Source organism: Malus sylvestris, chromosome 3, assembly GCF_916048215.2.
Source record: "Malus sylvestris chromosome 3, drMalSylv7.2, whole genome shotgun sequence".
NCBI classification, from domain to species: Eukaryota; Viridiplantae; Streptophyta; class Magnoliopsida; order Rosales; family Rosaceae; genus Malus; species Malus sylvestris.
Genome location: NC_062262.1, coordinates 29970382 through 30031329, shown reverse-complemented (window position 1 = coordinate 30031329; position 60948 = coordinate 29970382). Strand labels below are relative to the sequence as shown.

The following is a 60948-nucleotide window of genomic DNA, read 5'->3' as shown; positions in this document are numbered from 1 at the left end:
TCCTACCTTATTGAGAATAGTGTGTTCCCAGAATTAGTGCCCACGAGTCGACTTCCTCAACCTCTACATGATGCCGAATCTACTTGAGTATTTACACACTCAAGGGGGAGTGTTATAAACTTTCTAGTTTAAGTATGATTGTGTAAATCCTAGATTAGATTTGATTCTAGTTATTCTTTCCTATATGGACTTGTATTCCTTGGGGATGAAGGATTTCTTCTCTCCCTTATTACTATAAATAAAGGCACTACGTAGGGGAGATAACACATCCTCTACATTCTTCTACACAAACCCTACAAACACATCTCTCTCTGCCACCGGCTCCTCTTCCCTTGTCAGATAAAATAAGCTACAACATGTTTTAATTTGATATCTTTTTTTCTATATATATTTACAAAGATTTTCTTATTCAACAAAAAATTGAGCTTTTCTTTAATTACAAGGTTAAATTAGTAAATTTATAAGCTAATTTTTTATTTACTTAAGTGGTTATATGAAAGGACACTAAAACCTGAGAAGGTGTTAATATAATGTCTCAAACATGAAGTAAGTTTTGTGAAAACTCGATACCTTTCGGTGGGTGTCAGGGTAAATAACCCAATATATATTTATGTTCATATTCGAGTTTTGTACACATCGAATATATATGTTTTCATTTTCGAACAGCCTATCATGTTGTATTGCTAGATTTTCAATTTAGGTTGACAGGGTCATATAGATATGGTAACCTTTTGGCCCCATTACAATAAATTCCCCAAAATACAACCGTTAGGTCGGTAGGATCATGCCACTTCTAACCTTCAGCAACGGAAGAAAATCAACGACAGCCAATAAATTAAACGTACGTAGCCATATCATATTGCCACGCATAAAGAGCTTTGCTCCTGCAACGGTAAGATAATCCCTCGTTTGCCCTTATAAGCAAGCCCCTCTTTGTAACTCATCCCCTCACCAGCTTCAGTTTCCATTCCCTCTCTATCTCGCTCCTCGATCTCTCTCTGAAAATTCTCTGCCTTTTTCTTCCTAAATTGCAGATCTTCGTTGGTGTTGTGCATCTCAATTTCATCGCTTTCATATATTTGAAATATACATATATATAGTCACAGTATATATATTTGATCTGTTCTTTTTGTTTGGATCTTATAGATTAATTCTCCTCTCATGGAGTTTTGGAGATTTGTTTGGATTCAGATCTTGTTCTTTTCGCTGTGTTTGTGTTTGTGTTCAACTACACAAGGATACAAATTCTATGTTGGTGGGAGAGAGGGGTGGGTGTTGAACCCTTCTGAGAACTACAACCACTGGGCTGAGAGGAACAGGTTCAATGTCAATGACAATCTATGTAACATCTCTTTCTTCTCTCTTTTTCTCTCTCTCTCAATATTTTCTCTTAGGGTTTTTTCTGTCTGATCCATCGATGTTTTTGTTAAAGAAAAATAATTTTCAGATCGTCTATGACAATTTTGATTATTTTCGTCATTTACATAGAAGGAAAACTAATGAAAAGAGCTTGAAAACTTTGAGTTTTAATGATAAGGACAAAATAAAGGGTAAAGTGAATAGTATCAGGATTGACTTTTTAATGTAAAAATGTGGTTTTTCGTTAAAGTGAATAGTACCAGATGCTTTTCGTTAAAATTCCTTGAATATAAGCATGGTTGTGTGAAAATTATTTCTCTTTTCAAATCCTGAACGCTAAGATAATGTCGTTTTAGACATAAGCATAATACCAGCACATAAAACATGAAAAGTCTAATTATTATTGGTTCACAACATCAAACAAATAAAACATGAAAAAAAAAATTAAATAATAGAGAAAATATATCCAAGAGATCCTAAATTTCAGTTTTTTTTTTTTTCTCTTTTTATCCGCCCTATATTTTAGGTCAAATTTTGTTCCTAATTTTTGCTTCCTCATGCCACGTGCACACATATACAGATTTCAAGTACCAGAAAGGGTCAGACTCAGTGCTCGTCGTGAACAAAGACGACTACTTCAACTGCAACACCCAAAACCCTATTCAGAAACTCGACGGTGGCGACTCAGACTTCACCTTCGACAGGTCTGGACCTTTCTATTTCATCAGTGGTCAAAATGGTAATTGTGCAAAGGGTCAGAAGTTTCTAATTATTGTCCTCGCCCCGAGGCACCCCAAGCGACCAGTCCTCCCTCCTCCTCCTACTAGCCCTACCACCCCTACAGCTCCTGGCCCTAGCCCCACCGCCCCTACAGCTCCTGCCTATCCTCCCGCCACGTCTCCTCAGCAGCCCTACCAGCCTCCTGCGGCATCCCCACCACAAGGGCCAGGGCTACCACCAGCTGCGGGCCCAGTCTCTCCATCACCTTCACCTGTGATTACAAACCCTCCTCCATCTGCATCACCAGGCCCATGGTCATCACAACCGTCACCGTCGCCATCAACCTCTCCGGTACCAGCTGCGGGCCCATTCTCTCCATCACCATCACCTGTGATTACAAACCCTCCTCCAGCTGCCTCACCAGGCCCATGGTCATCACAACCGTCACCATCGCCGTCAACATATCCGGTGCCAGCTCCCTCAACGACAACATCTCAGGTGCCAGCTCCGTCGTCAGGCTATACTCCAAGTACTTCTCCGCCCTCACCGCCCCCGGAGGGGCTCGCACCTACCCCTTCTGGCGTGCCTGAGGGGCCCACACCTACTCCGTCCGACCAGCCTGCGGGCCCCACACCTCCGGGAACTGTTACTTCTCCGCCGCCAGGGTCCGAGGAGTCGACTGCGCCGAAGCCGTCAAATAATGGAGCGTTACGTGGTGTAACGGCTCCTTCGAGTGTGTTGGTGTCTTTGGCTGTTGTTCTGGTCAGTGTGGCTCTCTCATGAAACGGATTTGTGCAGGGTTGAAATAACGGGGGAATAAATAAATAAGTTAGTGCAAGGTGTTTTTTTTTTTTTTTTTTTTTTCCAGTTTGATGATTTATTAGGGGCTGTTTTGTTAATTAGTTAATTTTCTTTCATTTTTTATTTTATATCTTAGAACTCAAGAGGGTATTGTTTCGGTCGGGAATTAATTCGTATTTGTTTTCTAGTTAAATCTGAGATATTATTTTGGTTTTGTTTTCTTTACTTCAAGTAAAACTTGATCAATTCATTCTCCACATAACCTTATTGTTAATTTCCATATTCAATATTTTCTTTTGACTCCTGTGATGCAAATGACTTGGTGATTTAAATTTGAAAAGGAGCATGCACAACATAAATTGAAGAATTAATGTTCATCTTTTCAAGGGATAATATTTGACTCTTTACATAAATATTATTCTAAAAGAATTATTCAATTTGAAGGATGATTCCTTGAACTTATTTGATTCATATTTATGTTTAAAGCTCTGCAAATAAAAAAATATATATAGATATGACATTTGATTAGACGATGATAAAGTGAATTGGCTGGAATTATGACATTTATATAGAAAAATGACTTCTTACCTGTACAAAGTCAAATAATGTCTAAGGTTCAAATGAAAATGACCTCAAGCTATCTTCATCCGAGGGCTGGCCAGATGGCTCATTTTAGCCATCTGGTCCTCCAAGATATTAATATTTTAATGAACAATACATGATCATATTTGTCTCCGTTTCCAACCGAGGGCCAAAGGGCCATATGGCTCGTTTTAGCCCTGTCACAAAAAATAGTCTCCAACTGGGGGTCATAGAGCCAAACATAATTTATTATTTAAAAACTACAACTTAAATTCAAATCCAACGGCTAAGTGACGTCAGCTAGCCGTTGGATTTGAAAAAAATATAATTTAAAAAAAATATGAAACAAATTTTGTGAAATATAAGTTATAGGAAAAAAATATAATTTAAAAAATATGAAACAAATTTTGTGAAATAGAAGTTATAGGAAAAAAAAATAGAATTTAAAATAAAATGAAACAAATTTTGTGACACACCCCGACCCGGAACGTCTACTAAGACTCCCAATCGAGCTGTGGTGGCCATCATAGCTTTTACGTCTACTAAGACTCCAAATCGAGCTGTGGTGGCCATCATAACTTTTCACTCTTGGATGACGTTGATCTTTTGGAGATTCATGACGACGTATCCTTGAATGTTTCAACTGTGTAGAGGTAGCATGATGGATTATCACCTATATTTCCAATGTGTAGAATTGTTTGGAATGAGCCAATCTCTGGTCGGAAGTGTGCCGACGAGGATGTCAGGCCCCTAAAGAGGGTGGATTGTAACATCCCACATCGCCCAGGGAAGTGGATCATGTAAGCCTTATATGTATATACCCATCTCTACCTAGCACGAGGCTTTTTGGGAGCTCACTGACTTCGGGTTCTATCGGAACTCTGAAGTTAAGCGAGTTCGTGCGAGAGCAATCCCATGATGGGTGACCCATTAGAAAGTTCTCGTGTGAGTTCGCAGAAACAAAACCTTGAGGGCGTGGTTGAGGCCCAAAGCGAACAATATCATGCTACGGTGGAGTCGAGCCCGGGATGTGGTGGGGGCCCGGGCCTGGATGTGACATTTTGTGAAATAGAAGTTATAGGAAAAAAATGGAATTTAAAAAAAATATGAAACAAATTTTGTAAAATAAAAGTTGTTTATACCATACTTAGGGCCTCCGTATTTAGATCTCGTACAAATACTCGGGGGACTTGAATGTAATTATGTAATAAAGGAAGGGGCAAATATGTAATAAGTGAGGAGTCCTTATTCTATAAAAGAACCCCTCACCCTCACAATTAGGAGAGTCTGATTCTCACCCTCAGAGGCCAATTCCTAGGCCCTTTCACCCCCTCTCAGAGCCTCACTCTCATTACAGAGGCTCTCACATTCTCTCCCTCACCTCTTAGATAAATACATAATCAGTGTGGACGTAGCCCAAATCTTGGGGTGAACCACGATACACCTTGTGTTATTTACATTTCATGCAGATTTACGGTCGGATTTACGTTGTTCCAAGACCTCCAGTTTTGTGCATCAACATTTGGCGCCATCTGTGGGAATCGATACGAAAAGTTGTGTTGGTTCTCTTTCATTTTTTCACCTCCACCGTGAATCTGCAAAATCTGCAAGAAACCTAAAAACCTCACTGGGCTTTTCCATAAAAAGATTCGTCTTAGTAGTGAGCACAACTCGAGACAAATGTCACCTCTTCCATTTCCACAATATGAAAATCTTCCTTTTGTCTGTCACCTCTTCGCCAAATGTCTTTCTCTTTTCAAGACACCCTCTCGATTTCCTCAGCATGCCTTTTTTTTCCCTTTCTGGCCCCAATTTATTAATTTACACGACCTAGCAAGCTTAATTGCTTCAGCCAAGAAAACTTTTCTAACTCCCAAGTCCCAAGAAAAAATGGGTCTTGAAATATTAGAAGACCAATTCAGGCCAATAACTCCAGTGCGAGTTGCCACACACCCTGTCACCCAGCACCCAAGATCTCAAATTCTCAATGCTTATAGGTCGGTGACAGGGCCAAAATATCAACGATCTAAGGAGGAGGACTAACCAACCAATCAGATCTTTAAAAATCCTCTGATTTTTCCATCTGGGTTTTGCTGGGATTATGATGGGGTGGAGGTACAGAGCTGGGTTGTTCCTAATTGCTGCTGTATTTGTCATTTGGGTCACCTCTGCAGAAGCCTTACCCGCAACAACCAACCCCGCCGCGCGAGAGGCTCATCTGGTACTGGGACTACAGGCTTCCGCCTTTGTAGGCCATGTTGCTTGCGTTGACTGGTCCCTGCTCGATCGACTCCCCGGCGAGCGCAGTGGCTCCATTCCACGTCGACGACCCATTTTTAGCTCGTGGGGCTTCGTTCATCACCACCGTCGATTTCCCAGATCAGCGGAAGAGCTCATCCTCACCGTCGCCACCCTCTTCTTCCTCTTCGCCCTCTCCCACGCCCACACGTCGTTCGACCTACCCGCCAACAAAATCAGCGGTCGCGATCCAGCCAGCGCAAGGTTACCCGAATCCAGTCTCAAGCCCAGACAGCCCACCTCCATCGTCCCCGATTATCTGTCTCTCTGGATAACGGTACGTATATTTGAGGCGGTGGAATATCGGGTTGGATAGCGACACCATCACATTTGCTTTGAAAAGTATCGAATTTGGGGATTTGGGATTTGGACGAGGGATTCATGGGGATGCTTTGAAGTCTGGGTGTAGTTTAAATGGATTTGTGGGTTCATCGCTTATGGGGTTGTACTCTTGATGTGGGTTTGTTAAAGATACAGCTGAAATGTTGGATGAAACTGAAAAGAAAACAGTGAGGTCTTAAAGAACAGTGTATGCCATTGTTGTCATTGTTGTCTTTAAGAATGGGGTATGCCATTGTTGTCTATGTTCTTCTGATAAGCGGCGTGGATGAATGTTTTCTTCTATTCTTCTATTCTCAGCAAATGGGTATGAAACTGAAAAGAAACCCATTTTCTCGAAAATACTATGGATTCAGAAGAGCCAATTTCTAGGCAAGTTCCAGAAGATGGAGATAAGGACCAGATACTTCCACCAAATGGAAAATGCGATCTTTTCTCCCCGGCAGTTCCTGTTCCACGTCCATGGCTCCACCGCTAGTGACATCTGACTGGAAAAGCAATGAAGGTAAAGCAGGTTCCTTTAAACACACAGCTGGAAAGTGGCCCAGCGACCACGATGATAAAGGAATTCAAACATCTAATGATGCCAAGCTGTTGCTATCCCACTACAAGGTCCCAGCATCTTCTTGTGTCAGTGCCTTGGGACATTGGATTGACAAGACACTGAGCACCATTATTCTTAAAAAGAGTGGTTCTCCAAGAAAGCGAAAGCAAAAGTAAGGAATAAACACCCCACCAGAATGATGTAATTTATTTTCCTTATCTTTCGGAAACATCTGTATAAATCCTATTAGAGGGTAATATGTATAAACCTCATCAGAGGGTAAAAAAAAAAGCCCAAAATAATGGGCTGCAATGTCATGTGAAGGGCGAAGGCTCAGATGCCCAAAAGAGCCAGGCCCTCTATTATCACCAACTAGGTGACCCTCTATTATCACCAACCAGGTGATCAAAAGTATGCCCAGTACTCTAAAATTATTCGGCAACTTGCCGCTATTACCACCAACCAGGTGATGAAATGTACAACTCGTACTCTAATATCATTTGGCAACTAGCCATTCATGCTACCAACCCGGTGATGAAATGTACAACCCATACTCTAATATCATTTGGCAATTAACCATTCATGCCACCAACCAGGTGATGAAATGTACAACCCGTACTCTCCTTCATGCCACCAACCAGGTGATCAAAAGTACGCTCAGTACTCCAAATTATACATGAGCACTACTCATGTCATTCATACATAAACATTCATGAGCATCACTCATGACAATCATACATAAACATTCATGACCATCATTCATGTCAACATTCATGAGCATCACTCATGTTAACATTCATGAGCATCACTCATGACAACATCCATAAGCATCACTCATGTCAATCAACATAAACATTCATGAGCATCAATCATGTCAATCAGCTTCAAAAGCTTCATTTACAGAGCTCTAGCTTCAAAAGCTTCATTTACAGCGCTCTAGCTTCAAAGCTTCACTTGCAAAGCTTCACCTACAAAGCTTCAGTACAGGGTATACAAATACCGCCTCCAAACAACCGCCACTTCGGCCCATACATGGATTCAATTTGAAGTCTCTAGCCAACAGACTCTATTGACCGAAGACTTGGGGGACTACATTATGTACCATATATTGGGCCTCAACTGGGCCTCATGAAAAATACTTGGGGGACTTAGCCCATTATTTATGTATTAAGGAGCGAGCCCTTATTCTATAAAAGGGACTCCCTCACTTTCATTAGAGAGCACCCATTATTCATGTACTGAGGAGCGATCCCTTATTTTATAAAAATGACTCCCTTACCTTCGTTAAATAGCATCGTCGCCAGCTGAGCAACCGCCTCGCCGCAAGCATCACTCCTAACCCATTATTTATGTATTGAGAAGTGAGCCCTTATTTTATAAAAGGGACTCCATCACCATCATTAGATAGCATTACCGCCAGCTGAGCAACCGTCTCGCCGCGAGCATCAACTCTAGCACATTATCCATGTATTGAGGAGCGAGCCCTTATTTTATAAAAATGACTCCCTTACCATCATTAGAGAGCATCGCCGCCAGCTGAGAAATCGCCTCGCCGCGAGCATCAACTTTAACACATTATTCATGTATTGAGGAGCGAGTCCTTATTTTATAAAAGGGACTCCCTCACCATCATTAGAAGAACATCGCCGCCAGCTGAGCAACCGTCTCGCCGCGAGCATCAACTCTTAGCCCATCACTTATGTATTGAGAAGTGAGCCCTTATTTTATAAAAGGGACTCCCTCACCTTCAAACGCCACAAGCCGAGCCAACCAAGGCAACATAAGCCACGAGCCGAGCAGCCTTGCAACATGTGCTACTTTTGGTTGAGCATCATTTCAGATTGAGCACCGCCTCATATCAAGCATCAGTTCAAGACAACATTTTGTTACTTCGGCCCACACATGGACTAAGTTTCAAGTCTCCAGCCAAAAGACTCTCTTGACTGAAGACTTGAGGGACTACTGTTTATACCATACTTAGGGCCTTCGTATATAGATCTCGTACAAATACTTGGGGGACTTGAATGTAATTATGTAATAAAGGAAAGGGCAAATATGTAATAAGTGAGGAATCCTTATTCTATAAAATGACCCCTCACCCTTACAATTAAGGGAGCCTGATTCTCACCCTCAGAGGCCAATTCCTAGGTCCTCTCACCCCCTCTCGGAGCCTCACCCTCATTACAGAAGCTCTCACATTCTCTCCCTCACCTCTCAGATAAATACATAATCAGTGTGGACGTAGCCCAAACCTTGGGGTGAACCACGATACACCTTGTGTTATTTACATTTCATGCAGATTCACGGTTGGATTTACGTTGTTCCAAGACCTCCGGTTTTATGCATCAACAAAAGTTATAGGAAAAAACTAGAATTTAAAAAAAAATATGAAAAATAGAAGTTATAGGAAAAATTTTGTAAATAAAAAATAATAATAAAATTGTAAAAATAAAAAATAAAAAATTCAAATGCAAATGCTAGCTGACAATGCAACGACTAGCTGACGTCAGCTAGCCGTTGCATTTGAATTTTTAGCTTAAGCATCCTTGTTGGTTATAACCGACAAGATTACTGTTTTTTCTAGCCAGCCCTTTGGCCCTTTCAGATTCTGTGGGGCCATCTAAGTATATATGGCGGATAGACTAAAAATATTTTTGGTAAAAATATTTTTGGTACCAATCCTCAGTAAAAATATAAATGCATCTTAGAAAACATTTAAAGTGCTTCCTCCAAGAAGCAACAGTTATGTGATGCTTCTTGAATGAAGCAATTCAAGTGCTTTTGAAACCCAAAACATTTTCTCTAAAAGCACTTACAATCGTTTTAAATGTTGTTGACCCTAAAAACTACCAAGCCTACGTGGCGTGTAGGCCGAGTAACTAGTGAGCTAACTACGTCCTTCGGTTGATGCGGGGCTTGCTAACTCATCGACCGAGCTCGGCCGATGAGTAAAATATGTTGATGTTGTGTTGGGTGTGCTGCTGACTTCTCGATCTTGCGATTACGGCTAAGGAATGAACACTCTCGGCCTTCGGGTTCTAAAGTCTGAAGACAATGCTGCTAGTTCTATGAAGTTCATAAATCGTTGGCGTCAGATTTGGCATAGTGATTATATTTGTAAAGGTATAAGCACGCCGAATCGATACCAGAGTATAGGGGCACAGATACTCAAAACAGATATATGTCTTGATGGTAAATGTGGTTCGGCCTTCACAATGCCGAACTCTAAATCCAACTTGTAAGTATCCAATCATAAAATAACTCAGCGTTCAACGCATCGAGTCTGGTGATTCGTAACACCTTACTTCACCAAGAAGGTTTGTGAGATGACCTCTGCCAATAAGGATTCGAAAATACTTCTCGACCGAGACTTGGATAGATAACCAGTTGGACTTGACGCAGTGCTGTTTATCCAAACTGAAGGTACTTCACGGTCGATTGATTCTACGGCGACATTGCTGTTTATCCAAACTGAAGATGTTCGCCGGTTGCCTTTACAGTGCTGTTTATCCAAACTGAAGATGTGTCAGTGAAAAAGAAAATAAAAATCTCAAGGTTGTTGAGAGGTTTCGCGTAAAGCGAGAGTTTGCGCATGGCAGTTTGTGTGTTGAATTGGAGGGCTTGAATGATAAATTCCTCCCTCTATTTATAGTAGCAAACCTGCTTCTGATCGAATCAAAACTATACTCGGATTAGGACTCCTTACCCCGATCCAATCGTATCTCGGCCAGTTCTACTCCTATTAGGACTTTGAACTCAACCTCTTATCAGGCCATATTCATTCCCAAGTTTCAGCATCCTCATCCTGCCGATACTCCTTATTGTATCAGGATTAAACTACCCCATCTTGATAGGACACGGCCAGCCCCTGAGCAATGCTTCTGGGCCGAGAACAATTCTAAACTCAGCCCAAACCAGTATTTTGGGCCCAAACATAAGATTCAGGAACAAATGCACTTCCAAACAAGCCCCTAGTTTGCAAGGATTTTTTCTGGGGTCAAATTCTTTTGGATATGTATTTGTAATATCTTTTTTCAGTAAATGAAATATCGTACTCTTCTTGAAAAGGAAAAGCTTTGTATACAGTGTGGTTTGGTTCATCACGAATTGACCAAAAACAGAAAACAAAAGACCAAAACAATATGGTTTGGTTGGTTTTTCGATTTCATTTCTTAATTTTATACTAGACCATAGTGTTAAGTGACTAATTTTCTTGATGTTAGGAACCAAATTTACGTGAACTAGGGTTTAGGGTTTATGTCACTAGGTATTATGCTTAATTTTCTATAATGCTTCAGAGTATAAGATATTTTGGACTTCTTAATCGTGAAATCTTTTTTCAATTTCATAAAAACCAATATCTAACAGATTAAAAGTCCAGCATAGTCTATACTCCGAGCACCATAAAATTTTTGTTATGTGGTTAATTGCAAGTACCTCAGACGAACAGCTTCAAGGACTTTTCTAACCAGGAGGAGGAATGGGACCTGTCAAATATTACTCGAGCAGTACTCATTTCATACTGGCTTTCGTCCCTACAATTGTCATTGAGGGCATTTTTCATATGAATATGTGTGGCCATGGATGTTGAGACTACCGAACCTCAACCATTGACTGGAAGCTTTGCTTAGCTTTTGCATTATAATTCATTTAGAGCAATGAATCAGTGACCTTTCAGTTGTGGAAAATCAATAAATGTTGCACAATTGGACGTGTCATATATAATTATCCTCATCACATTATCATATATTTTGTAGAATTTGACACCTGTTGAGAGTTGTCTCACGTTGGTGAGGAACAAAGTTTACTATGTGCTTATATCTTGGGTTACTTCCCATATTGTCAATTGGTTTTATGGTGGAACCCCAATTTCATCATGGTATTAGAGCAAGGTTATCCACGTGTGAAGCCAAACGGCCACACGCGCTCTACGTCACCCAGTTGTTGTCCAAGTGTAGGCTTGAAAATCCGCCACACGTGCGGGGGCATGTTGAGAGTTGTCCCACATTGGTGAGGAACAAGAGGTTTACTATGTGCTTATATGATCTGGGGTTACTTCCCATATTGTCAATTGGTTTTATGGTGGAACCCCAATTTCATCAACACCTTCTTTCTTCTATAGTAAATTAAATAAAAGTCCTAAAAAAATGGGTGTATTTAATTAATCAGGAATTTAAATGTATAAAAAAAGTCTACGTATGTGTCGTGTTTTGATTTTATAAATTTTTTAAAGTGCTGGATTTAGAGAGCTTCATAGTGTATTTAAGTCTTTAACAAAATCAATTTCTCCCCCTATAAGTTTGAGGGAATTTGCTTGAAGTATACATTATATGTAACTCCATGAAAATTCTTTACAATCCAATTGAATACTATCTTATATATAAAACATGATAATATTGTATGAAACTTGTAGGTCTGCTGATTACGATTTACTACCCAACTTTTAATATCGATCATTTTTAATATTTTTTTTCACTAAATACTTTAGCATTAGATGGTCATTAAACTGAAACATGATCTGAAAAATTCTTATTTATCTATGTAATTTAAATCAATAACTTAGAAAAATAAGAAATCTAAATTATCCTTCTTCTGCTTAAGGCCTTAGAACATACATTATCCTAACTTGGGCTTTCATTTTCATGGAATAGAGAGGTGATACGTGATTCATTTGCTTTTGCAATGTGTCGGCAAGAACTACAGAGAGATGTGATGGGTAGGATGGGCAATGCTATATATATGTCCATTGTCTATGTAGAGATGGCAACTAATGACGGTCCATGCATATGACATCTGGGAAGCTGCGTGATGTCAAATGCTTCTGTTCAACAAATTTTAATAAAGCTTCAAAATTGTGTATTTGAGTATATTTTTATTTGTATTGAAATTGGATTAATAATAAGACCTTAGATATTGTTTGATGTTTAATATTGGATTAGATTGAATATTTCATTAGATTAATGTGTGTTGAAGAAGAAATATAGATTAAATTGGATGTGTCACTAGATTAATGTATGTTTAGACAAGAAATAAATGTTAACTTTTGAATTTTGTCCAAACTGAAGATAGAACACATACGAAATTCAAGTGGATGAGATTAGTTGAGTGGTCTTTTTTTTAGCAGAATAATTCATGAAGGAAGAAGAGAGTAGTTGTCCTTTTGTTGAAATTAGATTAGGGTTAGGAACTTAATGTGAACTTTTACCTGAAAGAGGATGCCACGCACGGTTCTCAAGTTAACTAATTAACATGTGTGTGTTATGACTCATAACTCCCTTAATTTGCATTATAAGATCAATCATGATTCCTAACCACAGATTAGTACTCAATCCGTGCGAAATTTCTTTTCTTTAGGAGATGGGGTTGATTGGATAGTCCAGTCTACTACTTTGCCGTCAGATCCTAAAGCCTAAAGCCTAAACCCTAAACCCTACATATGTTGTATGACCAATATATTTGATCATACCCTTGATATATTAGTGATCCCTTCCTAATGTTTGAGCTTTTGATCCTAGCAATTGTCTAAAATAATATCATCGCCTCCTTTGCACAATGTCTTGAGTTCGATCTCCATCTCCCATTTCTTTGTTAGTATGTTTGCAAAGTTTAGGGTGAGACTATGCTCAACTCTCTCTCTCTCTCTCTCTCTCTCTCTCTCTCACCGTTATGCCTCTTCAATGTAAAAGGAACCGAAAAATGAGCAATCGAGGGTGTAAGTTTGATATACGTTATTGACCGGTTTTCTAACAACTTAAGTTTTTGGGCCAGTTATACTTTGCACTCCTATAACTCATATTTTGAAACCAGTAACAAGCACGTATGTTAAAAGTTATTCTTTTGTTAGCCGCAAGATAGAAAACATCTATTGTAAAACCAAATTTGGTTTCGAGTGAATCATATTTGCTTGTTTGTCGGTAATATTTTTGCTCACCATCCTCAAGTGATGGGATGCTCACCACAATTTTTAATATTTATCACTATTGGATAAGTTTAAGTATTGAGATATGTATAATGAATGGACTTAAATTTCAAAATTTAAACTTATCCTATGATGATGAATAAAAATGTCATCATATATCCTGAACACCTTGCTAAAATGTTGGGACCGAACTTGATGTGTTTCAGTTGCTTATCCCTTAAGCAATCTTCCTTCATTCAACATAGATAAAATATTATTTACGAAATAAATTTTCAGTTTTAGAGGAACCGTGAAAACCTTGGCCAAAAAGAAAACAGTACAAGTCAAGACGCCTAATGCACACGACACGTGGTGTCACACATTCCAGCTCAACTTCGTCGTAGCACGATATTGTCCGCTTTGAACATGCCCTCACGGTTTTGTTTCTGGGAACTCACGAGCAACTTCCTAGTGGATCACCCATCCTAGGAATGCTCTCGCCCGAACTCGCTTAACTTCGGAGTTCTGATGGAATCCGAAGCCAGTGAGTTCCCAAAATACCTCGTGTTATATGGAGGTGAGCATGTACATATAAGGCACATCACCCCCTCTCCGTTAGTCGATGTGGGATGTTACAATCCATCCTCCTTGGGGGCCCGACATCCTTGTCAGCACCCTCGCACTGAATGGCATAATGACTCTGATACCATTCTGTCACATCCCAATCTCGACTCCATCATAGCACGATATTGTTCGCTTTGGGCCCCGGTCACACCTTCACAGTTTTGTTTCTGGGAACTCACGAGCAACTTCCCAGTGGGTCACCTATTCTGGGAATGCTCTCGCCCGAACTCTCTTAACTTCGGAGTTCTGATGGAATCCGAAGCTAATGAGTTCCCAAAATGCCTCGTGCTGTATAGATGTGAGAATGTACATATAAGGATTGTTCGCTTTGGGCCCCGGTCACGCCTTCACGGTTTTGTTTCTGGGAACTCACGAGCAACTTCCCAGTGGGTCACCTATCTTGGGAATGCTCTCGCCCGAACTCTCTTAACTTCGGAGTTCTGATGGAATCCAAAGCTAATGAGTTCCCAAAATGCCTCGTGCTGTATAGAGGTGAGAATGTGCATATAAAGCACATCACCCATTTTCCGTTGGTCGATGTGGGGGCCCGACATCCTCCGCCGTAGCACGATATTGTCCGCTTTGGGCTTACCATTCCCTCACGGTTTTGTTTCTGGGAACTCATGAGCAACTTCCCAGTGGGTCACCCATCTTGGAATTGCTCTAACCCAAACTCTTTTAAGTTCGGAGTTCCGATGGAATCCAGTGAGTTCCCAAAAGACCTTGTGTTATATGGAGGTGGGTATGTACATATAAGACACATCACCCCCCTCTCCGTTGGTCGATGTGAGATGTTACACGTGGATATAGTGACTTGTTATGCTCTTGATAATTACCAGAAAGCGACGAAGAAACGAGAAAATGCTTAATCATACAACATGTTTATCCAGTCGTGCATGGATACACTGTCACTGTGAAATTTCTTATCAATGATACAATGTTATGGGGATAGAAATTAACATATAGTAATGTGTTATTAAGAAGAAACGTCATAGTATACTAATATATGGAAGTTGCTCTCATACAGCAAAGAGAAAACTCTTGCATACGAGAACCCGTATGCAGCACCTCACAAACAAAATGTGGGCCTGCATGGTGGGATGCACGTACAAAAGGCTCCTTCTTGTGTGAGATGTTCATATGCTAGAATTTCTCCTAAAACAGGTTCATTCTTGTATTTAGTCTTTTGTTTCCATTTATTCAAATATGTAAGGAGAGTAAGAATTCAACATTCGTCAATGATCATTTGGTCTAAGTGACACTCAATCTCCAATGAGGTCTCGAGTTCAATTTCATAGACAATAGTGGATAAAAGAAAACAAATACACTGAACTTTGCTCATCATAGATAAAAGGCTTATAAATTTCGGGATGCACCGTCAATCCGACAACAGGCTACGCTAGTCATTTGCTCCACATTTACATCAATCGATCTGCCAATAGCCTCAAAATAGGAAGAGATTAAGCTGAGAGTTATAAGGGAAATAAACTAATGAGGAGGGCAGTGTAGCCACAAAATCATACAATCTGTGGTGCTTTCTGGGTACAAAAATGGCTGAAATATCATCAAAAGAACCACCATCTCCGTTGTCGGGTCCTCTGCAAAGCATGAGACAGAGTTACAGCATTGTCGGATACATAAATGTATGCATCGGCATAAGGTGAAACCTCAATTTTAAAAACTAGCTAGTTTTTCATAGATCAAAACCAATGCAGCATGAAAACAATGTGTTGAAAGTGAAACATGTGGTCCTAAGGTTCACCACCCGTGAACTAAGGTTGACAAAAGCTAATATGTAGAAAGTACTTTCTTCAATTTGTATGGAAACCCAAGTAGGATTCCAGCAAAATGTTAGACCTTTCATTTTACAGTTGGGATATCAACGGACTTGATAGTACTGTGATTAGTTGAGAGGCAAAACAGCTTTTCAACAATATTTAAACAGACTGCCGAACCATAAAGTTCTAAATGGAGCTATCTAATGGATGTTCAATAATGAAGAGAAGCCTAAATCAAGCATTACAAGACACGGAAAGCATCGTCCAAATAACACAAAGTTTGGACACGCAAGACTTTGTTAAACTTTGTATACGATTCCACTACTACATGTCACAGTCAATTTGATTTTGAACACTTCTAATACAATCTAAAGTCTAACTTGATGTTTATTTGAGAGTCGGATTGTAGCTAAGTGGAATGGAAGGAAATTATACGACACAAAATCAATCGCTATGATGCATTAAAACACAAGCATGCTTCGTTTAGGGACCAAATATCTTAAAGATGACGAGTCAGTACTGAAATAGCAAGAAGTTGAGCACCATAAGCTGATGAAAAATAGGGAAAGTGGAAATATTCTGGAAAGAATATCTGAGTGGTAGGACATTAGGATTCTTTCTCCCTTCTTGCTTGGATAAAAGTATACTAGGGTTCATCAAATAAGCATTTTTGTAATTTACACTCAGAATCAATGCTCACCAAGAGCTAATAAAAGAGTGAAAAGGGATAAGTTGTAAAACCTTCTGATTCTGATCTTGTGATTGTAATATAATAGGCTGGGAGAGGGTCCCACTGTCAATATTCTTCATGTACGGCCGTACCTTCTCCTCCAACATCTCATTCAACTGACCATCAAATTGGATATATAATCTCATTGGACTGAAAAATAATGGTTCATGGCTAAAAATGATCAAAGGAAAAGATGGCCCTCATAGTTGTGTGCCTCATATAAAATTTTAGTCTATGAGATTGTTATATTAATCTATTCTATTTGCTTCAATTCCTATAGATTTACCAAACTCATTAAGAAACAGAAAGGGCAAAGCAGGCTGTTCATTTTTTTAGTTACAGAACGTTATTAAGTTACTAACCCTTTCTTGACGCCATAGTCTCCCACTGTGCATCCAAAATTTTGTCAGCTAATTCTCTTTGAGCATTTAGAAGAACAGTCATTTCATAGAATTTTTCAGGGTTTTTGCTCCAAGAAGATGCATTCAACGGAAGGTCCAGTTCCTGCCAATGCTCTACCGTTAGTTCATAATTATCCAAAGTACGGTGAGCATCTTCCTTTTACTGACTGGTACAATCAATACTTGAAACTAATATATAGGTTGAAGATAGATTGCTTACACCCCAATTTTGTGGCCTTGGTGGAGGATCAAGTTTCATGACATCCGTTTCAAGGGCTTTCTTTGCTTTATAGCAAGGGATATTTTTCACAATAACAGGATCTTCCTTGGCTCGAGCAGGATCTATAGAGATCAAGGCCTATCAATGATGAGCAAATTCATATCAAATATCTTTCTCAAGAAACACATTACAGAAAATTGCAGAAACAATGCACTCTTAAAAATGTATCAGAGTTCAATTATCAGCATATGAAACCAGTTTTTGAACAAATGGATATGTTATGAAGCAGATGGAATCATGGAACTAAGATAATCACTGTTATACGACATTAAGAGCTGAAGCTTACATTAAGGTTTTTTTTCTTCTAAAAATAAGAAAAGAAAGAGTTGTTAAAGAGAGACCAAAAGGCCAATAGAGGAGCCTTAAATTTGTTTCCTATAAATTTCGAGAGATGAAGTGGATTTTTTCAACCAACAATACAAAAACGAAAAAACCAAGCTCGTTAGCTGAATGTTCCACAGAAGTGGTTATTATGCACAGAAATTTTCTTACTTCCTGCAACTGCTCCCAGCCAGGTTTTCGCTTGGCCACCACATCACGAAGTTGATCATACCGCATAGATTCCTAAACCAAGAATAACAAAGTAACAAGGAAATAGATGAAAAGATAATTAGACTAAGGTAACCAAGGTAAAGCTCACATTTCTCTTATATTGTTCTAATTAATATCTTTAAAGTACAATACATTGGGATGTTGCCGTCACAATATGATAAGAAACAACATAAATGTAAGGCTTTGTATAACTTTTGATACAGTATTTATAAATTGTAAACCTTGTATTGCCACCAAAATTTTTTCTTGACATCATCATCGAAGTCGAATGCCCCCACAACCTGAGGCAAGGTAAACAGCCAAAATGCAGCAATGCTGGGATCTTTCATGCTGTGAACTATATGCTGAAACAATTAACAAGAACGTTAGTTTGTGGTTTTATGTATGTTATTATGATTAGCCTTGAGCAACTGACCAAACAACAAAAATGAATGCCCTATCTGAAGACTCTTATTATAATGCTTGATAATATGGAGCTCTAATTCCTTGATAGTTCCTTGACAACGAAATCATTATCATTCAAAAGTTTAAAGATCCAATGCGAGACTGACTATCTTCAGACACAAGGCATCTTGTCTAGCAAGGGCATGCCCACAACAGTCACCAAATTTGACTCTTTCAGCAGACTAAACTATAAGAGAAGCTTTTATCGCTGCAGCCAGAGTGCCTATATTTGAAAAAAGTTTGACCCTATTAACTGTGTTCAGATTAAAAAAGACATTCCTAGTATCCTTTAGCAGCCAAAAAGAATTGAAGAAATGAGATAGCGTAGTTTAATAATCAAACCGTGTCTCGAATGTTGAAAATACATGAGTTCATATTGTGTTCATCCGGGGCCTCATTTGTTGAATTAGGGAAGACTGCAGAAGGCAAAAGTCCCTTGTGTTTCCAAGAACGTATGCCCTAAGTCTTGGTCTTTCAGAGAGAGGAGTGGTGGGAGGAAAATCGCTTCATGGCGTCATAAACTTAGATGGGAGCTTGTTATAAATTTCTCTTGCTAGTAATTACACTCGTCAAAACAAATATTTTCCCACTAAAAGTAATAGGAGATGGCATAGGAAAAAATTGATACTAGCCTCATAAGGGTAGTCCATCTTCCTCAAAACATTGTAGGCTTTCCATGGAGGCTCCATGATCTGCGAGGAAAAATAAAATGGACCTATGAGGATGGAAGCATCATTAAGAATGAATTCATGAAATACGAGAACATGATTATATAATGCCACAAACTAACTTTGAAAAGATAAATAAAACAAAGTAACATGGCTAGAGTTTTTTGATTCTTAACAAGTTAAATGGATATGGATTGTATGATTTGTATCATCGTGGTAAACCAATTCCTTTTGAATGATTGACACAGGTTTGCTTGAAATAACACACTGCCCTTCTGAAACATATTAAAGCAACTCCAAATATGACAACACTAAATTAACCAATATACTGAGAACTCTACGAGTAATTGGAACTATCGATTTCTGAGGCAAGTTCACACATTAGTGTTGAATTATGCATCACAGTGAAAGTAAAGATCAAGTTGGAACATTCAGAGTTTTAGATCAAGCTAAGACATAAAATAATATAATTTCACACTATATAAAACCAAAAATAGCTCACATCATCTGCAGAGATTCTGACTTGTAATTTGTCCTTGCACTCCGTACAGCCCATCACACCCTGCAATACAGTATATATTTCATCATGAGTTTGATATAGTGGTAAATATATGTAAATAAGTCAACTTTACTTGGGGCCAAAGGGTTTACCGTGCCATCACAGGTTGGGCACTCTTTAGATGGCAATGGCGCATCAAGATTTATGGAGGATGGAAGGTGAACCAACTCAGCCCGATTATCAGCACTGGCATCTGCAACACATTCAGCTGTTGCTTTCTCTCCACTGCATAAAGATCACAGAGAAATAAAATGCATGAAGATGATATCATATTGGTGGTTGAATAAAGGACTCACTGCATGATAATATTTATAAACAATAACCATTAAATAGACGAAACATACTACAAACAACAACAACAACAACAAAGCCTTTTCCCACTAAGTGGGGTCGGCTATATGAATCCTAGAACGCCATTGCGCTCGATTTTGTGTCATGCCCTCCGTTAGATCCAAGTACTCTAAGTCTTTTCTTAGAGTCTCTTCCAAAGTTTTCCTAGGTCTTCCTCTACCCCTTCGGCCCTGAACCTCTGTCCCGTAGTCACATCTTCGAACCGGAGCGTCAGTCGGCCTTCTTTGCACATGTCCAAATCACCAGAGCCGATTTTCTCTCATCTTTCCTACAATTTCGGCTACTCCTACTTTACCTCGGATATCCTCATTCCCAATCTTATCCTTTCTCGTGTGCCCACACATCCCACGAAGCATCCTCATCTCCGCTACACCCATTTTGTGTACGTGTTGATGCTTCACCACCCAACATTCTCTGCCATACAACATCGCTGGCCTTATTGCCGTCCTATAAAATTTTCCCTTGAGCTTCAGTGGCCTACGACGGTCACACAACACGCCGGATGCACTCTTTCCATCTAGCTCGTATTCTATGGTTGAGATCTCCATCTAATTCTCCGTTCTCTTGCAAGATAGATCCTAGGTAACGAAAACGGTCGCTTTTTGTGATCTTCGCTAGATTGCTCCGGTCATTAGTGTGGATAAGTATATAAATGGATAGAGATAGGAAAGCAAACACAAGATGTACGTGGTTCACCCAGATTGGCTACGCCCACGGAATAGAAGAGTTCTCATTAATTGTGAAGGGTTTACACAAGTACATAGGTTCAAGCTCTCCTTTAGTGAGTACGAGTGAATGATTTAGTACAAATGACATTAGGAAATATTGTGGGATAATGATCGCGTAATCACGAAACTTCTAAGTATCGGAGTGTGGTGTCGTCTTGACTTGCCTTATCTGTCTCATAGGTAGATGTGGCATCTTCTCTGGAAGTACTCTTCCTCCATCCAGGGGTGGTATCTTTAACTGGTGGAGATGCACAAGGTAATGTATCAATTTCACTTGAAGCTTACTTGTAGTTTCAGGCTTGGTCAAGCGCGATACAAACCATGTAGTAGGAGTCCCCCAAGTCGCCGAGCTAGGGGGTCTGCTGAAAGAGGTGACAGACAAGGTAAGCAATCAGAGCTCCGACTGATTGTTCACCTTCTCCCCATCTTGCAGCAGCATGAAGGATAAAGAGAAGAAAAATGAGAAGAGATGATATGAGATACTTTTGCTTTTGAAGAAGTAACTTTCCACAGGCTTATTCTTGAACTGAGCTGGAGGGTTTTCTGGTTTCCTCCAGAGTATAAGGCCGACTGAAGAATTTGAGGGTCAAAACAAGTCCATCAAATCTAGAGTACGTTCCACCCTGCTGATATGGGATACTTTTGCTTTTGACAGAGTAATGGATGTATCGGCACGTGTGCTGTTACGCTTGTCTCCACATGCTTCCTTGTATCCTTCGCACTTGCCCTATCTGTTCCTCAAGCAGATGCGGAATCTTCCCTGGAAACATAAGATGATGAAGATGAGTACTCGAGAGCAATGCCAGGTAAGTAATCAGGTAAGGGGTTCCAGGCAGTCAGTTCCTGGCTGGAAGCTTGATTCCAAGTACTGACTGATTGCTCTCTTTCTCCTTGTCTTGCAGGTAAAAACAAGGCCAAAAGAAAAAACAGGGAAAAAGCATGATATGGGATACTCTTGCTTTTAACCCTGATGATATGAGATATTCTTGCTCTAGTATAGCTTGTTTGCAGAGGTATTATCGGGGGGAAAGAAAGCTGAATATTTCGAAAGGCTTTGTTGGGAGTGCCCTCTCAGATATGATGAAGGGTTGAGCATTTTTGCAGGTCTGCCTGTCCGTTGGGGATGGAGGTCGACATATATAGGAGTCTCCCTAACAACAAGTAGTAATGCTATTCCTTTACCCTGCTTGGTCATAGCACGGTAGTGGGAGCTGCCAGTTTCACATGTTTTAACTCTGTCAGAGCACTTTGAAAAAGTGGTCTGTGGTATCTGGCTCTCGAGATTCGGAGAACGATGCCTCTTCGATTTTTGAGAAAGCAATCATGCTGGGGGTCTGACTCTCGAGATTCGGAGAGCAGTGTCTCTTCGATTTTTGAGGAAGTAATCATGTTGGGAGTCTGGCTCTCGAGATTCGGAAGGCGGTGCCTCTTCGATTTTGGAGCAAGCAATCTTGTTGGGAGTGTTGTCTCGAATGTGAGTAAAGGTTGGACATGTTTGCTAGTCTACCTTGCCACGAAGCACAAAGGTTGACACACAGGGACTTTCCAATTATCCAGCAATGGTACTGTTCCTTTACCCTCTCTTCGATTTTGAGAAAGTAGTCATGTTGGGAGTCTGGCTCTCGAGATTCGGAAGACGGTGCCTCTTCGATTTTGGAGCAAGCAATCTTGTTGGGACTGTTTTCTCGAATGTGAGTAAAGGTTGGGCATGTTTGCTAGTCTACCTTGCCACGAAGCACAGAGGTTGACACACAGGGACTTTCCAATTATCCAGCAGTGGTACTGTTCCTTTACCCTTGTGGGTAATAATATGGTAGCTAGACCTTCAAAATTTATGTGTCTAAACTTTGTTAGTGCTGTTTCTTTGCTATTCTTTTACCTTTCTTGGTCAGAGCGATGTAGTGGGAGCTGCAAGCTTCACGTGCTCAACTTTGGCAGAGAACTTTGGCAAAGTGATCTGTGGTACCCATGAGTTATTGTTGCGTGTGGGAAGTGGGTGATTGAACAGTAAGATTCATGTGCTTTCTACTTCACCAGAAGTCTTCGACAAAATGCCCATAATTTCTGCAAAGCTGAGTGTGCGTGTGACAGGTGCTGACAAGGCTAGAAAAGTAGGTGCCTCTTCGATTTCTGAGATCGGCCCTCGTGGTCTCTGAGCAGCCCAGCTTTTGAGAAAGCGAGCGCCTCTTCGATTGATTCGGAGAACGATGCCTCACCGATTTTTGAGAAAGCAATCATGCTGGGGGTCTGGCTCTCGAGATTCGGGGAGCAGTGTCTCTTCGATTTTTGAGAAAGTAATCATGTTGGGAGAGTGGCTCTCGAGATTCGGAGGGTGGTGCCTCTTCGATTTTGGAGCAAGCAATCTTGTTGGGAGTGTTTTCTCGAATGTGAGTAAAGGTTGGGCATGTTTGCTAGTCTACCTTGCCACGAAGCACAGAGGTTGACACACAGGGACTTTCCAATTATCCAGCAATGGTACTGTTCCTTTACCCGCTCTTCGATTTTTAAGAAAGTAGTCATGTTAGGAGTCTGGCTCTTTAGATTCGGAGGACGGTGCCTCTTCGATTTTGGAGCAAGCAATCTTATTGGGAGTGTTTTCTCGAATGTGAGTAAAGGTTGGGCATGTTTGCTAGTCTACCTTGCCACGAAGCACAAAGGTTGACATACATGGACTTTCCAATTATCCAGCAGTGGTACTGTTCCTTTACCCTTGTGGGTAATAATATGGTAGCTAGACCTTCAAAATTTATGGGTCTAAACTTTGTTAGTGCTGTTTCTTTGCTATTCTTTTACCCTTCTTGGTCAGAGCGATGTAGTGGGAGCTGCAAGCTTCACGTGCTCAACTTTGGCAGAGAACTTTGGCAAAGTTATCTGTGGTACCCATGAGCTATTGTTGCGTGTGGGAAGTGGGTGATTGAACAGTAAGATTCATGTGTTTTCTACTTCCCCAGAAGTCTTTGACAGAATGCCCATAATTTCCGCAAAGCTGAGTGTGCGTGTGACAGGTGCTGACAAGGCTGGAAAAGTAGGTGCCTCTTCGATTTCTGAGATCGGCCCTCGTGGTCTCTAGGGAGCCCAGCTTTTGAGAAAGCGAGCGCCTCTTCGATTTCTGAGATCGGCCTTCGTGGTCTTTGAGCAGCCCAACTTTTGAGAAAGCAAACGGCTCTTCGATTTCTGAGATCAACCCTCGTGATCTCTAAGCAGCCCAACTTTTGAGAAAGCAAACGCCTCTTCGATTTCTGAGCAGGCGCCTCTTTGATTTCTGAAGCTCCGTCGAGTGCAGATTTTTATAGAGGCTGGCATTAAGTTCCAAAGCACACTTGAATCTCCACCAGTAGAAGCTTCATTCTTGCACTTCTAATATCTTGATTTGTTCGACCTCTTCTCTCTTCAACACCTTTGAAAATGTCTGGCCCCTCCGACCGTCGTTTTGACTTGAACCTTGTTGAAGAGGCAGCCCCGCCTTCTCCAGACAACATATGGCGCCCATCCTTCGTCTCCCCAACTGGTCCTCTTACCGTTGGGGATTCCGTGATGAAGAATGATATGACCGCTGCGGTGGTGGCCAGGAACCTTCTCACTCCCAAAGATAACAGACTACTTTCCAAACGGTCTGATGAGTTAGCTGTTAAGGATTCGCTGGCTCTCAGTGTTCAGTGTGCAGGTTCTGTGTCTAATATGGCCCAACGCCTATTTGCTCGAACCCGACAAGTTGAATCATTGGCGGCTGAAGTGATGAGTCTCAAACAGGAGATTAGAGGGCTCAAGCATGAGAATAAACAGTTGCACCGGCTCGCACATGACTATGCTACAAACATGAAGAGGAAGCTTGACCAGATGAAGGAAACTGATGGTCAGGTTTTACTTGATCATCAGAGATTTGTGGGTTTGTTCCAAAGGCATTTATTGCCTTCGTCTTCTGGGGCTGTACCGCGTAATGAAGCTCCAAATGATCAACCTCTGATGCCTCCTCCTCCTAGGGTTCTGTCCAGTACTGAGGCTCCAAATGATCCCCCTCCGGTGCCTTCTCTTTCTGGGGCTCTACCGACTGCTGAGACTTCTCCTAAGCAACCTTTGTGAAGGCTCCCTCTTGTGTGTTTATTTTGACTCATGTATATGTACATATTTGTAGCTTATCGGGGATATCAATAAATAAGCTTTCCTTCATTTCAACGTATTGTGTTAAATACACCAAAGCCTTCTTCGCTAAGTTCTTTGAATTTTCTTTTGTTGAAGCTTGTATGTTGAAGCTTTCTGAGTGGAGCATGTAGGTTGGGGTAGTGTTCCCTTAATTTCCCGAGTGAGGAAAACTTCTTGGTTGGAGACTTGGAAAATCCAAGTCACTGAGTGGGATCGGCTATATGAATCTTAGAACGCCATTGTGCTCGATCCTGTGTCATGTACTTCGTTAGATCCAAGTACTCTAAGTCTTTTCTTAGAGTCTCTTCCAAAGTTTTCCTAGGTCTTCCTCTACCCCTTCGGCCCTGAACCTCTGTCCCATAGTCGCATCTTCTAATCGGAGCGTCAGTAGGCCTTCTTTGCACATGTCCAAACCACCGTAACCGATTTTCTCTCATCTTTCCTTCAATTTCGGCTACTCCTACTTTACCCCGGATATCCTCATTCCTAATCTTATCCTTTCTCGTGTGCCCACACATCCAACGAAGCATCCTCATCTCCGCTACACCCATTTTGTGTACGTGTTGATGTTTCACCGCCCAACATTCTGTGCCATACAGCATCGCCGGCCTTATTGCCGTCCTATAAAATTTTCCCTTGAGCTTCAGTGGCATACGGCGGTCACACAACACGCCGGATGCACTCTTCCACTTCATCCATCCAGCTTGTATTCTATGGTTGAGATCTCCATCTAATTCTCCGTTCTTTTGCAAGATAGATCCTAGGTAACGAAAACGGTCGCTCTTTGGTATTTCATGATCTCCGATCCTCACCCCTAACTCGTTTTGGCCTCCATTTGCACTGAACTTGCACTTCATATATTCTGTCTTTGATCGGCTTAGGCGAAGACCTTTAGATTCCAACACTTCTCTCCAAAGGTTAAGCTTTGCATTTACCCCTTCCTGAGTTTCATCTATCAACACTATATCGTCTGCGAAAAGCATACACCAAGGAATATCATCTTGAATATGTCCTGTTAACTCATCCATTACCAACGCAAAAAGGTAAGGACTTAAGGATGAGCCTTGATGTAATCCTACAGTTATGGGAAAGCTTTCGGTTTGTCCTTCATGAGTTCTTACGGCAGTCTTTGCTCCTTCATACATATCCTTTATAGCTTGGATATATGCTACTCGTACTCCTTTCTTCTCTAAAATCCTCCAAAGAATGTCTCTTGGGACCCTATCATACGCTTTTTCCAAATCTATAAAGACCATGTGTAAATCCTTTTTCCCATCTCTATATCTTTCCATCAATCTTCGTAAGAGATAGATTGCCTCCATGGTTGAGCGCCCTGGCATGAACCCGAATTGGTTGTCCGAAACCCGTGTCTCTTGCCTCAATCTATGCTCAATGACTCTCTCCCAGAGCTTCATTGTATGACTCATTAGCTTAATACCCCTATAGTTCATGCAATTTTGTACGTCGCCCTTATTCTTGTAGATAGGCACCAAAGTGCTCGTTCGCCACTCATTTGGCATCTTCTTCGTTTTCAAAATCCTATTGAAAAGGTCAGTGAGCCATGTTATACCTGTCTCTCCCAAAACTTTCCACACTTCGATTGGTATATCGTCTGGGCCTATTGCTTTTCTATGCTTCATCTTCTTCAAAGCTACAACCACTTCTTCCTTCCGGATTCGACGATAAAAGGAGTAGTTTCTACACTCTTCTGAGTTACTCAACTCCCCTAAAGAAGCACTCCTTTCATGTCCTTCATTGAAAAGATTATGAAAATAACCTCTCCATCTGTCTTTAACCGCGTTCTCTGTAGCAAGAACCTTTCCATCCTCATCCTTGATGCACCTCACTTGGTTTAGGTCCCTTGTCTTCTTTTCCCTTGCTCTAGCTAGTTTATAGATATCCAACTCTCCTTCTTTGGTATCTAGTCGTTTATACATATCGTCGTAAGCCGCTAACTTAGCTTCTCTGACAGCTTTCTTCGCCTCTTGCTTCGCTTTTCTATACCTTTCACCATTTTCATCGGTCCTCTCCTTGTATAAGGCTTTACAACATTCCTTCTTAGCCTTCACCTTTGTTTGTACCTCCTCATTCCACCACCAAGATTCCTTTTGGTGTGGGGCAAAGTCCTTGGACTCTCCTAATACCTCTTTTGCTACTTTTCGGATACAACTAGCCATGGAATCCCACATTTGGCTAGCTTCCCCCTCTCTATCCCACACACATTGGGTGATTACCTTCTCTTTAAAAATGGCTTGTTTTTCTTCTTTTAGATTCCACCATCTAGTTCTTGGGCACTTCCAAGTCTTGTTCTTTTGTCTTACTCTTTTGATATGTACATCCATCACCAACAAGCGATGTTGATTAGCCACGCTCTCTCCTGGTATAACTTTGCAATCCTTACAAGTTATACGATCCCCTTTCCTCATTAGAAGAAAATCTATTTGTGTTTTTGACGACCCACTCTTGTAGGTGATCACATGTTCTTCTCTCTTCTTAAAGAAGGTGTTGGCTAAGAAGAGATCATATGCCATTGCAAAATCCAAGATAGCTTCCCCATCCTCGTTTCTCTCCCCAAAACCATGGCCACCATGAAAACCTACTACAAACAAAAGATAAAAATAAAATGTTCAACTAATCCAGCATTAACTACCAACCTCGATTGTCTGAAACTATGGTTACAAGGAGAAAGAGTGAAGCAGAGCTTATATTGTTTCAAAAATCATATTGCAACATGTTAATTTGTTTCTGAAATGCTATTAACGCCCACTTTTAGTCAAACAGAAGAGGCTTTTTAAGAAATATTGCCTAGAAATATAATAAATTCCAGCATTCAAATGGACTCCCATTTTTAGAATGACAACCATAGTTTGGTTTTGAAGGAGTATACTATGAGACCCATAAGGAGCAGTCAAATCTTCTTATCAGGTTCATATCACAGATTTTGGCAACAGACTGGAGATTTTCTAGCCCATTCTGGGACTCAATAGACATATGTTATTCAAAATTATAGCACAACTTACAATTTTTTCCAACATATATTTGGCAAGTTAAAACTTCAAGAATAATAGTTGTTGAATCATGCATCCTACAGCTCCATTTTTGCTTAAATATCTTTTCACTTTGTAACAAATAGGAGCACATTATAACTCATAGAGTTAATTGTTTTCCAGACATAGAGGTCAAAATCCAAATGAAGGAAAGTCTACCTTCTTAGGGTGTAATTCTTCACTTGGTATTGCACCCTCCCTGATCCTCTGCACATGGTACACCACAATGCCTGCCAACCGTTGCAGGTTCCACAGTTCCTGCACTTCAAGAGTGCAGTTAAGAAATCATCTAACTTCAATAAACTATGAATCTAGTAATGTCATCAAGTTCACGAAGGAAAAATTCACCACTAAGATTCTTTTACACCTGATTTGGCAGCTTAGAGAGCAACTATCATTAGGACCATGGTTTAAAAATTTACACATAAAACGTTCTACATTATTGTGTGCAAATTAATTCTGAATGATAGAGAATGGTAATTAGCACAACAAAAGTAGTACACTACAAAATAATAGAAAGGCAGCACCCTTATACAATAATACATATAAGTTTCATTTTCTACTTAGTTTAACATGTTTTCTGTTAGATGATCAATCTACACACACACACACACACACACACACACAAACATATATATATATATGCATATATACATGGATATATATAGTGCAACTACAAACGATTACAGTGCTAGACACTGTAATACCAAGCATAGAATATAAACATAACTAAAGATAAGGACCACCGTGAAAATTGAACGGATAAATTACCTTTGGCATATCACCTTCTTTCCCATCTTTAATGCTATGTCATAAGTCCCTAAAGTAGCAACTGCCTGAAGCATGAAGAAAACCCAAACAGAATACACCACTAAGTATTATGCAAGTTCCCAAGAATAGTAGCACCACCTCATAACCTACTTGACTAAACTACAAATGCAATTCAACTTGCCATTCACCAATTGATTATATATTCACTGCCACAAAAATTCACACAAAACCCATCTACCCAATTTTTCAAATGACACAAACCTCCCAAAATAACTGTTAATTTCTACCAAAATCCAGTCTCTATACCCGAAAACTCGGAAAACACCAAAAACACCCATGCAGATACCTAGTAACCCACAGAACCCAGTAAAAAATTCCACTAAAAAGTTAAAAAGCAGCTAAATTATCAAACTTTACAGAGACAGAAAAAATCCCAAGTGATAATATTTGTGGATACAAGAGCTCACAAAGATTGACATGTAAGATAGCTTGGAAACCAACTCGGGGACGCCAAAGCCACGTTGAGCAGAGCCGGCAATGTCGAAAGCAAGAGTGAAAGGAGAGAGGACAAGCTTGACAGGGAACTCGAAAATGTCAATGAGCTGCTGGCCATATTTTTCTGTGAAGATTTTGTATTGAAAGTCAGCGAACTTCTTGACGTTCTTCAGCATACGGCCTTTGCCTGACATGGTTGGATGAGGGAGGGACGCATGGATATTTGGTTTTGTAATTTGCAGAGGTTGCTTTTTGGTTGGAATTGGATGATGTACTGCACACTGTGAAGAAAGAAAGATGTTATCCGGGATATGTATATAATCTCATGCACTGCGGCTAATGTCTCTACAGAACCACAACCAAACGACCCACTATTACTTTTTGATATTATGACACAATAAGGGAATAATAATTTAGTTCGAACTTGATACCTATTATTTAAGCGTAATAACTAATAGTGAACTAGTTATTTATGGAATTCTAACCTAGGACCTAATTTTGAATATACCAATAATAAAAAAAATCTGGAATTGAATGGTGATTGTGGCATACGAGGAGTCTTCTCCTTTCTTCCTTCCTTCCTCGTTGCTTCTTCTCCCGTTTCTTCTTCCACGCCATTTTTTTGTTTCAGCCCATAATTCTTCCCCATATATTTTCCAAAACTTCTCCTGAGTCTGGATATTCAAACATTTAGCGATCTTCCTTTTTATAGAAGCCAGCATCAAAGAAAAGGGAGCTTTTTTTTCCAGATTGACTAGCTGACCAGAGGTGCTAGAATAGCAGTCTAGTACGCTTAAGACTCATCGGGCTTCTCTTTTAGTAGCATGAGAAAACAACACAGAATCATTCGCGAAGAATAAATGTGAAATCATAGAACCGTCATTTTGGGCTGAAACAAAAAAATGGCATGGAAGAAGAAACGTGAGAAGAAGCAACGGGGAAGGAAGAAAGGAAGAAGAAGATTCCTCGTATGATAAAATCATCATTTAATTCTAGATTTTTTTATATTATTGGTTTATTAAATGGTTTTTAATTTAAATTAAATTAAGATTAATTTAGATGATGTGGACAACCACATCAGATGCCACATAATGTGGTACACTAATGTGGTATATTAATATGGTAAGAATAGCATTACTGATGGTAAACCATCACTCTAAATAGAAGCCTCTACCTAGTAAACCATCACTCTAAATAGAAGCCTCTACCTAGTCATAAAAGGTTTCGGTCCTAGCTTGGACCTATAATATAAAGTGATTTGGATCCTCTCCTGAGCTAATGGAGAGGATCCTCCTGACCAATTATCTTAGGCCGTTGAATTTTTATCTAATGGTTATAATTATTATAACTTTAAAGGAACCTCCTGTTTGTAGCTGTTGGATAAAACTCCAACGACCCAAGATGATTGGTCAGGAGGATCCTCTCCATTAGCTCAAGAGAGGATCCAAATCCATAGAAATAAACTCTATATTGTAATAAGTTATAGTTATTCTAGGTTCCGTCTAAAGAAACTTCTTCCACATCATAATAACTAGCAATAAGTCCAAAAATATACAATGTTACAAATAAAAAAATTAAATTAAATTAAATATTTCGATAAAGTTATAAGAGCAACTCCAGCGTGGAAGCCCTCCCCCCAGGCTATTCACTATTCAATCCATCTTGTGGACAGTAACTGCCGTTAATGAATAGTAACTGCCTTTTGCATCTCCACCGTTGCACTTGAATAGCTCTGGCAATAGGCAATAATATATATATTTTTTAAATAATACAGAATAATTTTTTATTTGTAATTTCGGATAAGATTTTTAATCGTTCTCGTTACGCCACGTGTCATTGTTCGAAAAGACAATTATTGGTGATAGATTTCGATAAGATTTTTATCCAATGCCGTTGTTGAGAAAATAGGAATTTGATTGAACTTTGAGAGAAAGATAGGAATTTGATTGAAAGTAGTTGAGAAAATATGAAATTGTGGTGTAAGGTAGATGATAATGAGAAGGTATTTATAGAAAAGTAAAAACAATTTTTAAAAAAAAATCTCTATTTTTTACAATTTTTTATTGAACTAATTAATCTCTGCCGTTGGATTTAAATAAATTGAATTCCAATACTCCAGATTGTACCACGTGTCACAACAGTAACTTTTCTTAATTTTAAAACTATTTTTTCTTTTATTTATTTATTTATAAAGCAGAATAATATCGATCATTGATATTAAATAAGATTTTTTTTATTTTTATTACCTTTGCAAATCGGACGGTCCAATTTAAAGAGCAGTTGAGATCGAACGGACCGTGGGAAGCCATGTGACTTCCCAACGGTAACCTCGGTAGACTGCGATGCGGGCCCCATACATAGAAAAGTTGTCGACTAACGTGCCCCCACGTGCGGGTGAGTCATACGCGCCTGACAAAAAAAATATATATAAAATTGGGCTAACACCAGGATGACGTCAGCCCTGGCGTCACATCCACTCGGGCTCTTGGGATGGCAATTCCTCACAGGCCCGGAGCTCGGGCCTCCACTCTCCCTCAGGCTGCCCACGCTGGAGCTTCAAGGTCGGGCTATCTGGCCTTATTTCGTCCCCCGTCCCCCGAGCACCAGCCCACGCTGGAGTTGCTCTAAGGAACAATGATTTATCCTTTTATGTATTTTTAATGATGGGAAAGAAGGTTTTAGGTCTTAGTTATTAGAAAAGTGCTTTTTGAGAGGTCTCCCGTTATATATGAGCTCGTTTGGAAATGCTTTTAAAATGACTAGAAGTGCTTTTAGTGAAATTGATTTTGGGTTCCAAAAGCACTTTAAGAGCTTTTTGGAAGAAACACCAGATATGTGCTTCTTTCATGAAGCATTTAAAGTGCTTTCCATTATTTACTTGGATTTTTTCTAAGAATTAGTTTCAAAACCATTTTCACCAAAAATTTTTTTAGTCATTTTAAAAACACATCCAAATGAGTGACTCTACCAAAGGTAAAAAAACTTGTTGAAGGAGATCATGCTACGTATTCGAATGCTAGAAAGGTCTGCTAGGGTTTTCGTACCTACTATGAATTAATAAAACTTTCCCCATTGCACTCACTAACAGCCCCAGGTCCCGTCATTTCTAATGTGAATGTTGTGTGATATGTGTCGTTGTGCTATTACTTTGATGAGTTTAGGTTATGAAGTACGAATACGAGGGTCAGAGCGTCGGAGTTTGGTAATTTGGAAAAACTCAAAAAGAATTAAATTAACTAACTTTTGGTAAAGAATTTGATTAACTGACTTTTCGTAAAGAAAAAGAAAAATAGAGAATTAATTTAAAAATGCAAAAATAACAAAACACACTTGGCCCAATCACAATCCACACTTGAGTTAGCGTTTGGCAACAGAATCCAGACTTCAGTCACCGTCCGGTAACAGAATGATACTTTGGAACCTTTGAACTTTCTCATTCTTTATTGCTTAGGTTTTAGCCTAGTATTGAAGCACAGCACCCATCACAGTTTCTCTCTCTAGCTAGACCAGCAATGGCAGTGAACGGACTGAAACTCGGTACGACGTCGCAGTCCTACTTAGAAGGCAAAGCAGTGAGCGACACCAAGGTTCTCATATCCGATCTCTGCCGCCAATTCTACAATCTCGGATGGGTCTCAGGAACGGGTGGCAGCATCACAATCAAAGTTCACGATGACTCTGTTCCGAAGCCTGAGCAGCTTGTAGTCATGTCTCCGTCTGGTATCTCTCTCTCTCTCTAAAATCATTTTGTTCATTTTTTTGGGTTTTTGGGGTTTCTGGGTATTCATGGATTTTCACCAATTTAATAAGTTTCTGTTTTGTGTGGTTCTTTTGGTTGTTTGCTTTCTGGGTTTTTGTAAATTATGCTAAATGTTGAGTCTTTTGGCTCTTCTGTGTTGTTTGGTATCTGGGTTCGTATTGTTATAATTTAATTGTGGGGTTTGTGTTGATTAATTTCTGTAATTTTTGTATGATGTGCCTATGTTTTGATTAAGGAGATTTCATTGTAATCGTGGTTGGTTTTTTGCTGTTAACATTTGGTTATATGCATCTTTGAAGCTTAAAGGCAAAATATTCTTTGCTTTTTGGGTTTTTATTCTGTGATAAAGAAATTGGAGTTTCCTAATTGGAACTGTGGGTTCATTTTCAATATGTGACCTTCTATTTTGTTTCTGGGCTCAATTTTTCATGTTTGTTTTTCCTATGTGTGCAGGCGTTCAGAAGGAGAGAATGGTACCCGAGGACATGTATGTGTTATCTCCTAATGGGTCTGTCTTGTGTTCTCCATCTCCGAAGCCGTACCCGCATAAGCCTCCCAAGTGTTCTGATTGTGGTCCACTTTTTATGAAGGTATCAATTCCTTGTGCTTCTTATAAATACTATAAAGTTATTGTTGGAAAGAAAGTGTGAATTAGTTCCAACTAATGTTTGATTTGGATAAATCAGTCAGAACATTGTAAAACTTTGAAATGACTCTTCTCCAGTTTTGTACATTTACTGTTGATGTCTGAATATGTGATTATGGCATTAATGAAAACTTCTGAGGTTCTTTTAATTTTATACACTGTACAAGCTGGGTAACAACTTTGTTGGCACAATGGAGTGGTACTTCTAAGTTTTAGCTTTCATAGAATACAATATGAAATCTTAGTTTTACAACCAGAGTACCTTTTCCAGAGCTATTGATTGTGGCATGCTAAAGCCGCTGACCAGGTGGGGACTGTAGTTCCTACCTGCTCCAAATATTGAAGATGGTAAAAGAAATTTGATTTTCCCACGTTTCATAAGCCATCAAAATAATCACTCTTGAAGACTTGATTGCTTATGACTCTTGGATCCCTATCAGAATAAAGCCAAGAGGCAATTGATTTTGCAAAGAGAAATGTCAAGCAGTCTCAGTTAAAAGGTACAATGCAGATTGATTTGAACCTTACATGACTCTGGATGTAAAGGGTCGCAAAGACTCATCTGAATCATGTCAAATTGGAATATTGGATAGAAGTCTGGAATTTAGTCATGGGCCGAATTTGAAATCTTCTTATCTAAAAGAAAAGAAAAGAGAAGTTGTACTTTGTTGATACTCTGTAGCGGACATGTGAGCTACAATCTGTATAAGCTATTTCTCTTTGCTCACACTATTTATTTCACCATCATTAAGTAAAAAATGTGGTTGATGCATTATTGTGGTTCCATTGTTCCATATTTGATGATAGTGACCTCTTATTTATAAGTTTTCTTTTTGTTTGTTAGTTTTGGATACATGTTGTAACAAATGTTGAGAAAGTACTACTTGCTATATTTTTAAGGCCGGGTTGCTTCTTAAAGGCACTTCAACTGCTTTACACATGTAAATTTGATAAAAACATTGTTTTAACCTTGTAATGTGATCCATTGATCCCGTGTCTCTGTGTTTTCTCATTCCACTTTATGACAAGTCCTATTTGAGGATGCTGGGGTTCATGAATACTCACCATTAGTTTAATTTTTGGGAAGACTGACACCTCTCTTATGAAAATTAGTAGTTAATATTTATTTCCCTTGTTTTCCAGGCATATGATATGCGTAATGCAGGAGCTGTTATTCATAGTCATGGGATGGAATCTTGTCTTGTAACAATGATCAATCCATTAGCAAAAGAATTTCGAGTAAGTTTTTACTCCTGGCATCCATTAGTGAGGAATAAAGGAAGTGCTAATTAATACATAAATGCAGGGACCTGTTGTTTTTATTCTTCTGTCAATGTCCTATTTTTTTGTCTGAATTTTTATGTTTGCCTCCCCCTGCTTGAAAATTTGGATATTTCTTCATTTAATTGACTCCCGCTTTGAATAAGAGTTAAAGCAGAGTATGGATTTCAGAAATTTGGGTAGTTCATAACTTAATGTTGCAGTGATTTGTAAAAAAACACATGCAAAATAATGGTGTGCACACCTTTCAGTTTTTTTACTTTCTTTTTCAGAGGGAGGGGGGGAACACCTGTGGGTGTTGCCCTTTCTCTATGTGATATTCCTGCCTACTTTTACTGGTTGTCTGTTTTAATAGTTTGTTTTCCTATTTCTGTGTACAAATATGCAGATCACTCATATGGAGATGATTAAAGGAATCAAAGGGCACGGTTATTATGATGAGCTTGTGGTCCCTATAATAGAGAACACTGCCTATGAATATGAGCTCACAGAGTCTCTTGCCAAAGCTGTATGTTCATGTTTTAAACTCAATTTGGTTTTGGTGTGATGATTCTATCTGCTTTTGATGACATAAAGCTACTATTTATGAATGATGGACTCCATCCTAGTATATAGCTGTTTAAGTTTATGCATGACACGGTTATGTACTTAATTCTTTGTCATTTCATATTGTTAGCTTTGCTAATGGATAAGGTTTTTTGTTTTCAAAGTAACTATTTGATTGTTATTGGAAGGAAAAAAAAATCAATATACAAACTTTGAATTTCTATGTGGATGAGTATTTTGCTTGCCTTCATGTCCAATAGATTGAAGCCTACCCAAAAACAACAGCTGTGCTTGTTCGTAACCATGGGATCTATGTCTGGGGTGACTCGTGGATCAATGCTAAGACTCAGGTGATGCTTGTGATGCTAATGGTTAGGCAGTCAGTGTAATTGTCGAAGCTTATGTTAACTGTTGATACAGATGGCTAACATATGGATCTGGAAGTATGGAGCCTTTTATCCTGATGCTTATTCAATCAGATTTTTTTCTTTTCCAGGCTGAATGTTATCACTATCTCTTTGAAGCTGCTATCAAACTTCATCAGTTGGGTTTGGACCCAACTACTCCAAACCATGGCCCTATACAACAAAATGTCAAAGGAGTTTTAGGAAGTGGTATTCACAGAAATATATCTGTGAAGGCAGCGACTACAGCTTCAGATAATACATCTGAGCCGTCACAAGTAAGTTTAAATTTTTTATTTTATTTTTATTTCTCAGGTTCTGAAACTTTTAGTATCAGGCTTTGAAGTCAACCCTAGTTTTCTGTTTCTTTATATGTTTATTTCGTTTTACTGCAAATATTGTCTTTTGGTTGAGAAATGTTATAATTAACAATTTCATGGTTTTTTGTATAACCTTATATTTCTTCTTCCTTCTATTTATGGATTTCACTTTTTCCTGTAGTGTTGCATTGTTCTTGACATTGAGGGAACTACTACTCCCATATCATTTGTGACTGATGTTCTCTTTCCATATGCCCGCGATAATGTTGGAAGGCACTTGTCTGCAACATATGACACTGAAGAAACTCAAGATGACATAAAGTTGTTGCGCTTCCAGGTAAGTTTTTCGTTCAAGAATCGAGAGTGCTGTTTTGTAGACCACACACCTGTAAAATCACATTAGTATTCAGCTGTTAATTCTGGGTCAGTAGTGCACCACTTGACATGTGAATGCACCATGCCACTGATTTACAGCATGATAATAGTATTGCTTTAGAATTAAGGTAGTCCTTTTTTACTTTCATTGCTATGAAAAGAAATCATTTTGTTTTTATTTTTATTTTTATGCAAGTAATTAATCTTTTTGATAAGAATGTGAATCTTATTAGTTTGTAGTGAGCAAACCACAGTTTAACCTTTTAATCCTTACCAGAAGTTATACCTGAAAAATGTATAGAGTAGAGTTGGACGGCTCTGGGCTCAGGCTAGCAATTTAATTGCTCTTTATTTAAAGAGTTAAATTTAGAAGTTAACTGGAAGATCATAGAAGTAAGCTGGACACTTTGAAATGATACTTAAAGTTCTACATCCTAATTGTAGGTTCAAGAAGACCTGGAAAAAGGTGTTGCTGGTGCTGTTCCCATCCCCCCTGATGATGCAGGGAAAGAGGAGGTTGTTGCAGCTTTGGTTGCTAATGTTGACGCAATGATAAAAGCTGATCGGAAGATCACTGCCTTGAAACAGTTGCAAGTAAGCAATTTTGGATATTTAGAAGGAATTTGCTTGCTTTGTTGGGATATAGCTGACTTCTAGCATTCAGGGTCATATCTGGAGAACTGGATATGAAAAGAAAGAATTGAAGGGAGTAGTTTTTGATGATGTACCAGAAGCTCTTAAGAAGTGGCATGATTCAGGCATAAAGGTGCGTGCATGGTCAAGATATAGCTAATCAAGCGTTAATGTTTCCGATGTCTTTGGTGCATATGCTAACCATACAAATTAGATTTAATTCATTGGTGAAGTTGAGATTAATTCCTCGATGTCATACCTTCAATGTTGAAATTTTGTACGGCAGGTCTACATATACTCTAGTGGTAGCAGGTTGGCACAGAGACTTATATTTGGTAACTCAAATTATGGGGACCTAAGAGAATATTTGTCTGGATTTTTTGACACCACAGTGGGGTAAATTAACTCAGAATCCTTTTCTACTGTTAAAAATTGCTTTCACTTAACATTAACGTGTTCTGCTTCCAGCTTTCCAAATTCACCTCAAGCTAGCTAATCTTTCTCTCTCTCGCTCTCACGCAGAAACAAAAGAGAAAGTAGCAGTTATGCTGAAATTGTACAATCAGTTGGAGTTGATAAACCATCGGAGGTTTTATTTGTGACAGATGTCTTTCAAGAAGCTATAGCTGCAAAGGCGGCAGGTAATGATTTGCCTGTGGTTTATCCCCACCCCTATCGAGATGTTAAATGTAGCCGGGTTTTATACACCCTCTTCTCGCAACAGGGGTCACTTGACTAGCACGTGACCACATACTGTGAGAGGATGGTGTATACACCCGGCTATAGGTCGCTAGACACTTCTCTACCCGTTCTTTATTGTTGCTCCTAACATAACAGAAGTAAAAAGTAAAGAACGAAAGAAAGAAATTAAGAAAGATGAACGAAACTGATCAAACAAAATTCAAAATTTTTGTGGCATTGATGTTTAAGATGCACTTTTTTATTTAATGTTTCAGGATTGGAAGTTATTGTATCGATCCGACCAGGGAATGGAGCTCTACCAGAGAATCATGGTTTCAAAACAATCACTTCTTTCTTGGAAATCTGAATTTGTACTTCTCCATAGACATGTAACACTATAAACCATATGAATAATTATAAGAATAAAATGTGCAGATTTTTCAAATTCTCAAAATTAGTCTCATTATAGTAGAGTTTCGAGGGGCGTAACAAAAAATAAATCATTTAGTAAGGTAAGTAAAAAAGATAAGACAGCTGAGCGGACATAGAAGTATCTATTATTTATTTGAGTTAATTACACTAAAGCTCCGGAATTTTAAGCCGTTCGTACCTCTTATCAATCTAAATCAACTTACATGGCAGTGATTGATAAGGTTCAAAGTCGAATTTCTTTCCTTTCAATGGTTGGAAGGGCCACCTTAGTCCAAGTAGTCACCCTTACAATACCTTAGTCCAAACTAAGTTTCCTACTAGTTTATGTGATTATCTAGACAAGTTGAACAAAAACTTCTTTTGAGGGGACTCTGAGCAGAAAAACATATTTCATTTACGTTTGGAGCATTGTTTGCAGACCTAAGTGCTTGAAGGTGTGGGATTGGAGAAAATGGCAGAGCTGAATCAAGCTTTGTTGTCTAAAATTGGATGAAGAGTTCATGCTAAGGATACATGCCTTTAGGTAAAAATCTATGAGACGAAATACAAGAGAGCTGTATTTGGATACTAAACTACATGAGAAGTCTGACTACTCTTACACTTGAAAAGGAATTCTGTATGGAACTGATTTGTTGTGCAAACATATGAAATGGAGAATTTGAAAAGACCATTGGATGTTGCATGCTCCTTTGATTAATTATATTGATTCCAATAACTTTCCTAAGGAGGATTTCTCAGTCTCTACTTTCTTTCATGATGGTTGTGAAAGAAGGCTTGTTTTTTTATTGGTTTGGGAGTTGGACTGTCAAAATCCCTTCCAAACTTAAGTTTTTCCTTTGGCTCATTAGTCAAGGCAAGCTGCTTACTAATGAGCAAAGAACTAAAAGAAATCTAACTACCCATTCCTCTTACAAACTTTGTTCTTGGCCATTGGAGACATTTTCTATATTCTAAAGGAATGTAGTAGAGCTCAATGCATTTGGGAAATTTTGAGTGATCCATCTCAAATGCACAATACTTTTAACTTAGATTTGAAAGCTTGGATGATAACTAATGTGACGTCTAAGGCAATGTGGTAGCATGGAATTGTTTGTTTGTTTTTGCATGTTGGTATACCTGGAAATGGAGGAACCACCAAAATTTTTAAGTAGATTTTCCCTCCCTACTGATCCGAAAATGGTTATTGTTGGAAGTGCCTATGATGGATGGAATCTCTTCTAAAATTTGAAAAACCACCTCATAGGATGCATGTTATGCTGAAGTGAGAGCCTCCTGTTATTTGAGCAAGATTGGTGTTGAAGGAATTCTTCCGTGACCACAACGGTGATTGGATGTGAGGTTTCTCTATTAATTTAGAGGAATGGCAGATTATCGAATCTGAAGTTTGGGGTTTGTGCTTCAGGCTCTAGCTTGCTATTGAAAAAGTTATGTCTAAATTAATCATCGAAATGGACTTTGCTCCTGCTGTGTTACTGATGAACCAATCTATGCAAGATACTTTCATCCTCTCACTACGCTTTTGAAGAGTTGCAGGGATATGATGAGACAAATTGTGCAATGTGAGCTAAAACATATTTTCAGGGAATTGAATGGTTTTGCAGATCAACTAGCCAATTGGAGTTTCAATTTGAACTTCGGTCTTTAGGTTTTTGAGCTTCCTCCCCAATGGCTTTGGCAATATTTAACGGATAATCTTGTAGGAGCTCCTAATGGCCTCTCTATTCATATTAATGACGTAGTTTAGTCTAGGGTGTCTTCACCCTCTTTGGTCACCTAAAAATAGGTCCATCGTTGTTTTTGGACCAATTTTTCTCATGACACGAACGCGAGGTTAAAAATCATAAGGTCACAAATAAGAAGTTTTTATAAAGAAGAAACGCTTATGTTGCATCAATCTGTTGTCCATATAAGTAGAAATGACACAACCAAATGCCACGCCAAAAACCTCTCAAAAAAAGTCACCTCAAAAACTAGTACTTAACCTGATAGTCAAACGGACGAAGGGGTCAAGGATGTAACAATTTTTAATGTCAGGATTTTTTTGTTCAATTTTAAAACGGGTGGTGCTACATACATCAAGTTCAGGCATCAAATTTGTGCACCAAATGATGTGGCACATTCTACACTATATAAATATCCATTACAATCATAAATTAAATTCTAATTTGAATTAAAGTACAAATTTGATTGGTGCCACAATAGTGCAAAAATTTGATTTGCCTAACATTATCCTTTTAAAACATATCAGACCAAACAATTAGATGCTGCAATATGTAACTGAGCCTTTTTTTTTCCCTGAGGCTGGCATGTTTCCCAAATTTGTATTAGCCACCTAAGTTTTTCTTTGATAAATATCAAGATATCCAATTTCCATTAAAATCCAAAACTGGTTCAACAATCCAACAAAAGCAAGAATGCTTGTCAATCTAAAACGGGTAGATAAAAGATAAAATCTTCATGCATCATCAAATTGCAAAAAATAAACAAAAACAAAGAACTTTGGCGGGTTTTTCAGTTCAATGCACCGACTTCTTGGGCATGCCGCACACACAATGACAGAAATTGAGTGTTAAAAAAGGAAAAAAGAAAAAGTCTTTGACATTTTCTCTGCAGCTTTAACTTGCTAATTCAAATTGTACTTTAATTTTTTGCTTTCTTCCTCCTTTCGTTCTCAAGTGTCATAAGAGTAACAGAAAGCCCCACTTTCTGGTTTCTTTTCTTGCGTCCACACGTTAAGAAAGTTGTTATTCTTCCAAGTCAAATGAGTCGACATCACAAACATTACAAACTCATATATTTGGGAAAGATAAACATACAGAGAAAGAATGTCTGATTGTCCTACCCTAAGCTTATTTCCTTATTTGTATATACTGCATATTATTTCAGCATATGGTAAACTTGTACATAAACGGAAAAAGCCTCTAACGATAACAATCCCAATACTTTTCCTTTCATGTAAAGTGAAATGAAAGTTGGGGGGAAACTTCTCCACGACGAGGTTATTGGGAGCAGAAATGACAAATACACGCCCCTTCTTCTTCTATACACCCATATTTAATCATGTTCATTGTTTACGTTTGATTTATTCAGTCTGAAAGATAAAAATAAAGAAAGGTGTTAAAATCTAAATATGTTGTGTAAAAATCGGCTATCTATTGAGATATATGCTCATATAGCAGTTTACTCTCACTATCACTCATCTCGCGTATTACATAATGAAATATTAGTGGTTGTGACAGACCAATATATCCTCGTTGCATGTAAGTTTATTTTTTTATTTTTTTCTAACGAAAGCTATGTTCTGCATATGTGAGTGCTACCACGAAAGAAACCCTTCATCGGTTATTTCAGACAAATGAGTGCAATTGAGTGTTGCCTATATTTTGAGCTATTTGTACAAAGCAAAATAAATAGAGTAAATTGTAGCAATGATCCCTCAACTTTAATCAAATTGGAGCAATGGTCCCTCAACTAAAAATCCATTAACATTGGTCCCTCAACTTTTCAAAATGTATAGCTATAGTCATTTTCATCAATTTCATCAAAATTTTGTCAAAATAAGTTATGTTGGAATAACCATTTATATAATTAGGATCCCTCAACTCATCAAAGTGTGTAATTATGGTCATTTTCGTCAACTACGTCAAATTTTTTATCAAAACGAGTTATGTTGGAAGGACCATTGCTACAATTGGGTTAAAGTTAAGGGACAATTTCTTCAGTCGAATTAAAGTTGAGGGACCAATGATAATGAATTTTTAGTTAAGAGACCATAGATGCACGTTTTGATAAGTTGAGGGACCAATGATAATGTATTTTTAGTTGAGGGATCAGTGCTCCAATTGAGTTAAAATCAAGGGACTATAACTACAATTTACTCAAACAAATAAACTCATGTAATTCGAGGATTTGTGCAGCACGAAGCATACTAAGCCTCCATTAATACAAAAAGGACTTGTGCGCTCAATCCTTACAGTGACTTTGAGTAATTGATGCATTGTGATTATAAGAAATGTCAAGGCTTAGTAGTCGCAGCATGCGTAGACAACTAAACGTCGTATAATACACCGAATATAAATGGCTTCTGACAACTTTGTACTATTTCTTCAACAAAAATAAAAGTCAATATTTTGGGTTTAAATCATGTTTTCCCTCTCCCCAAAAGTCCCTCCTTAAGGAAAAGAAAAACGATATTATCTGGCTTGAATTCCAGATAATTGTTGATAAATACATTTTATTGACTGTTGTTTGGTTTATTTTAGTGATTTTTCACAAATAAAAAAATTAAGAAAAATGATTCACAAAAACATAAAAAAAAAAAGAAAGAACTAAATGACCTAGCTTGAATTCCAGATGATTGTCCATTCTATCAGAACATCATACTACATTGAATTGTTTTGTGAGTTGCAAAACATACGAGTACCGTAAATATACTAGAAAAGTCATTTTCGCATCTTATTTTCTCTTCCTGCACTTTTTCTTTTATTTTTGGTTTTTAAATCGAATACGTAAAATAAAAATAAAAAGAGAGAGAGAGAAAGAAGTGGAGAATGTTCGAAATCACTACTAATAATGCATTAGCTAGCTCAACAATTTCAACAGCTCACAAGTCACGAACAACATGATCATATATGATTAGGTGGAAGTTTCACATATGTATGGCCTTAGATTAAACGGGAAATGTGGTCCTCCTCACTCGTCAATGGAGGGGGGGGGGGGGGGGACCCTAGAAGAACCCTTCAACAAGTTGAATCTACTCTAAAAATGTACTAATTAAATTATAAATTTCAAATTACATATCCTTGACTCTGGTTAATTTATGAGTAAAACTTAACATGGGACGAAAAACAAAAATAAATAAAATTTAATAATAATTTCTTTTATTGCAGACTTAAGTTTTAACCGAGTTAGTAAGAGTAGTGTGCTACACTTTTTGTATTTAAATTTGAATATCTTTATCGTAGTTTAAATGAGCTTAGTGTAATTGTAAAAGAAAAAAAAACTGAAACTTCTTATTGTTGATTGTCCACTCCAACAGCCACACCCTCATCTTTTGAAAAGTCCTCTCCTACCACACACACATGCTGAGAAGAACAAAAGAAAATGCATTTTGCAATTGAATGAAATGCTAAACTAATGAAGTGGTAAAATTAAAATTCATATTCCCATTCATATATGCTCACTCAGATTTCAATAGAAAATTTATTTTCGATCTTCCTTAGTTTGGTTCAATAGAAATTAAAAAAAAAAAAAAAAGCCATAAAAGTTGCAAAACAAAATATAAAGAAGAAGAAAAGAAGTTGGAGGAGGAAGTTGAAAGCTAAGCCTTTTAGCATTTTTATGGAAGAGATATGAAATTGTACAATTAAAACAAAGATCTGTACCTGTCATTGAAAAATCATCCAAAACCCATTAATCTTCACTTCTCCTGATGATCATTTTAATCAAAACCCACTCACAGTAAATATTACTTACTACACATCTCTCTCTCTCTCTCTCTACTCGTCATTTGATCAAGAAGACGACCCAGAAACTCTTGGCGAAGTGACCGGAAACAGAGGCAGAAGCCGCGGCTCCGGGTCTCTCGGAGTCGTCGTAGCCCTCGGCGACGGGTGCAAGTAAAATCCTTTCTCCGCAATCGCCCTGTCCTCCTCCGACGAAGAATTTCCCAGTGACGGCGACGACGCCGACTTGTCGAACTGGTCGTTCAACGGCGTCACCGGGCTGAGGGTGAGTGACGGGAATTCGAGTAGGCTCGGTGAGAGAATCTCCTGATGACGTGGAGAAAACCCAGAAGCCGATTGGAAGTTGGGGATGAGGGTGTTGATCATGAGGGTGTTTTTGAGATTGGTGCTCCGCCGCTCGTAGAGCTTGAAGCCCTGCTTTTTCGGTGGGGCGGTTTTGATTGGTGGGATGTTGAAGTTTTTATTGGAGGGTGGCAAAATTGTTGGATCTTGGTGGTGGTGGTGGTGGTGGTGGCTGTTGTGGTGGGCGGCGGCTGTGGGTTTGGGGGAGGACTGGTGAGTGACAGTTTCCGAGGAGCCGGTGAGCATTTGGACAACATGTTTGAAGTTCGAGGAGTCAGCTTGGACAAAGGTTGTCGGGTAGGGATTGGAGTCAGATCTGGGAGTTGAGACTTTCGGGGTTGTCGGGATTTGAGTCCCCACCGCCGGGCTGCTGCTGCTGCAGACGCTGCTGTTGGCGTTGGTGGTCGTGCCATTGTTGTTGCTCCTCGGTGAGTTTATGGGGGAATACGAATACGGCTTCTCTCTGATTTCTTGAGGCCTTGAGCTTGTGGTGTATTCCATTTGGAATTGGTGGGTGTTTTGTCACCGCCACGGCCACCAAAAACCGCTCTGCGACTCAAGAAAAATAGAGAGAGCTTGCTTTAAGATGGGGTTTGGTTGCAACTTGGAAGAAGACCTGGAAGAGTGAAAAACAAGGCTTTTGGTTTTTGGTTTTGGCTTTGAAATGGGAAAAAGAAAAGAAAATGGAAAGACATAAAGGATTGTTGCTTATTTGCTATGTTTTGTTTTCTTATGGTTGAGTATTGTCATTTTCTCTCTCTTTCTTTCTCTCTCTTTTTCTTCTTTTATTGTTTGATGGAAATGTTTTGAGATATTTTATTTCCTTGTTCAAATTCATGAGTATTTAATCAAAATTTTAAATGATTTTTTGAAAGTCGGGAAGTATTCAATTAGGATTTTGTAACATCTCAGATGTATGCAGGTGTATTCAATTGAGAATTTGAGATACTTTAATGAATTTATAAAGCTATGGATTTTTATGGAGTTTAATTGATTTGTAGAGATTCCATATAAAATTTTGATTCAATTCCCTTGAAATCTCATGGGAAGATGTGAGATTTGTGGATGTTTAAAATTCACTATGAAATCTCTCCAATTCTCTCTAATTCGTCAAATATTACAAATTCTTTAAAATCAATTTCTAATTAAATACACCTAGAATGTTATAAACTTATTTAAAATCATAAGTGAATACCTCCAGATTTATAAGGATTTTAATAAACTAACTTAAAATTTTGATTGAATACACCTTGAATTTCAAAGAATCAGTTACAATCCTAATTGAATGCCCCTAGATTCAATAAAAGAATTAAAATCCCTCAAAATTCCAATTGAATACATCCCCTAAAATTTGATTTTAAAGTATTTTTAAAAATTGGGGAATTCGAGGGAATGTAAGATATTTTGTAGTGTATTTTAAGCATTCTCAAATCTCACTCATTCCCCAGAGAATTTGAGAGAATTCACTCAAAATTTTAAATAGATTTTCTAAAAATAAATTAAACTCCATAAAATTTATGGATTTATAAATAAATTAAACTCTCTCAAAAATCTCTTTTGAGAGGTTTTAATACTATATTACTGTTCTTATTTACTTATAAGTGTAAAATTTCAAATTCAACAAGAATGTTAATATTCAATTATGGTTGAATCATGGTGGGACTTTCACCTCTTTCACTATTTTTACAATAAATTATTATTCCATAAAATTTATTTTATTAAAAATTTTGAACTAAAATATAAAAAAAAAATACAGGTCAATTGACTTTAACTTACGTCTTTCTTTATTTCTTTTCTGAGTAGTTGGACTAAAGATGCCCCTTTTTCCTCTCTAGGTGGTTGATTTTCTTTTTGTTTTGGTTGATTTTTCTTTCTAGGTGTTTGGAGTGAGGTTGGGATGGAGGAGGGAGGCGATTGGTTGGATTGGGAATTTGAGGAGCGTGAGCATGTGTGTGCCACCAATGGGAAACTTATCATCATATCAAGGACAAGAGTGAGAGTGAGTGTGTGTGTTAATATTAATGGGAGATGATTTTAGAGAGAGAGAGAGAGGCATTGACTTCAGAGCCCTGACTGCAGACTTCAGACTGCAGAGAGACTCTTGTGTTGTGTGCTTTGCTCTGTGTGATGGGATTGGAGAAGATGATTGAAACACACATGTGATCACATCACAATCACCTCCCTAATACATTCACCGTCACGCGTACTTGGGGGATTGTTTCCCACGCTCCTCTCTTTTCGATTTTCATGTAGAGTTTTAACGAAATATTCTTAGTATTGTTCATTTTTTTACGAAAATGACATTTTTACACTAAAAAATCACTCATGATATTATTTACTTACAACACTTTTTTTTTTTCATTTTGATTAAAACTCAAAGTTTTTAAACCATTTTCATTAGTTTTTCTTTAATTATTATCAATATCAAATAGTTAACCCAAACAAAATTTTACATACCAAGAAAAGTCTCATCTCATCACCAACTGTCTTTGTATTTGTATTGACATTAGAAAAAATAAAATAAAATAAAAACTTTTTTTTATGCAATAATTACTTATCCAAAATAAATAAGACTAGGCAAATATGAAATATTTAATTTTTTTTCTGCACTCAAATTTGATTTTTCTATATTTATTTTAGATTAATTTAATGACACACCCCGACCCGGTATGTCCATTAGAACTCCGAATTGAGCTGTGCTGGTCGACACTTGGAAGGTGACGAAAGCATAAAATGTAGTGATGTGGAAAATGTGAATAATTTTAAACCTAAAAGTGCCTAAATATAAGAGTGCGCTATAAGTGGGAATGAACTCATTTCACAATTGATGTCAGAGCATAAGTACAGTACAGTAAGATAGGGTGAGAATTATATCATTGTCGATAAAAAAGCTCAACTACTAAAACCTGGGGAGGGGCGATAAAAAACAAGGGTGAGTGGGCCTAAAAATAAAGTAATCCCTCGCCGTAAAACAAGTATAGTTTCCAAAATATACTTACTATGTATAGTATAAAAATACTTACCGTAGCTTGCACAATCTTAAAAATTCATTATGGCACAATATCTCGTAAATAAGGGCATGACATCCAAAATCATAAAATCTCACATAAGCAACATATCATATCGGGTGCTCATCGACACATGCTGACACAAGAGTTCATGCAGAGGTGTTCTGACATGAACATGTATGGGTGTAATCATAATATACGCTCTAGTGCTACAATCACATGAAGACTGGTGTTATTTGCGGTCACATACGAGTCGGAGTTACCCATTGCAACCTGTACGACAGGACTAACACCTACTTGGATCCAAGGCGAGCGTGCGGTGCGGATGTAAACATACATGTGAAAGACTGGCCCTGGCCCTGGCCCTGGGCGAGCACTAACATCGGGTGCAGCAAACGATGAGCAGATAACATCAATATAGTCATGCCACAACCATTCAACAATTCTAATCAATATCGTACTGTTCATGACCATATAATCAAGGCATCTCTTTATAGTAAGCTTACTTGTGCATCCTGTAGGATTAGCCTATTCCATAATTTCTAGTCAATATAACATTCATCAAAGTTGTAATTTGGATTAAGGCATCCCACAGGATTCAGAATAATTTCATAAATTCCGTCATTTTGCTAATGCTTATAAATTTTAGTATAATCTAGGCGTAAGTAAGAAATTCTTTTTCAAATGCATAAATGGAAACTATCAATCATATATATATACTATAAAAAATAAAAGACCCACTCACCTGGAGTTCGTACTATAACTTAGGGGTGGGCAAACGAGCCCTAGGCCCACGGGGCAGGCCGGTTCCATGCAGTTCAGGACGGGTCTAAAATTTGTAAAGACAAAAAGGGGTGAAGGGCAGGTTCACAAAGTTATCGGTATAGGGCGGGTGCAAAAGCCTTAGGAAACGGGGCCCCGGTTGGACCCGTTTCTCCCAATTCTCATAAAATTATCAAAATATTTGACATACCCACCTCAAAATGAGCTACTTTTTTCTATCTCCCTTCTTTGTCTCCTTTCTCTATCTCCACAAACCTCAAAAAGAGCTCATTTTCTTTCTTTATTGGCTTTCTATTCCCTTCTTTTTCCTTGCACTTTCCTCGTCACTTTTCCATTTTGCTTGCTTTTTCTCCCTCCATAGAAAGGTTTAGCTCTAGCCACTGAAGGGTTTGATGAAGAGGATGAGGACGAGATTAACTTCGATTCTGATGATTTTGAAGGTGATTTTCTTTCCTTATTGCCCATGTAGTCTTATGTTGATGAGACCAAAATCAGTCAAATCACTTAATTTTGTTATGAAGGAAATGCTTTGTGTTCATAATCTGATGAAGAAACCATCTTGTCTTATGGTTAATGGTAGATGACGAAGACGGTATGCTGGAACACTATTTGGCTGAGAAGTCGAACTTATCAACCCATTATTCGAAGAAAGTCACTAGCTAGATCTAAAAACAACTGCATGAGAGCACCGTCTGATGAACAAATGAGTTACTGGAGGATTTGCTCAAGGCGTCAGAGAAGACGCTGGGGGAGGGAACAAACAAGATGACGAATACCAGACTTAGGTGTGAGTGAAGATTTGGACCCGTAGGAACCAGCCCATTTCAACTGGCCGAGTTAGATTCGGATCCTATTTTGAAAAATCCAAAACCTACCCCATCTTGTTTTATTTACAAACGGGTCCAATCCAATTCCTTCAATTTTGGGCCCAGCCTGTACCCACCCTTACTACAACTCCTAGCATGAATATCGAGGCGTCACGAATGATTGTCGCCTAAAACAAATATCAAATCACATCTCAGAATTCTTATCGATAGAATACATAACTTACATAAAACACATCCCCAAGGACGTTCTAGAATGATTTGTAACCTATTGACCAAAAGTCAACCGTCGGTCAAAGGTTGACGGTAGGGTCCACAACCTTACGTAACTCGATCCGAAAGATCCGCACCTCGAATTTTTGATCCGTAACTTCTTAAGAGTTTCAATAAGCTCCTAGAACAACATTAACATATTACCACGATCCGACGGTCGGATCTCCGCCAATCACAAATTAAGTGGCGGTCAACGTTTTATATTACAAAATTACAAATCCAATTAGGGAAGATTCGTACATTGGATTCCCGACCCGTAAGTTCCTATGGTCCTCAATATTACGTACTATAACATATTAAGGTTTGGTGACGATCCAATGATCGGATCATTGAATCATAAAATGGTCAAGTGGCGTAGTATTCTACACTAGGTTTAAACTATCGAACTATAGCAAACGGTTATCAAAATGACATCAGAACATCAAATTTAACTAAAAAATGCAGCGTCGGCCCACTGGCTACATGTCGCCGTACGTGGCGGTCGCCGCCCCGACTCGCCAGAAAATCGAACAATTAAAAAAATTCTCAAATTTTACAAGAATGAAGATCTGAACGAGTAGAGCAAGTTTTATACATGCGGCTAAGTCCAATTTGGCTAGGAAATGCCCTAAATTGGGTCGTACCCATCAGAAACCCTAGAAATGGGTGTGTTTGATTCGCCTTCTCCGGTGCTCCGCCGCCTCCAAGGTTGTTTGGGGTTTGCTCTTGGGCTCAAGGGGAGTTGGTTAAGGGTGGTGGTGGGTGGTGCAACTCGTTGAAACAGCGGAATCGTCGTCGAACACCCTCGGGTCTCCGACACTGTTTTTGAGTTTTGAACCAAAAACCTTTCAATCTTGGTCAGAAATGGTAGAGGGGAGGTTGAGGAAGAGATTGATGTGATGGGTGGATGAATTTCGCCTGAAAAATGGTGGAAGCTGGCAGGAATTACACCGGGTTGAATGGGTTGGGTGTACGAGTCGAAGGGGAGGCTGGGGAGGTCATTCTTTCTCTCATCTCCTGATTGGTTCTTTCTTTTCCCCTTCATTTCTGATTGGTTTAATCCTTTTTCCCCTAAATTTCTGATTGGTCACTCAACAACAATCTAATTGGGCTTCTTTCCCACAAGGTGGGAGTTTATTAATTTCTAATCTAAAATGTAATAAAATGTTTCCAAATGTCCGTAACTTTTCCGTTACAATCCCAATTCACAAGCGGCTTTCGCTTATGCGTTCGTACCATCGAGTACTTCGAGAACACGGTAAAATAGTAGCTCGTATGTGTCACGAAATGACGGTCAATTGAAGTCAATAATCTCACCTCTAGGGCATTTTCGTCAATTCACGCTTTTAAAAATTAATAAAATCGTAAAAGTAGGGACAGGTTGTCACATCTAAAATAGAATATTGCTAGTATAAAATGAACACATAAATAAATAAGATTTAAATATCTATTCAGACCGTTCTTGTTATTTTGTTTTCTCATTGCTAAAGAATTGTTCATTATTTTGTTTTTATTTTTATTTTTTATTACTATAAATCTAAAATATAAACTTGTTGTCCACTCGTATCATAACACGTGTAATTTTAAAGGCATCAGAACGTGCACCATTTTTCTATACCGAAAATGACATGTCCATAAGCTCGACCCACATTAGATACCATTATAATAACTAAAAAATGCACCACAATATATAAGCACAATGTACAATTACACTAAGCCAATTAACTTTGAGTGTCACTTCTCTTTTCAATGTTAAAAGATGTCTCAAGTTTATATCTTGCATCTCCAATAATAATAAATAAAAATACTATTATAGTGATATTTGTGAGCCAAAATTAATGCCAAATATCCAGAATATGACACGGAATTTTTTTTCTTTCAAAGAAGACAAGAACGCCCTCTTTAAATGGGCAGGGCCCTCAAACATTTTCCTGCACAATCCAACATTGTTGGAGGCTTAAGTAGCAGACTACAACATCATCAAGCTTCTCTTCTTGCGGAAAGGAGGAAAAGTTTTAATTACTAAATCATATCTTTAATATATTCATAATTGAAGATCAACTCAAACAAGTAAGGAATCCTCATCACAATCAATTAAGGATACTTCCATCATCATCTCAAGATAATTAGTATCTTTGGGATTATTCTTTCCTCATCCATCCTATGGATGACACACCTTGGTCAATGGGAAGCCACCATGTGTAGGGCAAAACTCTAACCCTATGGTCAACCATCTCCCTCTAAATACCCCATCTCCACCAATTCATGGTAAGCTTTTGCAACACAATTAAGCCCTAGACACTCACTATTTTCAAAGTGAGATCCATTGGCCAAATCCCCCTCACCTCGTGGGCGCATGAGGCTTTGGCTTTGATCAAAGATGTTTATCTCTTTTGTAAATACAAATTCATCAAGACTGAAGACAATGAAAATTTGCTAACATAATACTATATCGATATATTTGTAATAAAAAACTCTAATCTTGAATCTTAAACTCATAAATCTCATAAGACATATGAAACTATTTATATACTCTTTGCCATCATTTGAAATTTGTTTTTAGAACTTATTAAGAACATAAAAATTGGATTTATAGACATTAAAATTGATTTATTGACATTAAAATTGGATTTATTTTGGTGTGAGACTATCACAATGTGTATGACACTAGTTCACACATAACCCCACCAATGCATAGTGAATCTCACATGTAGAGCAATTTTTTTTTTAAAGGAAGATAACTGGTGGCAAGCTACGGTTATCCACATCTTCCGTAAGCTAGGAAGACTCACACATGTAGAGCCATTTAGATGGAACAAAATTGATAGAAGGGAGAGAGAGAGAGAGTAGAATTTGTATTTCATAAACTACAATCAACCGTTATTTTCTCCAATTATTTTAAGGACAAACTTGGGTTTTAAGTTTCATGTAGTGGCACAACTATAAGACTACATCCACATGCACGCAAGTTATTTAATTAGTTACCTCATCATCTCATTTGTGATGTCAAAAGTAAGATTCCAACATATAAAAAATATCATATTTTATCATGTTAATTAATGTTATTATCTCCATTAACCCAAAGGTTATTAGTATTTTATATAAATCTTGGAACATGAATCAGTTCGGTTCCACGATGAGAGTAATGGTTAGATTCTAACTTTCATTTTCTCCAATCCAATTCTTAGTATGTTCCCTGCCCACATTACTTGTGGTTCTTATTTTGTTTGCACTTTAAAATATTGCAAAGAAATAAAAAGAAAAAGAATCAAATTCTACTTATCGGAGTTGGGGTGGGAAAGAAAAGCGGAGGGACCAAAAGTCCATTACACACATCTTCAACTAAAAAAATTCATAATGACAATCATTGTTGTTTGTAATGTGGACAAATCTTTACTTATAAACATAGTAATTATTAGCTTAATTAACTTGTACGATTTGTTTAGTGTGTACATAAGAAACCAACATAATTAAGGTGAATAAATATCCCGTTGCGATGTTAGTGAAGGACATGGGAAAGGTAATAAAGGATGGATACAAACTTGTTGGAAAAGTTAATTTGTTAACTTTTTGGCTTATTATTAGTTGAGGGTTTTATTTATTTTTTATTTTATTTTATTTTATGTGTAATGCTAGGGAGACTAAAATTTTAAATCAAATTATGTAAACTAAATGATGGGGTTATTGATAATTGGATTATTAATTGTGTGCTTATTTCTTATTGGTGACACATCATTTGGTTTGCAAATTTGCTTTCCCTAGAATTATCCATTTTTTATATTTTGTGTATAGGATTTTTTTTGTAGGTTAAATATTTGGATTCTTTGTCTATTAAGATTACGATTAGTGCTTTATAAAAATGATGTTTTGTAATTCACGTGATGTGAGTCTGGCAAGTCTTTTTGGAGTGTGTAGTATTCTTGACAATTTTGTAGTGTTTTAGCATATCATGATTTTCAACTCATCTAATTAGAATGAGTTTACAATGATATATATATATATATATATATATATATATATATATCAAGGGATGAGCAAGGAATAAATTAGTATAGAACTCATCATTCACGAAATTCAGACTAAGACCTTTTACTTACAAGAAAAAAGAAATACAACTAGATTGAATACTAAGCGAAATTTTGATTTAAAAGTTATGGTTTCTTGAAAGTAGCCATAAATATTTTCCTTCTTTTTGAAACTCGATCAACTCGCAAGGAGCTTGGAACTATTAATTATATGATGTGGAATCCCTAATATTATCCTTCATAATAAGACTCACAATTATTAAATTTGGCAAAAGGATAATACTAGAAAGATCAAAATTTTAAACTAAATTTGTAAACCAAATGATGTGTCACAAATAAAAAATAAATACGTTAATCAACACTTGAATTATAATTCAATAATCAACAACCACATCATTTGGTTTGTAAAATTTAATTTAAAATTTTGATCTCCCTAGTATTAGCCGTGGCAAAATGATGGTTTTAATTAGGGTTCTTTAGATGTAGACCCTTGCAACTCTTATTCCCTAGATAAAAACCCACCTAATTCTAAACATCCAAATAAAACCCATATTTGAAAAAGATTACCAAGTAAAAAAGTAATTGACCTATTATTACAAAATATTTACAACTTGTGCCACAATATTCAAATCAAATCAATAAATGTTATTACTCACCTTAATTATAATGAACAAATAATTATTGCACATACTATTACCCCTAACATATACATACATACATATATATATATATGTATATATATATATATAGACACACATACGTCAAAAGTATATAGTACGACTATAAGTTCAATATATATTTAATTTACCAATAAGTACTACCATATGTCTTACCTATATATGTAAATTTATGATTAGCAAATAATATATATTTTGTAGGTAAATTAATAATGAATCAAATAACATTCTTTTATTTTTGTAGGTAACTTATTGTTCATATATTATTACATATATTTGACACATTTTATTATTATAAGATATGTACAAATAATAGGTCAATTAACTTCGAATCAAATAACCTTGCTTTATTTTGTAAGTAAATTAATTTTGAATCAAATAGCATTCTTTTGTTATGTAGGTATTTTATTTTGTATGTATATGTATATTTGACACATTTTATTAAATTATTTTGGTTGTATTTTGCATATATTGGGTTTGTTATTATGTAGGTAAATTATTTTTCATGTATTTTACATATCTTGGGTAAATTTTTTTTTAAGCAATCTAACATTTTAAAATTTTAATAGTAGGTGCACTATTTGAATCAAATGTTTTTATTTTTTGTAGGTCAATTATTTTACATGAATTTTACATATATCAGGCATTTATACATATATATATATATGTATATATGTGTATGTGAAATAATTTATCTACATTAATATGTAAAATATAATTTTATTGACTTAATTAAGCTTGTATAATAACATATATTAGACATGTTTTATGTTATTATATATTAGGCAATGAATTTATAACGTTAGTGGTTTTTTCTTTTCTTTTTGTAAAATCATTAATTCTTCCTTACAATCTGCATGACATTAATTATGTACATCAAACTTCCAAATAAGGTTTATCAATAAAAAAAAATCAAATAGGGGTATTTTAGGCATTCGGAATTTTTTAATTTGTGAAGTCAAATATAATTAATGAATTTGTTGATGTGGAATCTAGTCAATGGGTTTTATTCAAGTAAAAAACCTATGTCGGGTTTTATGTAGAGAAAATTAAGTTTTAAGGGCTAAAATTATATTTTCAGTTTTAATTATCAAGTAGGCCGCGAAGGGATGGTTACCAATGAGCAAATACCAGCAATGTGAATTATGTAGTGATCTTTCACTGTACTGAGTATTATTGCAGGACCATATTTTTCTTTTCTTTTTTCTCTAAATTTTCTGAATCCATAAACTTTTTATATCCCTATGCCAACAGGTTCATCAATGCAAAAAGGAATCTGAGGAGCAAAAAACAAAATAAAGAAGCTCTCATGTTGAAAATAGAGGGGAGATATGGACCCCCTCATTATGGGGGAAGGACATGAATGTTGTCCATTGACATGAGGAGAGGGTTTATCCTAAATCCAGAGAGAGATTATAAAGAATATTACTGAAACTTTAAAATAGTTCAAACAAAAATAAATATGAGCCATCGATAATTAAGTTTAAAATTGGTTTACAAACCGATTTTTACTTCGAGTAATTTTATTACACTTTTTCTCCTCCTATAATACTAGTTTATTTCTAACTTTCAAATTCAAGAAATCAAGGACGGTCAATAAAGAAAATGGCGACTTTATATTAAACCAATACAAAGTTACAATATTAACGATATATCAACATATTTATGTTAATTATAAAAGATATTGCTTGTGTTCCTATGTGGGAACCTACTTGTTCCCCAACTTATGATTAATGTAGTTTTGACCTACAAACTTCATAATTGGAATCGCTCATTCTTTTTATAATCATGCAAACATCTCATTTGTGAAAAAATCATTCAATTAAGATACCTTTTAGCCATTCATATGCATCAAACAAATAGAAGGTTCATCATTAATTAGGGTGTTAATTGTTACCAAAACCGTTGATTGTTTTGACACGTATTGACGGCTAAACGATATTCAAATTGAATGATTTTTTGCAAATGTGATCTTTGGTTGATGATAAAAAGAATGAATTGTTGCTATTATGAAGTTCATACATTGAAGATACGTTAATCATTGGTGAGAGACAAGTAGGTTCCCCTATGGGAATAACACAAGTTTTATCCAATTATAAATAGGTTAATCATGTATTACGTTATATAAATGCATCTAAGATAAACATAAATTATAAAATATGCCAGCTGGCACATAGGGTAGCTGACACCCCTTTTCTCATATTTTTTTATATTTTGAAATAGGTCAATACAGATTTAGACAATGCATTGCAATTTATGTTATGCAGAATTTGTAAATCCAGCATTACAGTTTTTTCTTTATTATAATCGAATTAGACAATTATAAAATTTGAAAGGTCCATAAAATTTTTTTCAACTAACTAATCAAACATCCACTTGAATGCACAGAAAAACAGAACCACAAAACAAAAACTGCATTGCAGACTTGCAGTGTCTGAATCTGCAACAAAACATGCAAGTTAACGTTTAATCCTACATTGGATAGAAATAAGTCAAATTTGAATATGCACACAGTTTTTAACGATTGAATAATATGTTGTAAATCTACCGTAAAACTTCTTGATTAAACAATTGATAAAACATTTAGTAGGACTAATGCTAACATATTTTATTATTCTGAAATGACGATATTGTGCTCTATTCTAATCCAAATCACAGGAAAAGTTTTTCAAACTTTAAGTGCATGAGAATCATATTCGTACTAGTTAATTTGGCTAATTAAACTCGCTTATGTAACTAATGCTAACGTTCGCTTTATTGTTTTGACCATACCTATTTTTCCAAGTTCACTATAAAAATTCAACATGTATAGCTGTAAAGATTAAAGTGTATTCGTGTCAATATATATAACTTATCTTACACAAGTGCTGATTTAAAAATACAAAAGAAGTTGGGTTTTCTTGTGGTCCTCCCACATTTTGACAACATAAATTTTTCATGATGTGGTAGTATAAGTGTGCTTCAACCCTAATTAATATCACTAATCGAACTGCAAATTAAGCACATAGCTATTAGGTTCAAAACTTTTTCTACAATAATTATTTATAATATGCTTAATTAGGTCGGCCGGCTTGACCAAAGTGCATAAACAATGCAAATATTAGGTGGCATTTTTTGATACTTCTTATGCTTCGAAGGGTGACAATTTTCATGAAGAATCATATAGCTTGATATTGCTGACTTTGTAGGGTCCGCCGACTTTGGTAGTCTTCTTGTTACTTCACCGTCGCAGCCGGTGCACCTTAATGTTAGGCACATGTTTTTATTTTTTATTTTCTTCGTACAAACCGGCCGCTAGTTTAAATTTAAGAGATGTGCTATCCACACATCTCATTTTACTTCTCACACACCCCTTATTAATTTCTGTCCGTTGATCTTTTTCAATTCATCCAATTCAATGACTGAAAATTAAAAAGATGTGTGAGAAATAAAATATAGTGTGTGGATATCACACCCCTAAATTTAATTATTAATTTTTTTTAACACTCAAACCAAATTAAAAAAAAAATAAATAAATAAAATTTTGCAGAGGCTGTGGGTATCATATGAGATAAGAGTCTCGCGAGATTGAGCTAGACTAAAATTTGTCGACATTGAATTGGTTCAAATTGGAGACAGTCAAAGGGAATATATCACTGGTCCCTTCTTGTTTGTATTGCAGCATGCCTTGTCATCTATTTAAGCTTCTTTTTTATATTATTTTTTTATTTTTTTATTTTTTTTTATTTTTTTTAGTTTCGGTCTTAAATATTTGTTTCGTAGGAATTAACTTTTTGAAATAAGTAGATAGGTTTCAAAAGTAATATATATATAAGGAAGATTTTTGATGCGGTTCCTAACATGAAGTTTTTTTATTGAAACCTTATTGGTTTTCAATTTTTATCGAAATTCCTGAAATTAATGTGATAATTTATTTCTACGTATGTTACTATATTTTTTAAATTAAAAATTGAAATTTATAGTTTCTTATATTAATGAGATTTTAAATAAAAAACAATAATTTGTGAGATTAAAAATATTGAAATATAAATATACTATTGTGTGTGTGTGTGTGTGTGTGTATAAACATGAGTACATTTATCAAAATTAAGCAAAAAATTATTATACCAAAACATGGGTACATTCTTCAAAATCACAAAAAGAAAAAGAAGAATAAGATATTATGTAACATCCCACATCGCCTAGGGGAGTGGATCATCTATGCTTTATATGTATATTCTCATATCTTCCTAGCACGAGGCCTTTTGGGAGCTCACTGGTTTCGGGTTCCATCGGAACTCCTAAGTTAAGCGAGTTCATGCGATAGCAATCCCATGATGGGTGACCTACTGGGAAGTTCTCGTGTGAGTTCCCAGAAACAAAACCGTGAGAGTGTGGTCGGGACCCAAAGTGGACAATATCGTGCTACGACGAAGTCGAGCCCGGGATGTGGTGGGTGTCACAGCCCGTCCCGGGAATTGTAATACCTTTACCTTTATCATCATTTTTCTGACCGTCATTCTTATCCTCGTCATCGTCACTCTCACTGGGAAGATTATCAGAGTCTTCCATCCTGACCAAAATCTCGAAAAACTCATGGTAGTCGGCGCAGCGGAAGCGTGGTGGGCCCATAACCCACAGGTCCCAGGATCGAAACCTGGCTCTGATACCAAACTGACACACCCCGACCCAGAGGATCAAGGCATGCTGGCCGTCACGTTAGTGTGACGTAACCATAAGCGCGACACGGAAGCAAAACACTAACATACATAAGAAGGAATTCAAACCAAACTCTAGCAGAACAACCTACTAGATATAACAGGACGGATTATAAAGCAAACAGGTGAATTCAGAGCATAGGTTTAAGTGCAGTCAAGTAGGACTAAAATAAAATTACATCACCCTCAGGTGAGTCCTACATGTCAAGAGTCTGTTAGAATGCCGGAAAAGAGACCTCGAGAGCCACCAACTGCTAACTAGAACCTGGAGGGGCGCAAAACAAAATTGAGTGGGTCAGTAAAATCAAATAGTTTTCCAAAACGGTTCATTAAAAACAATTCTATCCCCTCGCCGTAAAAACCTGTATACTTTCCCAGAAAATAGTATATAACATATATATATATAGGCAACCTCATAACTCAACATATATTCATCATCATAATATCTCAGAAATGATATACCAAGCCCAAAATATAATCAGAATGCATAAAAAATAGTTAGGTGAATAATAAATCAACCGGAGACCCTACAATGGTCCTGTACGGCTAATTCTAAAGCTCAACATCCAATCCAACCGGAGTCACCTCGGTGACCTGTACGGTTCAACTCTGCACGTCACTCGGAACTACATATAGTAGTCTGTACGATGACAGGTGTATGAATACGCTCTAGTGCTTCTCACATCAATCATCAGCGCGCATAACTAAGGTCACCCACTAGTTGGAATCACATCTAGTGATCTGTACAACTAGCATGTCGGAACCCTCACATGGTCTGTACGACATCCACCTACTTGGATCCAAGACGAGCGTGCGGTGTGGTGAATAACAATATAAGCATTATCACCTAGGTGCAGGTTATGAGCTTTCAATGCAATTCACATAAATAACCCAGCTGAATAATAAATAAACTCACCTGAGCGTCCACCGCGTAATTTCATATATATATGCATCAATACTTAAGCTAGATATTTCAATAATTTCATGCATGGCAATTAAATTCATAACTTTCATAAAAACGTATTTTCTGGGAAAATAAATGTATATAGGTAAATACGAAATCAAAACTGCCCACTCACTGATAAGTCGACGGGTCGTAACCCCCGTGGCGTCCCTGGATGCGCTCGTCCTCGGGATATGTGTCACCTATATGCGAAACAACTATAAAAACGTTAATTTTAAACACATCACCAATTTTTCGAAATAACTTCTCATACGATGCTCAAATTGGGTATATGAATATACCACATCGACCTACTCGACGTCACGAGCGTCGAGAAATTTTTAGAAAATTTTTTAGAGGTCTCACGCGCCGCGCGTGGCACGGGTCCACGCGCCCCCCACGCGCATCTCCTTCTTCCTTGGCTCGCCGGACTGGTTTTTTCGGCGGCCGTTTTCCGGCGAGTTTTAAAACTCTTCGTTCTCCTTCGTTTTTCACCCATTTTCTTCGTATTTTATACCAAATTGAAGCCCCAAACATGAAGAATCATGATAGACTAGTTTAAGGCTCTAAAAATCAAGAAATCTCACTGGAAAATTCCCAAGAAATTCGGTCAAAATGGAACCATGTGATCCCGACGTCCAAATCCTTCCAACGAAGCACTCCGAGCTTCCTTGGGACCTCACTAAGCTCACTATAAGCTTAGAATTCCCTGAAACACGACATTTTACGTGTGCATGAACAGTAACTCAAAAATGGAGGTTCGGGTTCCACGTGATTTCGAAGGTTTCACTTCCTAAAACTAGTACCAATGAACTCAGAACGTCAAAAGGATGAAGATGCATACCTTGGTTGCCTCGATCCGTCGAGTTTTTGGAGGATTTGTGTGTGTGCCGTACGTTTTGGGTGTGTGGGAGTGTGAGAGATCGTGAGGGAGAAAGACAGAGAAGACACGGGGAAGGAGAGGGAGAGGGAGAGAGAGGTCCTGTGTGTGGTCCAAACTAATCCACACCATCCATTTTCATCCTAACCATACAAACAAAAATGCAAACCCGATTATCCCCAAAACTTATAATAATTTAACCCAAATAACGTTACGCACACATACCTTAGTAACGTCAAAGGTAAACCCGTCAATTCACGTCCCCGATATATAATTCCCGGGACGGGCTGTGACAGTGAGGGCCCGGGGCGAGATGTGACAATTTGGTATAAGAGCCAATCCCTGGCCGGATGTGTGCCGACGAAGACGTCGGGCCCCTAAGGGGGGTGGATTGTAACATCCCACATCGCCCAGGGGCTGGATCCTCTATGCCTTATATGTATATTCACATCTCTTCCTAGCATGAGGCATTTTGGGAGCTCACTGGCTTCGGGTTACATCGGAACTCCGAAGTTCTCGTGTGAGTTCCCAGAAACAAAACCGTGAGGGCGTAGTCGGGACCCAAAATGGACAATATCGTGCTACGACGGAGTCGAGCCCGGGTGGATTGTAACATCCCACATCGCCCAGGGGCTGGATCCTCTATGCCTTATATGTATATTCCCATCTCTTCCTAGCATGAGGTATTTTGGGAGCTCACTGGCTTCGGGTTACATCGGAACTCTGAAGTTCTCGTGTGAGTTTCAGAAACAAAACTGTGAGGGCGTAGTCGGGACCCAAAGTGGACAATATCGTGCTACGACGGAGTCGAGCCCGGGATGTGGTGGGGGCTCGGGCCGAGATGTGACAATTTGGTAAGAGCCAA

At 37.8% G+C, this 60948-nt stretch overlaps 3 protein-coding genes and 1 pseudogene across 3 annotated transcripts; 2 read left to right on the top strand and 2 right to left on the bottom strand.

Annotated features, from left to right (window-relative positions):
* The first annotated feature begins 915 nt into the window (after window positions 1-915).
* On the top strand, window positions 916-3094 carry LOC126616745 (early nodulin-like protein 2). The gene is made up of 2 exons (XM_050284843.1): window positions 916-1342; window positions 1940-3094. The coding sequence occupies exons 1-2, from the start codon at window positions 1162-1164 to the stop codon at window positions 2860-2862; spliced, it is 1104 nt and encodes a 367-aa protein (XP_050140800.1). The 5' UTR covers window positions 916-1161; the 3' UTR covers window positions 2863-3094.
* Window positions 3095-15314: 12220 nt separating this feature from the next.
* On the bottom strand, window positions 15315-29540 carry LOC126615688 (uncharacterized; annotated as a pseudogene).
* A 2949-nt stretch (window positions 29541-32489) lies between these two features.
* LOC126615686 (probable bifunctional methylthioribulose-1-phosphate dehydratase/enolase-phosphatase E1 1) lies at window positions 32490-38200 on the top strand. Its single transcript, XM_050283559.1, has 12 exons — window positions 32490-32829; window positions 33323-33459; window positions 34659-34754; window positions 35185-35304; window positions 35603-35692; window positions 35839-36024; window positions 36248-36403; window positions 36886-37035; window positions 37106-37207; window positions 37361-37470; window positions 37597-37715; window positions 38031-38200. The coding sequence occupies exons 1-12, from the start codon at window positions 32622-32624 to the stop codon at window positions 38120-38122; spliced, it is 1566 nt and encodes a 521-aa protein (XP_050139516.1). The 5' UTR covers window positions 32490-32621; the 3' UTR covers window positions 38123-38200.
* Window positions 38201-43500: 5300 nt separating this feature from the next.
* Window positions 43501-44699, bottom strand: LOC126615692 (VQ motif-containing protein 4-like). Its single transcript, XM_050283564.1, has one exon. The coding sequence runs from the start codon at window positions 44493-44495 to the stop codon at window positions 43701-43703; it is 795 nt and encodes a 264-aa protein (XP_050139521.1). The 5' UTR covers window positions 44496-44699; the 3' UTR covers window positions 43501-43700.
* Between the last annotated feature and the right edge of the window lie 16249 nt (window positions 44700-60948).

Excerpts from the sequence above, each read along its gene's own strand:
- LOC126616745 (XM_050284843.1), top strand. The coding sequence starts at position 1,162 with ATGGAGTTTTGGAGATTTGTTTGGATTCAGATCTTGTTCTTTTCGCTG. Across the intron at positions 1,343-1,939 it reads CAATGTCAATGACAATCTAT|ATTTCAAGTACCAGAAAGGG; the intron begins GTAACATCTCTT and ends ACACATATACAG.
- LOC126615692 (XM_050283564.1), bottom strand. The coding sequence starts at position 44,495 with ATGGAATACACCACAAGCTCAAGGCCTCAAGAAATCAGAGAGAAGCCG.
- LOC126615686 (XM_050283559.1), top strand. The coding sequence starts at position 32,622 with ATGGCAGTGAACGGACTGAAACTCGGTACGACGTCGCAGTCCTACTTA. Across the intron at positions 35,305-35,602 it reads CAGAGTCTCTTGCCAAAGCT|ATTGAAGCCTACCCAAAAAC; the intron begins GTATGTTCATGT and ends CATGTCCAATAG. Across the intron at positions 35,693-35,838 it reads GGATCAATGCTAAGACTCAG|GCTGAATGTTATCACTATCT; the intron begins GTGATGCTTGTG and ends TTTCTTTTCCAG.